At 38.9% G+C, this 71,673-nt stretch overlaps 4 protein-coding genes, 1 long non-coding RNA gene and 2 other non-coding genes across 11 annotated transcripts; 5 read left to right on the top strand and 2 right to left on the bottom strand.

The window, feature by feature from the left end:
- The first annotated feature begins 4,802 nt into the window (after positions 1–4,802).
- LOC105047865 (AAA-ATPase At3g50940) lies at positions 4,803–6,748 on the top strand. Its single transcript, XM_010926976.4, has 2 exons — positions 4,803–5,956; positions 6,057–6,748. Exons 1-2 carry the CDS (start codon positions 4,859–4,861, stop codon positions 6,477–6,479), a joined length of 1,521 nt encoding a protein of 506 aa, XP_010925278.1. The 5' UTR covers positions 4,803–4,858; the 3' UTR covers positions 6,480–6,748.
- Positions 6,749–14,397: 7,649 nt separating this feature from the next.
- LOC105047854 (uncharacterized) lies at positions 14,398–16,922 on the top strand. Its single transcript, XR_012139060.1, has 4 exons — positions 14,398–14,531; positions 15,007–15,144; positions 16,639–16,686; positions 16,783–16,922. It is a non-coding gene; the product is annotated as an uncharacterized protein (transcript).
- A 204-nt stretch (positions 16,923–17,126) lies between these two features.
- Positions 17,127–18,917, top strand: LOC140850767 (AAA-ATPase At3g50940-like). Its single transcript, XM_073252617.1, has 2 exons — positions 17,127–18,323; positions 18,442–18,917. Exons 1-2 carry the CDS (start codon positions 17,325–17,327, stop codon positions 18,877–18,879), a joined length of 1,437 nt encoding a protein of 478 aa, XP_073108718.1. The 5' UTR covers positions 17,127–17,324; the 3' UTR covers positions 18,880–18,917.
- Positions 18,918–34,206: 15,289 nt separating this feature from the next.
- Positions 34,207–40,601, bottom strand: LOC105047826 (uncharacterized). 4 transcript variants are annotated; one of them, XM_010926939.3, is made up of 5 exons: positions 40,360–40,601; positions 40,024–40,129; positions 35,420–35,548; positions 34,622–34,718; positions 34,207–34,537 (listed from the first exon to the last, which is right to left on the bottom strand). In XM_010926939.3, exons 1-5 carry the CDS (start codon positions 40,506–40,508, stop codon positions 34,509–34,511), a joined length of 510 nt encoding a protein of 169 aa, XP_010925241.1. In that variant the 5' UTR covers positions 40,509–40,601; the 3' UTR covers positions 34,207–34,508. The 4 variants fall into 4 exon arrangements, with proteins under 4 accessions (XP_010925241.1, XP_010925248.1, XP_010925225.1 ...); XM_010926946.4 differs by having other exon boundaries at positions 34,625–34,718; XM_010926923.4 differs by having other exon boundaries at positions 34,207–34,543; positions 40,360–40,600.
- A 5,515-nt stretch (positions 40,602–46,116) lies between these two features.
- Positions 46,117–56,226, bottom strand: LOC109504948 (uncharacterized). Its single transcript, XR_002163433.3, has 2 exons — positions 54,602–56,226; positions 46,117–54,527 (listed from the first exon to the last, which is right to left on the bottom strand). It is a non-coding gene; the product is annotated as an uncharacterized lncRNA (long non-coding RNA).
- Positions 56,227–64,465: 8,239 nt separating this feature from the next.
- On the top strand, positions 64,466–69,252 carry LOC105047805 (paired amphipathic helix protein Sin3-like 2). Of its 2 annotated transcripts, XM_010926893.3 has the most exons (5): positions 64,481–64,564; positions 66,448–66,539; positions 66,659–66,800; positions 68,780–68,857; positions 68,943–69,252. In XM_010926893.3, the coding sequence occupies exons 3-5, from the start codon at positions 66,660–66,662 to the stop codon at positions 69,141–69,143; spliced, it is 420 nt and encodes a 139-aa protein (XP_010925195.1). In that variant the 5' UTR covers positions 64,481–64,564; positions 66,448–66,539; position 66,659; the 3' UTR covers positions 69,144–69,252. The 2 variants fall into 2 exon arrangements, with proteins under 2 accessions (XP_010925192.1, XP_010925195.1); XM_010926890.4 differs by lacking the exon at positions 66,448–66,539 and having other exon boundaries at positions 64,466–64,564.
- Positions 69,253–70,583: 1,331 nt separating this feature from the next.
- Positions 70,584–70,780, top strand: LOC114913016 (U2 spliceosomal RNA). Its single transcript, XR_003799038.1, has one exon. It is a non-coding gene; the product is annotated as a U2 spliceosomal RNA (small nuclear RNA).
- Positions 70,781–71,673: the final 893 nt, after the last annotated feature.

Here is a 71,673-nt window from a genome sequence, read left to right as displayed (position 1 = left end):
GAACGAGCACCGAACTGATCGCCTCAGAAGATGTGGCCAAGTAGAGATACAAGGTCTCCCCGACCTGCGGCTTTACGAGCAGCGGCGGGGAAGCTAAGTACCTTTTCAGGTCTTCAAAGGCCTGTTCGCACTCATCCGTCCAAGAGAAACCATTCGCCTGGCGCAAGGTCTTGAAGAACGGGAGGCACCTTTCAGCTGATCGGGAAATGAATCGGCTAAGAGCGACGATTCTCCCGTTCAGCTGCTGGACCTCCTTCTTGGTGTTCGGATGACGCATGTCGAGGATCGCCTTTATCTTCTCAGGGTTGGCCTCGATCCCTCTCTGAGAAACGAGGAATCCGAGGAACTTCCCCGAGGTCACCCCGAAGGCGCATTTGGTCGGGTTGAGCTTCATTCGGTGTCGTCGAAGGGTGCGGAAGGTCTCCTCGAGATCCTGAACATGGTCCGGGATCTGCGTGCTTTTCACCAGCATGTCGTCCACATACACTTCCATGTTGCGGCCGATTTGGTCTTTGAAGACCTTATTGACGAGTCGCTGGTAGGTGGCACCGGCGTTCTTCAATCCGAAGGGCATCACCCTGTAGCAGTAGAGGCCCTTGGGAGTTACGAACGCGGTGTGCTCCTCGTCTTCAGGCGCCATCCGGATCTGATTGTACCCGGCGAAGGCGTCCATGAAGCTGAGCAGTCGAAATCCGGACGTCGCATCCACCAGCTGGTCGATCTTCGGGAGTGGAAAGCTATCCTTCGGGCATGCTCGGTTGAGGTCGGTATAGTCGATGCAGATCCTCCATTTCCCGTTGGCTTTCTTGACCATGACGACATTGGCGAGCCAATCGGGATACGTGGATTCCCGAATGAAGCCCGCTTCGAGCAGCTTGTCCACTTCCTCGTCGATGGCCTTCTGCCTTTCTGGGGCGAAGGACCTTTTCTTCTGCCTCACCGGTTTCATCGTCGGGTCGATGTTGAGTCGGTGAGTCATTGTTTCCGGAGGGATGCCCGACATATCTGCTGCCGACCATGCGAATATGTCGGCGTTGGCCGTCAGCAGCTCCGTCAGTCGGTGGCGTTCGGCGTCGGGCAATCGAGACCCGACCCAAACTTTTCTGTCGGGATTTTCTCCTATCGGGATCGCCTCGAGCTGCTCGGCCGGCGAACCCCGCTCTTCCTCCTCCCGTTGATCCAGTTTGTCGATTGTCAGGGGATCCTTTGTCTCGTCGCTTTGGGCGGAGATTTGGAAGCATCGTCGGGCGAGCTGTTGATCTCCGCGCATCTCCCCGACTCCGTTTTTGGTCGGGAATCGAACAAGGAGATGGTACGTCGAGACGACCGCCCTGAGGGCGTTCAATCCGGGTCGCCCGAGTATGGCGTTGTAGGCCGAAGGAACTTGGACGACCGCGAAAATGAGGGAGACTGTGCTTTGCCGTGGTTCGGTACCGACCGTCACGGGCAGGGTGATTTCTCCTTCTGTCGTGACGGTGTCTCCGGCAAAGCCGATCAGGGCGTGGAGACCCCACTAAGTCGATCAGTCGGTAGTCGCATTCGGGAGAAGGTCGAGTAAAACAAAACATTTGTCGAACTTCCATTATCAACAAAAATTCGTTTTACATCGTAATTGGCTATTGTCGCCGACACAACAACAGCGTCGTCGTGGGGAGTCTGGATGCCCCGAACGTCGTCTTCCGCGAAGGTGATTACGTCGTTCGGTCGTGGCTTTTTCGTCGGCTCCCCCCTGTAGACGTCCCCGATCCCAGCCGCTTGGAGATCATGTTGATGACTCCAGCCGTCGGCTGGTTAGTCGGCGCCTCTTCAGTCGGCTGGGGCGTCGATCGGCAGTCGGTCGGGTCGGCGGACCCTTTCGAAATTTGCCGAGATACCCCCGGCGGATGAGATTTTCGATCTCATCCTTCAACTGGATGCATCGCTCGGTGTCGTGGCCGTGGCTCCGATGGAACCGGCAGTACTTCCGATGGTCGAGGCCCTTTGCCTTCAGAGGCGGAGGCCGTCGCAGGTATTCTTCCCCTTCGATCTCCATCAAGATCTGCGCACGGGGAGCGGAGAGAGGAGTGTAGGAGTCATACCTGGGACGCAACGACCTCGGAGTCTGTCGGCGGGGTGATTTTTGGATCTGTCGGGGTGGAGAAAGCCGACTATGGCCGGGGGCCTGCTTGGTTCGGCGGGCTCCCGACCCTTTCTTCGCTTCTCCTTCGGACCCCTGGGCTCGACCAATCGTCGGTCGGACGCTCCTTCGTCCGCGCGCATATACTTGTATGCGCGCTCCAGTAGCTCGGCGTATGTTCGGGGGAGGGTCTTGTCCAGAGAATAAGTAAATCGGGACGACCTCAGGCCCCGCTTCATGGCTGAAACCGCCATGTCTTCGTTGAGGTCCCGGACCTCGAGCGTGGCCGCGTTGAATCGCGCCACGAAGTGTCGGAGCGTCTCGTTTTCCCCCTGCTTGAGGGAGAAAAGGCTATCCGACGTTCGCGGCGGCTTTCGGCTGGTGCTGAAATGGGCCACGAACGAGTGCTCGAGCTGCGCGAAGGAATGGATACTGCCCGATCGGAGACCGGAGTACCAAGCCCTGGCAGCCTTGCGAAGTGTGGCGGGGAAGCCGATGCAAAAAAGAGCGTCGGTTGCCCCTTGAATTGTCATGAGAGCTTTATAGCTCTCGAGATGGTCGACTGGGTCGGTGGAGCCGTCGTATGGCTCCACGTTCGGCATTTTGAACCGACTGGGAATCGGCTCATCGAGGACCAGTCGAGAGAGAGGCTGGGCGGTCTGGAAGTCGACGTCGTTCGAAGACTTCTGGCCGTCCATCTGCAGTTGGGCGAGTCGGCGGTCGATCTCCTCGAACCGTCGCTCGTAGTCGTCCGCTCGTCGATGCTGGGAGACCCCGGGAGTGGAGCCTCCGGAAGATTCTGAAGAGAGGCCGACGGTGTGCGCGGCCGCTTTTCCTTCCTCGCCCGTTCCAACGGGGAAGGAGAGGGCCGCTGGGACCGTCGGTCGTCGCGCCGAGGTCGCCCCTCCTCCTCTCCGTGGGAGCGCTGTTGAGAGCGCTCGCTTGGAGGCGACAGGGGTCGGCGCGGCCGTCGGCGGCTGCTCCTGGAAGGCATAGGTCGGGCCGCCGGTTGTTGCTGGAGGCTTTTGACTGCGTCGGTCAGTACGGTCATCTGCCGTACGATGGCCGCAATCTGGGCCTCCGTAGTCACTGCAGGGCGCGGAGAGCTAGGCTCCGCCGCCGGTGGGGGCGGGGAGGCTTCTTCCCGGCGGGAAGAACGCCTTGCCGACCCAGTGATTCTCGATCGTTGAGCTCTTGTCTTTGTCATGCTGCCCCTACCTGGCGCGCCAATCTGTTGCGGCCAATCGCCTCGTCGCCCGATCGCCGGGAAGCGTGCACCTGCAAAAGGAAGTCCGCACTGACCGGAGGCGGCTCCGGCGGGGACCCTCCGACGGTCAAGTCAGAGAGGTGACTGGGCAACAGTGAAATGCAGACAGAGAGCTCTGAGAAGGAAAGGGAGAGGAGAGAGAGGAGCGAGCCTGCGTATGTGGAGAGACGGGCGGATCGATCCCTTGCACTGTTGCCTTCCCCGGTATATATAGTGGAGCACGGTATGGCGCCATCATTAATGGCGCGGACAAGTGAGGAACTGTCAACTCACTGTAGGCTGTCAGAGCCGCCGTGAAAATGTCATGTCGCCGTGTAGCCGTCTAATCACCAGGGTTGACCCGGCTCTCGGCGGGACAATGCCCCTAGGTAACTGTGCCGCATGTCCGTGTCAGAGCTGACAACGTCTGGCGGCCGTACGGCGGTTGGTGGAGTCGGCCGACCCAGGGTCGGTGGCCAGCAGAGTGGCGTCGGACTCCTCCGTCGGTCGGCGAGCTTCATGTGGGTCGGCTACCGGACCTCTGGGTTTAGTCGGTCGGGAATGGACCGTGGAATGGCCGCAGTTAGTCGCTGATGGCGTCCGTCGGCCTGTCGCCCGACTTACGATCGGCCAGTCAGAGTCGTCCGTCGGGCCGTTGGTTAGTCGGTCGGGCTGCCAGCCGGTCGGGCCCTCCGATAGTCGGTCGGTCGGTCGGGCCGCCAGCCGGTCGGACCCTCCGATAGTCGATCGGTCGGTCGGTGGGTATCCCCCAACAAGATCCGATGCCGGCTTTAGCCAAGGGAAAACAATGACCCGTGAAGAAAAAAGGAAGAAAGGTTTTAATAATTTTGCTTTCGTCGTTGGCAAGATCTCGCAGCCAAACGGCGATAAAATCCTCCACAGAAGTTTTAAAAAATTACTCCATTTATTTAGAGCACTGTCTAGTCCTGTGTTGTGATCAGGATCTTTTTCATGCCTTGTTCGAGTCTGAGGCCTTCGCAAATGGCTCGGTTGTGATCTGAAGAGTGCAGATTCCTGTAGCACACGGCACCACCGGATGCGGTGCACCCATCGATGACGCTATCGTAAGATAGGTGGCCATCAAATAATATGCACGTCATGCATCGCTCGACCCGCATACATGCGCAGCCGTCCATTTTGTGTGAAACATCATCCACCAGCACACCATATTCTGCGGTGCCGCTGTGCGCATTTTTTTTTTTTTTTTAAAAATCATAATAAACTACTCTCCACCGAAACAGTCGCTTGGAATCTACCAAAAAGAAGATAAAAAAAAGAAGGGTAGAAAGAAGAAAAAGACGACGACGATGACCTGGAAGACCAGAACATTCACTCGGAATCTACAGAAAATGAGACCAAAGAGTAAAAAGACTTCGAAGACTTACTAGCTTGGGGCGCACTGTGCCGAGTAGCTTGCAGCGCAAGAAATTGAGAGGTATGGAAAGTGGGTCGAATCCCATCTCATCCTTCCATATATGAGTTCCCCTCGACCCACGGGTATCCAATTCCAACCCAAGCTCCCCTTCCCCCTCTTCTCCAATCCTAGAACAGAGGACAACTGCGATCCAACTCATCCCACACCGCATTGTGCCCCCACCGAAGCCATCTCCATGGCTTCATTCGACAAAGCCACAGAATCCTACAAAAAAGCCCTCACCGCCGCCGCATCCCTTGCAGGCTCAGCGATGCTGTTCCGCTCCGTTGTCAATGAGTTCCTCCCTCCTGAAGTCCAAAGCTTCCTTCTTTCCAGCTTCAACATCTTTCGAACCCGTGCTCCCTCCGAGCACACCATCGTCATCGAGGAAACCGAGGGGTATTCAAGCAACCAAATCTATGAGGCCGCCAAAATTTACCTTTCCACCAGGATCAACCCCTCCATGAAGAGGCTGAGGGTTAGCAGAGCAGATGAAACAAAGAGCATGGTCATCTCTTTGGATCCAGACGAAGAGATGATCGATGTCTTCGAAGGGATCGAGTTCAAGTGGCGATTGGTGTGCCAAGAGTCGGAGGGATCGCATAACAACAACTCCCGAACTGAACTCCGGTCGTTCGAGGTCAGCTTCCACGAGAAGCACAAGGACAAGGCATTGAATTCTTACTTGCCATCCATCCTTGCCCGAGCAAAAGCAATCAAGGACGAAGACAAAGCACTCCATCTCTACATGAACGAGGGGGACTCATGGTTCCAAATAAACCTTCACCACCCATCGACATTCGGCACGCTGGCGATGGAGGAAGAGCTCAAGAGGACGGTGATGGACGATCTGGCAAGGTTCGTGAAAAGGAAGGACTATTACAAGAGGATTGGGAAGGCCTGGAAGCGAGGGTACTTGCTATATGGCCCGCCTGGGACCGGCAAGTCCAGCTTGATTGCAGCGATGGCGAACCATCTCAAGTTTGACATCTATGATTTGGAGCTCACTGAAGTTGGATGGAATTCGACCTTAAAAAGATTGCTGGTCGGAATGTCCAACCGATCGATTCTAGTGATCGAGGACATTGATTGCACAATTGATCTGCAGCAGAGGGAGGAGGATGGATCCTCGAGTTCATCATCTTCAGGGAATGACAAGGTCAGTAGGAATCCTGTTTTGTTACAATCTCTACTTGATATGGGAAAATTACGACTGTGGTCAAGGATTCAACTTTGGTATGTGGAACAATGTGTTGCAGGTGACGCTCTCAGGGCTGCTCAACTTTGTGGATGGACTGTGGTCGACCAGCGGCGAGGAGAGAATCATTGTGTTCACCACCAACTACAAGGAGCGGCTTGACCCGGCACTGCTCCGGCCGGGCCGGATGGACATGCACATCCACATGGGCTATTGTGGTCCCCATTCTTTCAGGGTCTTGGCTTCCAACTACCATGCCATTGATGACCACCCACTGTTCCCTCAGATTGAAGGGTTAGTGAGGGAGGTGGAGGTGACCCCGGCGGAGGTTGCAGAGCAGCTGATGAGGAGTGATGATACTGATGCTGCACTCCAAGGGCTCCTCGAATTCCTCCAAGGGAAGGAAAAGAATGCGAGCGGAGCCAACGGCGAGGACGAAGGTGTCGAAAATGTCGCAGGAATGGATCCAGGAACTGGTGTGTAGGTGCCAGAAAAAGAGTATGATGACGAAAAGAGAGTTTTCTTTTTTTAAAAAAAAAAATAATACGCTGGGGCTCTTTAAAGTAGCCGGATCCAACCAAAAAAAAAAAAAGAAAAAAGTTTTTTTTTTCCTTTTGCGAATAGGAAATAAGGAGATTTGACAATAATTAGTGCGGTCTTTTGGTTGTTTGTTCGTTTGTTTTTCACCATCTTGAATGAAAAAATGTGTTTAAAAAAAAATGCCAATGGATGGACCATCGCAGGAATGAAGTAGCATCAGGACTTTTCTTTGGTTCAACCTACTCGATGCATTTTTTGACCACTTTTGAACCGCTGGCCTCTGCAATTTTCCAGCAAAAATTGGAGACCGCCAGCAATTTATTCTGCATTGTGGAGCGTGTCGACCGATTGGACTCGGCTCTTTATGATGAGAAGAGTCATCTGACTAGGTGTATTTTCTGACTTGCCTTTTGTAGTTCTGTAATCATCTCACCACCGTCGTCATCATCGACTTTATTTAGTTCTAGGCAACACATTGGTCTGGTCAAAGCGAAAGTAGGTTTTTTCCGCATTGTTCTTATTTCTTTTCAATTTTTTCCCCTCCACCTTCAACAAGCTTACGGCAACGACGATAATTAATTCTCAATCAACTCTAAGATAGCTTTCTTCACACAGGCGGGTCGGCGATCCTTTTTATGGACACTGGAACTCAGGCCTTCCAACAAAAAGTTCTTTGCTTGACCAGCCAAACAAGAAAAACGAAAACGAACAACCTAGCTAAAACAGGGTAGGCGCCCAACCCCCCCCCACCCCCCCCCCCCCAAAAAAAAAAGGGGTAAATGAAGCCGAAGGGATAGAAATATAAAGGTATTATCTGTAAGAAACATAAGCAGAAATTTAGCTCATAAAGTTGATATACTTATCATTCTAAATTTGTGCATATCGATTTGGAAAGAGAGAAAGAAGAGTGGCCCTCGCTAGCAAGCGAAGAGGAGACATTGAGCAACCCATGCCATCCTCACAGGGGGCGATAGAGAGAGGGTTAAAGAGTGAGACAGAGAGATAAAAAGAGAAGAGAAAGAGAGAGAGGAGCACTGAGCCGTATGCTTGTGGCCCGGCCACAACCACCACAAGGGTAGAGGAGGGCAGGTGAAGGTAGAGAGGGCAAACTCCTTGATGTCCTCCTGATGATTTCGAGGGAAAAGGGAGGGATTGAGAGCGCACGCATGCGAGAGAGAGTCTGGGCTTGGAGCCACTTATCAGAGCCAACGATGGAGATGGAGCTCAACCACGAAACAAGGAGAATAGATAACCTTTTTGGCACTTGGATCCAACGGCTATCAACGACCGGTCGCTACTTAGGAGGGGGTAACTGGGTAGAGCAAGAGGAAAGAGGGAGATGATGGTATCAGCAATGACAGCTTCCAATGGCGAGGCAAGGGGAGAAAGGGATGAAGTGGTGGTATTACGATAGCGAGGATGAGAAATTAGAGGAGCCACGCTCGGCCGGATGGGAGGCCATCCTGCAAGTTGTGTACGGGAGAATGAAGGGCATGGAGGGGTGTACGAGGTCATTGAGACATGAACAGGGTGAGGGAGAGGGCATGCGTCTGACATCTCTCTCCACAATGCTAGGCCAGTCTAAACATCCGATATATGGCAGGCCATACATCTAGCATGTGCTGCATCAAGTGTTTTAACATTTAGCCGTAAGAATGTGCCTTAACATTTATGTTATATAACACCACACAGTTTTAATAAGTCTATGTTTTCCACTTTTAACATACGTTTTTCTATGAAAAATGAAGTCCCTAGTCTCCTGGTAATTTTCCTGAATATTTAAAATCGATGATGGCATTATCTTCTCACTATTTAATGTTCCAGTCTAAGCTCACCCTTTTCTTTCTGCAGATCGATCCCTAATTCCTGGTTTTCATACCATAAGAATATTTTTGTGCTTGAAGAAAATAAAGCCTTTCAGTTTAAATGTAAAATCATGCTGATAAAACTAGAAACTTTATCTTTTTAATTCATGTATTTCTCAAGGTGCAAATACCATTTGGCATGGACAGGAAGGAGAAGTGTGAAAAGGCCATGCTAATCTGCAGAGTCCAACACAATATCCTAATCACCGCACTACCTGTATGTATCCTTTTGTGCTGTGAGTATGGCCATGCTATCTCGTGTTTTAGGCGCGACAAACTATTTTATTGTGGTCGGGAGGACCGCTCTTCTGGAACGCTTGGAGTCGCCACAGCGAGGAACCTTGCAACCAAAGTAAACAGAAAATTAGCTGCATGACGCTTGGAAGTCAACAGAATGGGAACCTTGCAGCCAAGGCAAACGGAAAAATTAGCTGCGTGGAAAAGTAGTGTGAATACTCTTTCATCCTTTGACATATTCCATTGAATCTTCCAAACTATCCTTTTTTTTCAAAAAAAAAAAAAAATCCAAAATATGCTCTCACTATACAGGATAGTTTGTAATAAAATCTAACATCTCCAAAAATCCAAAAAATCCAAAAAGGGAGTGTACCAAGATGTGTCAGACGATACAGACGGGTCCGGGCCAATTCACCCACCTACCAAGGGGGCAGAGGGGTGTCGGCTGCTGGTTCCCAGACCAGGGAGCAGCAGGTAACAGCTAGTACAAGTCAGCACAAACAGTTCCCCAACCCTGCATGCAACAGGCAGAACAGAAATACAGCAAGACATCAGAAAAATGCACCCATAATTTTCTCTCTCTCTCTCTCTAAATGCACCCATAACTCTCTCTCTATCTCTAGAGAGAGAGAAAGAGAGAGAGAGAGAGGGAAAAAGAAATTGAGGATTGTGCAATTGTTAGAAAAGAGGAGCATCTGCAATTCTCCAAACATAAAGTCATATTAGCATTTATATCATACATGGCTATTACTGGAATTTTTCAGGATGTGCGAGACATAGTAGTTTGTTGAATGCCACTAATGTAATTTCATATAATGTTTACAGTTAAACACAGATATTAGAAACTTTGGTGGGAGCCTTACGATATCCTGCAGAAATTTTTAGGAGCCTCCAATTAGAGAAAACCTTTTCTTAGAAAACTATAGTGCATTTTTAATAAGAACATCAAGCATTTTTATGGCACTGCATGTTATTAAGGTTTTTATTAAACCATCAGTAATGTTAATATTTTTAAAAAAAAAACAAAACAAATATATAGCACCTTCTTAGGAAGACACAATTTCTATAAGGAAGATTTGAGAAAAAAATATCGACAGCATAATCTTTGAAGGTAGGTCAAGGGGAAGAGCTGCCTTTTCACACTTCTCCTTCCTGTAGTCTATTAGTTTGATGGAAAGTATGAATGGCAATGGATAGAATTTAAATCGAGTATTATACTATCCATCCTTAAATTTAAATTTAATATTCTATACTTAAATCTTACTCGATATCCGATCGGATAAGAAAAGAGATATCTATCCCCATATTCAATGAGTTCGGAGATATCCAAGAATAATCTATTTCTCTATATCCAATCCATATCCATCCCATACCTATCTCATATTTAAAAAAATAAATCATCAAAATAATTTTATGCATATTATCAATCAAAATAGAATTATCAATTCAACATGAAACATAATTTATAATTCCAGATTTATAGAAATCAAACATAGAAATAGAATTACAATTCAACACAGAATATATAAACAATCAAAATAATTTTATGCATATTATCAATCAAAACAAAATTACTAAAACAGAATGATAAGCATATATATTTGGGTATAGGTTTGGATATTACTTATATCTATAGATTTGGATTGGGTTCAGATTCGGATTTGAATAGAAAACAATACTACCCATACTTTACTCATATCCGTGCTATAGTTTTCGAATTTTATCCGAATTCAAATCTGATGAAATCCTATTTTTTAGATTTAATCGGATTTGGTAGGGTACATATTCATCGGATCGGATCGATTTTGCCATCCCTAATGGAAAGATGGAGGAGCTCGTTTGACAGAAACATTTATGAAAATTACTTCCATTTTCAAACATGATAACAGAAATTCTATTGAAATATTAAAAAAAAAAGACTAAGAAGACAAGAAAATCATGAAAGCTTACGTGTTCAAACCAATATATATTCTTATCACATGGAAGTGAATATCATTTTCGTGATAAACTAAACTAGATTAGACCTGACGTCAAGATAACGATTGTTCAAAAATACTGTATGATATTTTATATTTTGATTTTTTGAGCTGTACTTACACTGAACTAATATGATCATCCGATTATATCAAAAAAAAAAAAACTTGAATCAGACTGTCCCCCAGGTCCCCATGATCTTTAATATTTATATAATTCAAGAAGCTCTTTGTTCATTTCATTGGATACAATGGCTTGAAACAGAGACGAATACCAAACTAAATAGACCAATCGAATGAAATATTTGATGGATGAAAAGTTAATGATCCATTTAAAACATATAAGGAATAAAACCTACATGCTTCATTATCAATATTTGATGGATGGAAAGTTAATGATCCATTTAAAACATATAAAGGAATAAAACCAAAGGACAGAAAAGATCACTGGAGAGCAGCACACAAGCAAGATAGAAAATATTTTTAAAAGATACCATCTTTCACTTGTCTCTGTAGATTAGAATTAGGAGGTTTTAAAAGATATCAACTTCCTTTTCTCCCTCTCTTCATTAGAACTAGGGGTCGACATTTTTTTTTTCCTTCTTTAACGGTGCACGCTCCTCCCTCCGATCTCCGTCTCCAGCACACCAATTTCGGCCATGTGTACAACACGTGGAAGGCACCGAGCGGCTCATTAAATGTAGCAACCCGTTTACTTGGGCCTGTAGCCCAGATGGCCCAACAACACAAAAAAAAAAAAAAAAAAAAAAACAGAACAGAGAAGGAGGAAGACTCCTAGCCGAAGTCTTCTTCCTTCACGATTTCCGGCAAAATCAGACTCAAAGAGTCCGACTAGGGTAGGAAACCTCCACTATAAGATCCTCCAACCTTCCTTTAGGAATTTACAACAAAAATTTCGAAGTAAATCAAAGGATTTGAGGAATTTTTCTCAGAGATTTCCGTGGTGGTTGATCGGAAGAAAAGAGGTCGCCGGAGCTGTTTTGGCCGCCGGAACAAGGTACTTCCTCTTCTCCTTTTTATTCTCCGGTCATCGGTGTTTTTGGGAAGCCGGCGAGGTGCCGGTTCGGGCTCAAACAGGGATACCCTGTTTGTGTGATCTTTTTCCTTTTCTGCCGCCGGCAACAGGGACGGTGGCACTGCCACCGACAGGGTAGCACCACCGGCATCGGGACGTTGCCGGAAAGGGTGGCCGGAGGTGGCTCACCTGGCCGGATATGGGGGAGGCGCTCGGAAAGAGCGCGGGTTCTCTGTTTTTGACCGCGGGAAGAAGGAAGAAGCAGAAGAAAAGAAAAGAAAAGAAAAAGGGAAAAGAAAAGAAAAGAAAAAGAAAAAAAAAAGAAAGAAAAAAGAATGAAGAAAAAGAGAAAAATAAAAATAAAGAAAAATAAAAATAAAGAAAATAAAAATAGAAAAAGAAGAAGAAGAAGAGAGAGAAATTTTCTCTCTCTCCTCTCCCTCCTTTCTCTCTCTTTTCTCTCTCCTCTCTCTACCTTCTCTTTCTATATTTTCTCTCTCTAGACTTTTCTCTCTCTTTACGGATTTTGTCTCTCTAGGATCTTTTCTTCCTCTCTGATTGCATCATGAACCCTAGGATATATTTGAATTAAAAATATGATGAATTGAGGTTGCTCCGAAATTCGTGCGATAGATCTGATCCCAGTCCGATTCTATTCGAAATTGTAACACTTGATTCATATTGAGTCACCCTGATAGGACCTCTGATGATCTCGATCATGAGTGCCTCATCGGAAGGATACGAAGGTTTCTCTCTCCACTTTCTCTCTCTACTTTCTCTCTCTAGAATTTTCTCTCTCTTCATGGATTTTTTCTCTCTAGAAGTCTTATGGATCAGTGGAGGATCCAGATACTTAGGTAAATCCTAATTTTGGTTAATCCTAAGAGAGATCCTAGATTTGTGTTATCAGGTCGATTATCGGTAATTTTCTCCATATGTGATTTTTATATTGATCAGGGTTACGAAGAGATGATCATCTGCAAATGATATCGAGTGGAATATTTTGTTAAAAAATTCATAAATCAAAGAAGAACATTGATTTCTGTGTTTGGATCAGTCACCGGTAAAGGTAAGAATCCCTGTACATGATCACTATTATATATATATGCTATTTTACTATTGGTTTTGCATCATTAGTTTTGCATCGTCGGATTTGAGATCGATGAATTTATTATACCTGAGATACTGTTATTTGATTTTGAGCATGAGTATGTTATATCAATATATATGTATCAGAGATTGATGGCATGATTATATGGATATGACATATCTGAATTGATCATAATGCAAGACAGAATTGATTGATGAAATAAACACATAATGATTAAATGAAAAGAAAGAGATATGTAGTATGGACTAGCCTTGTCATGTGGAACAGCCGGCCAGGAGCTTATGTCTGGGACAGCCCGCCAGGAGCTTATGCCTGGGACAGCCCCCACTGGCTTACAGGTGGATCAGCCGGCCAGGAGCTCATGCCTGGGACAGCCCGCCAGGAGCTTATGCCTGGGACAGCCTCTCACGGGCTTTGGTACGTGGGACAGCCGGCCAGGAGCTCATCCTGGGACAGTCTTGAAAGACTTTTTAAATGGATTCGATCCGGATGATGACTGAGGTATAGACTTGGATAGTCCAGAACCAGAAGGAAACTGTTAAAAATCATGTGATTATGAAAGGAGAAATGAAAAATAAGACATGAAACAATTGTTGAACAAAAGTGTTTCACCTGTTAATATATGATGATGCATCTATTTTGACAAGACAGAAAATTTATGAATGTTTGCATTATTCTGGACATTGAACATGAGATTTTATATTTTATTGCTTATCCTTATTTTCAGACTATATTACTATATCAGTGTGATATGGGAATTCTTACTGGGCTGTAAGGCTCACACCCCTTTATCTTTTTTTTTTCTTCTCAGAGTTACAGGATGTTCATGATTGGCTATGGCTTGGATTTACGTGTGAGCAGAAGGATAAATAGAGTGTCATAGTATCTGATCAGGGAATTAAAGAAATTTAAATTGTAATTATGCAAGATTTTATGAATTATATTTGAAATTAATTGTTATGGATGTTAAGGTTGTAATATTTATTTTGGTCTTGCATATTCTTTAGGGTTTGCTCTAAGGAGTGTGCGGCCATCACGTATCCGATCCGAGTGTTGGGTTCGGGGTGTGACATTAAAATTGCTAGGGTGTATGCTTGTAAGAATCGAGGTGTTGTAACCTTTAGTTGGGGTGACTTCCCAGCAAAGCAAACTCATGAAGTCTCACACGCAGTAAGCACGTGAGAAACTAATTTTAGCGCAAAGGCCAAACCCCATAGCTTATTTGCGGTGGGGCCGGATCAGAGTTTCAAGTGTGGATCAGCGATGTGAATTAAGAAAAGAAAATAATGAAGACTAGCAACATATACCTCAAACTATGAAATTGAAACCTTAGTTACTTCTCTTTGTGACAATAATTATTTAACGGCTGAGAGAAGCCCCCATGAGAGATGTAAGACCATGGCTACTACTCCGTGAGAATAACCCGTCCTATGCGTCTTCTCAATTGTCACTGGCGACACTGTCGCTTACGTCGTCCGATCACATCAATAAATTAACTTTTGGAGAGATGATTAGACCGCGAAGCATGTTATTAGTTGGGATCGAGAAGCTACCATTCTAGCTATTATTTTATGACAGCTGGTACGCAATAAAGCAACGCACCTTCTCTATCCGTTTATCTTTCCACGGTCGAGCCAGCTGCTATTTATACCCTACCATAAGCATGTTAAAGAAGAACTAATGGTTTTCTGATCTTCAAATATGCTGACAAGCAGGGATGGCCAGGGATCGCAATGGGATACCGATAGCTTTCTGTAGTAAAAAGGTTGTTGAGGTATTGTGGGTCTGTATGTTTTTTCGCTTGTTTATAGTCTTACTCGTTGCACTACCCCAAAAAAGAGCAGGAAAAAAAAAAAAGAATTAATGGTTCTCCAGGTTCAAACAGATAAAGTCTGAGACTGAAATTAATAAGTCTCACTAATTAGTCTTGTGAGAACCAAGTTCATGTTTTGGACCAGGATTCCTCGTTTTGTTTCCCCCGTTCCACTCCTCGTAGAATATTTCTAGCGCTTGTCCAGAACACGTGAATGATCGGACACCATGTGACAAGCGTTAGTTTGAATTATACTTGTTTATGCCAATTTCGAAAAACAAAAACCCTTTTTTCTCATTGTCAATTCATAAGATCAGTTTTTTTTGAACAATGAGCATGTTTCAAGTTAATACTGAGGTTTTTAATGCATTTAACTACGAAACCATGGTGGTTGAGCCCTTTTTTTTCTTTTTTTTTTTTTTTTTTTGCCTTCTAGGTGTCAATGGAGACCTACGAGCTGCGAATCCATTCCGAAACTGATCTGGAACATAGGATTCAGTATGAAAAATAAACTCAATAAGCTATTGGATTGGGTCTGGATCGCAAAATTAGAGTCAGAATCTTCCTGGGTTGGGTATGTACGTATGTGTGTATATATGTATTATATAAGTTTCTAATTATAAAACAATCAAGTAGAGAGTAGTAAAATCATAACCCATCATTTTCCACTAAATTTTGCATGTCATCTATGAACATGTTTAGTAGTTGGTCTTAAAATTTTTTTTTTTGCAATATATTTGTTATCATGTAATATTTACTGAGTTGGATTGTTGCAGAATATTATTTCCTTCAATTTTTTTTCCACAAAGATGCCCTTTTTAGATACAATTGTTATATTTTTATGTTATTATCTTTTTATGTTTCTCAATTTATGAAATACTATTTTTGCATGTATAGAATAATTCGAAAAAGTAGTCCAAAAGTATAGCAAAATAACTTGTTGAATACATGATTTTCCACCTGAAATCAGATTTGTTTTTGATCAAATATTGGGTTTAAAAATAAAGTTCTAATCGGGTTTGATTTTGAGTATGGATCTGGAGCATATACTTTGGTTTTGAATATGGATATGACCCAATGTAACTGTAATCCAACAGACGGACACCCCTCCTTTACCTATACTAATCCATTCTTCCTTCTTTTAGAAGATTATAGATAGTGTTTCTTGTGATACAAACATGAGCTATCAAACCAATTGATCAGGTCAAGTTTAGCTTGAGCTCGATGAGAGAAGAGCTCAACTCAAGACTTGTTCAAAGTAAATGAATCAAGCTTGAACTAGGAAAATAAGTTTATATTTTTTTTGTTCATAGTTCAACTAAGAGCTAATTTGGGCTTGAACTAAACTTGAATTAAATTATAATTCACGCTAAATTTGAGCTTTGTCAAACTTGAATTGATCTGAGGTTTATTTAGAAATACCAAACTCATCAATTAAGCTCGCATTCAGCTCCATTTGGAACTAAACGTGAATTGAACATGACATTACAGTAAATAAATCAAGCTTTATCTCATTTGATCTCAAAATTAATTTCAAATCCAGCTTCATCAAACCCACAATCAAGCATAGTGCAATTGGACCCCCAGAAAACACTAATTAGCATGAGCTAGTGGAGTTCAAACGCTTATATATATATATATATTGATGTGGGCTTTTGATCTGCCCCAAATTTGCTATTGGGACATGCTAATCACCTCTTTTTTTTTTTTTTTTTTGGTGAAAAATCATCCCTGTTATTCAAACCATAACATGTGTTGTGATCAGAAAGTATTCGAATGCTCAAGTCACACCTGACGCCTTTGTGTCCAAGTAAACTATGTCTCTCTGTAGGAACTCTTTTTCAATGGCAAATATTGTATTAGTTTATTATTGATTGATGCAAGATACACATTATAGAATTTTTTTTATTAATATATATATATATATATATATTTTATAAGATCTTTATATTACATGTACCATATGTAATTTGGATCATATAAAATCTCATGATGAATAACATATTATGCTATCTCTTGTATTTTATCAATTCTCGATTGTACGCTATCCACCGTGCATATACTCCAGGATTTGCTCGGATTCGTTGCATCTGCTGCATGCAGTAATTTCTTCTCCGTAAGAAGCTCTTCCCGAAAATCTACTGTATCTTGAATTTTGTCTTGGACTGTTACGTTTCAATTGTTCTCTTGTTCCTTTTTCCTCCTTATGCAGCTATCGTATATATTTCCGTCAGTTTGTTACACTGCTGTCAGTCATTTGTGCTGTAATCGTTTTGTATTTCGCACTCTTGGTTATGACCCAACAAAGCAAGGCTTCCTCTGCTTTACCAAAAAAAAAAAAAAAAAAGCCTCTCTCCACCGGAACCATCACTTGGAATCTGAAAAAGGAGGCTATAAAGACAAAAAAAGCAAGCCGTGGCAGAGCAGAACAATGACTTGGAGTCCCACCCCTCACCGCCCCCCCAAGAAAAAAAAAAAAAGAGAAAAGAAAGAAGACTTGGAAGACTTTCCGAAGGAGCTTTGGGGCGCACTGCGGCTAGAAAACCTGCAGATCGAACGCCATCTCATCCTTTGAGATATCACTTCTCCTCTCTCCTCCTCTAGACCAAAAAGCGAATCCAAAAAAATCAACCCGGAGAAATCCGATACTAACTCCCCTTCCCCCTCTTCTCCTAACCTAAAACAGAGGGCAATTGCGACCCAACCGCCAGACCTCATCCCACACCTCGCTGTGCTCCCACCGAATCCACCTCCATGGCTTCGTTCGACAAAGCCACAGAATCCTACAAAAAAGCCCTGACCGCCGCCGCATCCGTTGCCGCCTCAGCGATGCTGGTTCGCTCCGTGGTCAAGGAGTTCCGTTCCGTCGTCGATGAGGTCCTCCCTCACGAAGTCCAAAGCTTCCTTCTTTCCAGCCTCAACATCTTTGGAAGCCGTGCTCCCTCTGAGCACACCATCGTCATCGAGGAAAACGAAAAGTACGCCAGGAACCAAATTTATGAGGCCGCAAATCTTTACCTGGCCACCAGGATCAACCGCTCCATGAAGAGGCTGCGGGTTAGCAGAGTAGGTGAAACAAAGGGCATAGTCATCTCTTTGGAACCAGGCGACGAGATGATCGATGTCTTCGAAGGGATCGAGTTCAAGTGGCGATTCCTGTGCCGAGAGTCGGAGGGATCGCATAACAAGAACCTCCGGCAACCGATCACTGAAAATGAACTCCGGTCGTTCGAGGTCAGCTTCCACGAGAAGCACAGGGACGAGGCGTTGAATTCTTACTTGCCATTCATCCTGGCCCGAGCAAAAGCAATCAAGAAAGAGCAGAAGACGCTCCAAATCTACATGAACGAGGGGAAGTCATGGGTCCCAATAAACCTTCACCACCCGTCGACATTCGACACGCTGGCGATGGAGCAAGAGCTCAAGAGGACGGTCATGGAGGATCTCTCAAGGTTCGTGAAAAGGAAGGACTATTACAAGAGGATTGGGAAGGCCTGGAAGCGAGGGTACTTGCTATATGGCCCGCCGGGGACCGGCAAATCGAGCTTGGTTGCCGCGATGGCGAACTACCTCAAGTTTAACATCTATGATTTGGAGCTCACCGCAGTGGGATGGAATTCAGCCTTGCTAAAAAAATTGCTGATTCGAATGTCGAACCGATCGATTCTAGTGATCGAGGACATTGATTGCGCAACCGAGCTGCAGCATAGGGAGGAGACTGAATCGTCGAATTCATCTTCAGGGGATGACAAGGTTAGTGTGGATCCTGTCGTATTACACCCAACTTGTTACGATCTTTACTTGATATGGGAAGGTTCATTACGATCATGATCTGGGATTCAACTTTGGTATGTGTTACCATGTGTTGCAGGTGACACTCTCAGGGCTGCTCAACTTTGTGGATGGACTGTGGTCGACCTGTGGCGAGGAGAGGATCATTGTGTTCACCACCAACTACAAGGAGCGGCTTGACCCGGCACTGCTCCGGCCGGGCCGGATGGACATGCACATCCACATGGGCTATTGTGGTCCCCATGCTTTCAGGGTCTTGGCTTCCAATTACCATGCCATTGATGACCACCACTTGTTCCCGGAGATTGAAGGGTTAGTGAGGGAGGTCGAGGTGACCCCGGCGGAGGTCGCGGAGGAGCTGATGAGGAGTGATGACACTGATGTTGCACTCCAAGGGCTTGTCGAGTTCCTCCAAGAGAAGAAAAAGAAAGCTAGCGGAGCCAAGGTCAAGGAAGATCCCGTCGAACATGTCGCAAGAATGGATCAAGAGACTGGTGTGCAGGTGCCAGGAGCATGATGATGATAACGAAAAAAGTGTTTTTTTTTTTTTTTTTTTTTTTTTTTGAAAGAAAATAAAGAATTTTGAAATAATTGGTGCCGCGCGTTTTTTTTTTTCCCGTCTCTCATCATCTTCGATGGAATATATATATATATATATAGCCAATGGATGGATCACTGTAACGAATAAAAATAAATAATTTTAGGAGATATTTGGTCCGTAATCAGAATCAAAATAAAAATAATAATCGAAATGGTTTAAAATCAAAATTAGAATGATCAAATTCTTCGAAGCATTTGATTTGTGAGCGAAATCAAAATTGAAATAAAAATTTAAATCTATAAAGAAGAATAGGAATTGAGTTCTATATAGATTGGATCATTTTCATTCCATCTCAAAATTGAAATCAGAATTGGAATGAAATTTTTTCAATCAATGACTAGAATGAGAGTCATTTATTTTGATTTCGATTCTAAACCTTCACTCTCTTCAATTAAATATTTTTTTATAAAAATAAAAGAACGTGATGTGCCATCCTGGATTTATTAATGAGCAAAGAGTATTATAAGATATTATAAGGTGTGAAAGGGAGATAGAAGAAAAGAAAAGACGAAGAGAACAGGAAACAGAATCCGAAGGTTGAAAAGACAGCTGCTCTAAAATAATGGCAAAGCAGGAGAATCAAACCATACGGTAGCAAGAAGACGTCAGGGTCATGGGTTAGACCCTGTCTTCTAGATAATGCTTCTCATAAACACCAAGTGAAGATGAAGGAAGTAAACAGTCTCTAAAAGATCTAATTTCCAACCAATGCTAAAAACACAACTGATTTCCAACTGATGAGGAAGAGACTTGCACATGGAGGATGATAACCAAGTGTTTGAACTCTTTTTGAGACGAAGACGGCATCTATAATCATGTCTCCCATGATAATCTACATCAAGAATCTTAGGAATATGGGCAGAGTCGAAGAAGGAAAGAACAACCAAGGTTGAGACAAAAATTCGATAGCAGAGATGATTGCGGGGCCGGGTGCTATAAGCAGTCTCAAGTGGTGCTCCCAGTGCCATTCGTAAGTGATTTGATCATGAACATACAATTCACAGATTATATACACTCAACCCGTTTTGAGACCTGAAACATAGCCCGCTACAGCTCCCATTTTATGGGTTTATTGGAGCAGATGAAATCCCTAAATCTTCTGCTGACATTCCAAACTGAAGCAGTGTGGCTTACGCTTCTATAGCATCATTTTACATCCCGAAAACCGCATTTGCCATATTATGTGCTTTAAATAATTAATTGTCCTTTTGTAAAGCTTCAGCTTATGTGCTTTAAATGGAAGGTGGAATTTCATTTTCTAAGTAAAATTCTGAGTGAGTTTGTCCCTCACTTTTTCTCTCAAAAGGAGAGATTAATAATTTATTTTTTATCTTCAAGAAAGCATGACAAGGAGAATCTCTACTAGAATGTTGGGATATGACATTTACCTTAGTATTTGGTAAACAGTTGTCATAAATCCCATCTTTTTTTAAAGCTGGGAGTATTCCATTATGTGTTGGCCAAGATTTTTTATTCTCTAAATTAATAAGATTGGCTAATAAAACAACATTTTCATATCATCTACATCTTTGCTGAGCTATCGTGTGATATAATGTTTGTTTCTCTATCTTATGATGGACAAAACTAGCAAGTTGTTCATATCCTCAACAATCGATCTAATAATCAAAGAGATTCTAAGACTTGAGAAAAGTGAACAAATCAATTCAAGTCTCATATTTGATGTAATTCTATAGAGCACAGCTTAAAGACAACGAAGTTAAGTTTTATACTGCTTGTCTTCCCCAAACTCAAAGATATCCTACAGCTGCTCCATTAGGCCACTATTATTTTTGTGCTCTCGGAGAGGGGAGCAGGCCTGTGGCTCCAGTTGCTTGTTTTGGATCCTCAACCAAAGCTTTTCATGTATGAGATTCTAAGAAAAATTTTTTGTGCATCGCGGACGGTGTAAAAAATTTGATATAGAACACATCATTTTATATGATTGATCTACGTAGCCACTGTTTTCCAATGCACATTTAATACTCGCAGTTTTGCTTTTTCGTTTAAAATTTTATACGATAAAAATATTTCTATTCTTTGAAAAAAATTAAAATATTTTGTAACATATTATGACTTTCTATACGCAGGATATCATAATATGATCCAGAAAATTATGATATCCTGTGTATATTATAACATCCCGTGTTAAATTATGATTTTCTGCATGTAGGATGTCACCATATGACCTAGAATGTCATAATACGATCCAGGATATCATAATATCGAAGGAACATTTTTATCCAATCACTTTCCAACGCACATTTAATGCCTGTAGCTTTATTTTTTCGTTTGAAAATTTTGAATGACGAAAATACCCTTATTCTTTGAAAAAAATTATAATATCCCATGCATCCTGTGTTATATTATGACATTCTTTGGATAAAAATTATAACTTTCTGAACACATGATGTCATAATATGAATATAGAATGTCATAATTTTTTCAAAAAATAAGAACATTTTCGTCATTTGAAATTTTAAACGAAAATATAAAGCTGCAAGCATTAAATGTACATTGAAAAATGGTGACTATATGGACCAATTGAATAAGACTGTGCGCTCCACATCGAATTTCCTACACTGCTCAGGGTGCACAAAAAACTTCCCGAGATTCTAACATTCCATGGGGCCGACCATGCTTGTTACCTTATTTGGGTTCCAATGTCTGCTTGGAGTACAGGATAGGAGGCTGTAGCATACCAGTTCTTTTGTTATCAAAAATAAAAATAAAAATAAATGAAAATAGCAATACCATAGAGCTTTGGTGTACAGATCAACATTTTGAATCAACTCAGATATCTCATGTAAACTTGTTGTGGCTGATGTAAGAACTACATTCGGCGCTTGAAGATGAATTGATTCATTATTATGGTTTCTAATTATCGAGGCAGGTTATCGAGGTAGGTTAGAAGAGGAGAAGCTAAGATTGCTTTCCCAGATCATTATCATGATGCACAAGTATTGATAGGATGCAATGCATCAAATCGTTGTCGTATTCATGCACACGTCTCTAATTAACAGTTTTCCAGGGTTCTTGCGCTCTAATTTCTTTTCCTACTTTCATATAAGATTCTCATCAGGCTTCAGTGCCGATTGGTCTTTGTTCATGCAATGGGACAAACCTTCTTTTAACTTGGTCATTGCGTCTTTAAGCAAGAAAATGACAGACAAAACAAGTGTGGCCTGCACTACCGCAGACTCTGCCTTCGCGTTGTTGCCGCACTCAGCACCGATGCTGCCTGCCATTGCCGCGCTTTGGCCGGTGGTATTCTATCCCTCTGCTTCTTATAATAATTTTAGATTTCTGTCACTGGCTCGAATTGAGTCAACAATGTCGGCGAGTCTCCAGGTAGTATTTTATGCCCCGTTGGGTTTGAGGCCTGCTTGGGGCATAAGAAAACTGCTCTCCGCAAGAGCCACTCATTTGGAACCAAAAGAAAAAGGGAAAAAAAAAAAAGATCACAGAAACTACTTTTTCCACCGGATCAGTCAAGAAAAAGACTTGGAATCTACCAAAACGGAAAGGAAAAAAATGGGCAGACCCTCCGAATAAGTTTTGGGCGCAAAAACTTGCAGTATAACATATAGTTCTTTTATCGGCTACAAATCAAATCCAAAAATATCAGTCCAGACACATCCAATACCCTTTCCCTAATACACGTTCGTACGATCTTGAGCCTAAGCTCTAGTACCACTTATTCTGTAAGAAATATTTTTTTATTCATACATACTCAAATTATCTCAACTCAAGCAATGGTAAATAAGTAAAAAATGGTCCACAATCACTAATAATATGTCCAACTCAGGTTTATTTAAGGAAAAGCTAATCAATGTCTTCTAAATCCTAAGCTGCTCCCTGCTTAGTTCAAAATCCCATATACTCTTCTACAACTAAAAAAAATGAAAGAAAGATAATAAGCTTTACAAGTTTGGTAAGTTATTAAAACCTCTAATTGGATCAAGTATATTATAAATTTGCAGTTGCATGATTTTCCATAAATAAACAAACCAACCAATGGATGGATGAAATATATCATGTCTAAAAACAACAATTTTCAGATATAAACTGCATTTCGCCAAAATATATTTTCAAATCAACAAAGAATCAACCATTCATTCTCTATCCTAGTCCCCATGACTATGGCCATGATCAGCTTGTGGTGAGCTCCAAAAAAAATTAGATCCTTATCACAACATATCATCCATTAGTAAAAAATCAGTGATCAACTTACTAGAGATATGAAAGAAAACTAATTTAGATATCACATGCAAAAACATGCTTCCATTATATCAGTTTCGACTGGCTAGACCAAAAAAAAAACTAGCTCCAACTACAACATACCGTTAGCCACCATGTGCTAATAACCATCCTACTGAAGGTGCGAAAGGAAACTAGATGCTCAGTCCATATGATTATACTCAGATCGGAGAGTAGCAAAATTGTGCAATGTCAATACATTTATCAATGCAATAGAATACAATTCATGCCCAAATAAACCATATCATAATTGATCTAATATTTTACAAATCATTTTAATATAACATTCATATAGTTCTTAATTATAACATAATAATAATATATTAATTTTCAAATAATATAGATAAGATCAAGTGTGTGATTAAATACACAAGGGATGGATGTAACTTATAATTTCTACTCTAAAATCTTTTGAAATTCACCAATCAAAAAAATCGTCCAAAAACCTAAAATAATTAAACACTTTATTAGACTTCTATAAGGCATCATATATCTTGGAATGTCCCATGGTAAAGTCCAATCCAAACAGCTAAATCTAGCATGATGTCTAGAGGTCTTGACCAAACCTTGGATTTAATAATTAAATTACTATCAATTGCTAACACAGTAAGTTTGCAATGAGATGACGTACGTGGTTACCCAAATACAAAAGAATCATCTTGATTATAAATCTAGATTTCAGTCTAAACAGATTGAAGTTTCTAAGTTAGATCTAATTTATCAATTAAAAAAATAGACTAATTAAAGAAATTTTGACTTAATCTAGATCAACCAACATGGATAGCAAAAAGAGAGAGAGAAAGACTTCATCCGATCTCAACTTAAGCCTAATCTATTTGGAATAGTTTGACTAAAATGGGAAGGAGAGATATACTCAGTTTTGCACTAATTGAATTTTTCAGCCTGATCTACTTGGTTTAGGTCCAATCAGAGGCCTAGTCTATTTAGTCTGAATCTCGATCTAAGTCTGATTGTGAGCCCGATTTATATGGACCGGATCGATCATCGAGGAAAATGGTCCAAATCTAGTCAAATTGTGGATCGAATCTAAACAGGGAAACCATATCAAGGGATTGATCTTTCTTCTTTTTCATTTTCTTTCATTTTCTCTCTTTTTTTTCTTTATTTTTTCTCCTTTTTTTTCATGGCACAATAGGGTCTTTTATTTTTTTCCCAACCAACGAGATGCAGAGGAGAGGAAAAGAGGGTGGTGGCTCGGTTGTGTCACAATCAGCACAACTAAGAGGTCTTCGATAATAGGCGGCCAAGATGATGGCGATGATCAGTGATGGCAACGACCCGAGAGCAAGGTCGATTGAAGCAAAAAATAGGGCCTTAAAATAGGTTTAAAAAATTGAAAAAATAGAGGCTCGAGTTCAAAAAGAATGGAAGAAGGCGAGTGGGTCTTTATCGGCGAGCGATGATGGCACTAAATTGCGGTCATCGGCAATAATTTTCTCATGAGAAAAAAGTGATAGATCTTTAAACAAGGGAAGTAAGGTAAATTAGAGAGGGAGGAATCCGGGTCATCTTGGATGATTGTGTTCAATCATGGCAGCATGATCATGCTGCCATCGGAGAAGAGTAAGAAGGGAGAGAAAGTAGGGAAGGGGTTTCCATGGTGATCAATCACAAGGGTATGGGAAAATTTTTCAAAAAAAATCAACAAAAAATAAGCTTAAATCAACAATAGATACAACAAACCATTTGTCATTTGTAGTAGCCCCCAACAACCTCCAACCACATGCACTAGCCCTACGATATCTGCACCAGTTGGAGCTGCGAAGTCTTATCCTCCATAGTAGGAGATCAAACAGAGGATTGAGTTTTCCTTGTTCCGATATCTTTTTTTTTTCTTCTGAGTTTTTGAGCTGAAGTTGGTTGGATTAGTCGAGTCCAATCCAAAATGGACTCAATTGGACTAGGCTTCACAAGATGCTTCACCCAACACTACTGCAACAAATAGGAGTATTCACTAAATGGTTCAAACTGTTAAACCAAATCAGACTAAACCATTTTTATCAGTATGGTCTGGTTTGAAAACTAAAATATTTTGATTTGATTTATGATTTTTATATAAAATGGTTTAACGATCTGGTCTGATTTTGCAAAAATATTAGATCAGATCAAATCGTAAACCATAATATATGCGTATATATATACTGACACATGAATTCTAGAATAGAGCATAGCTTTTGGTTGGCTATAGGCATAATCTTCACTTTTAATGGTTTCAAAAATCAGAACTATATATTAGTTCGAAAGCTATTTTGATAATTTCAATTTTTATTTGATTAGAATATTTTTTTTTTCAAATTTTTTTACCTTCTGTATTGCAATATGTCAAATTATTAATCAAATCAGATCATACCGTAGTTTACCGGTCTGATCTGATTTTGATTTGAGTGACAAAATGATTTAATTTTATTTATAAAATTAATAAATTATAATTTATTAATTTGATTTAAAAATATCTTCAAATCAGACCAAATCGGACCGCATATACACTCGGCAGATGGACAGACATGCACATCCACATGGGCTATTTTAGTCTCTAGTCATTCAGGGTCTTGGCTCCCAAGTACCATGCCATTGATGACCACCAATTGCTCCTTGGGATTGAAGGGCTAATAAGGGAGCTGCAAGTGACCCTCGCGGAGGTCGTGCAAGAGCTGATGAGGAGTGATGATGCTGATGTTGCACTCCAAGGGCTTGTTCAATTCCTCCAAGGGAAGAAAAACAAAGTTGGTCAAGCCATGGACAAGGAAACATTGAAGTTCTACAAAAGCCGGAAGAGCAGCGGCAACCAGCTATGGGAGGTGGAGGGCTCGGGATTGGAAGAGGTGACCTTAGGGGTGGGCCAGGTGGGGCTTTCCGAGGCTGAGTTGCCCGAACGGGAGGCCTGGGGGGCCGAGGAAGACCGTCGTAGCCTAATCCTACAAAATGCCTTCAAGCATTCATTCAAAGAAAAACAAATGCCTTCAAGCAAGGGGGAGGTTTTATCCGCTTAGAATTAGATATCACCCGGACGCAAGTTTCATTTCAAAGGAAAAAGACCAACATCATGTATAAATTATAATACGCGGTACATATTGAATCCTTTTTCTAAGAATCAGGACAGGCAGAAGATATCAATACGAAATAAAGAATAGCAATCAAGATGTTAGCTAAGGGAAAGAAACCAGCACAGACATTAGAACATATGAACAGTGGAAGAATTCAAAAATCATGTCTATCCAAGAAACGAAAACCAACTCTATTTCAATTTCAAAGATCCTCTACGTTTTAATTGTTCATACATAAGAAAAGGAATCAAGATTTTAGCGAGAAAAAAAAATTAAAATGGAAAGAAAACAGCCCGGCAAAAGCTACATAGATGGCGAGGGCCCACATCGGTGGTGAAATACCGTGACTGACCGCACCTTGAGACCCTGGACCTTGGTGCGGTGCCAAAGGAACCAGATCCGCACAGCCGCACCAACACCGTCATTCGTCTTCGTCCGCTCCCTTGCCACGAGAGAGGGAACGTCAACCTTAAGACGGGTGCCCGACATGGGGAGCAATAACAGCGGAGAAAGAGATGAATACCTGCAGGGCACCGAGCTGCCGCACCAGTGACTCGAGGATATCATGGATGCTAGAAAATACACCTTAAGATTCAGTTTATATTGAGTCCACAGCGAGGTCCAGGACGACGAACGGAATCCAACGAGCCTAAGAACAGTCCAAACGGAGTGCAAACGACAAAGATACATGCGAAAAAAAATTCGAAGCAGTGGTACGATGCACGAGGCGGCAGCAGACGGCGGTGGGCCGGCGGCAACACGGCCGGGTCCAACAAAGATGTGGGCGCCCAGGCCTAGCACCCCTACGCGGTCCACTATGGATCGTGAGGCGTCGAGAGGTCCATAGGGCTGCATGGACCGAACACGTAGTACACGCATGGTCTAGAGGTGTTTTTGCGCGATCTGAAGGTTCAGATGGCAGCCAGTCACGATCGGACTGCTAGAACTCATTTCGAATTTGATCAAGTGATCGGTGGCCCTGATATGTGCGATCGAATGGCTTTATTGCGAGCCGATCACGATCAGACGGCCACGGATGGTTCTAGACTTGATTGGAATTTTGTATTCCTATTGAACAATATTTTTGAGATTCTGGAGCCTATATAACTTTGATTGACGAGCCGTCAGTTACGTTGGAGAGCTGATGATGTTCTGGAGGTACAAAAAGGCTTCAAGAGAGGTTTCAAAAAGTTTTTGTGAGAATTTTGAAGTTTTTTTATTGAAAAACTCTTATACAAGAATTGAGTGGTGAGTTTCTCTTGTATTAGTTTTGTTTTATTCTCTCATAGTGAAGCTTGTACGTCCCGTGGAGGTAGACTTGAGGCCGATCCATGTATTTATATTGTGTTTCTTTTTTTATTTCTTTTTTCTTCCTACTGCACCGTGTGGTACCGGATCCTGCGTAACAATTGATATCAAAGCAAGGTGGTACCAAAGCATAGATTGCAGCGGTGGTGTCAAGATAGAAGATGGAAAAGACAAACACAATCAAAATGGAGATCAACAGGTTTGATGGAAAAAGTAATTTTTCCTTGTGGCAGGCAAGGATGAAGGACGTGCTCATCCAGCAAGGGTTGATAGATGCTCTCTTATGCGAGGAGAAGCCGCCTACTATAGAGGTGCAGGATTGAAGACGGCTCCAAATGCAGGTGGTGAGTATGATTCGCTTGTACCTAACAGATGAGGTGGTGATCCATGTGCTTGGCGAGACTTCTCCGACGGTGCTGTAGTCGAAGCTCAAGGAGTTGTACATGGCGAAGTCTCTCACCAACACCCTCTTCCTCTGGAAGTAGTTCTACCGACTGCGGATGACTGAGGGATAGAGCGTGCAGGAGCATCTCAACCACTTCCAGAGGATCCTCACCAACCTCCTCAGCATTGACGAAAAAATTGAGGAGAAGACTAGGGCGTTGGTCTTACTAGCGTCGCTTCCCCCCTTCGTATGAGGCCTTGATGACTGTTTTTCTAGTAGAGAAGAGCACCATTAAGATGGACGATGTTACGATGGCAATTTTTTAGAACGAGGTTCTCAGGAGGAAGAATCCAGCTTCAAGCTCAGGCGGTGACAGCTCAGCTTTGGTGGTTTCTGGAGGAGCAGGAGGCGGTAGACAGAGCGACAGAAAATCGCGACGAGGACGATCCAAGTTCAGGATGAGAGACTTGAGCAAGACTAGATGTTACCGATATGACGAATTGAGGCATCTAACCAGAGACTGCCATCAACTCAAAGATCGGACAAGGGCTATTGCAGCGATGGCCAATAGCGATTCAGAGGGTGATGCCCTGGAGATATCTGACGAGGTATCTACTTCTTTCCAGCAGTGAATTTTAGATTCTGCATGCACCCATCATGTATGTTGCAGAGAGGAGCAGTTTGACTCCCTAGAGAGCAGTGAGGGTACTATTTATCTGCTGAATAGATCAAGCTGTGCGATCAGAGGCATCGGGACAGTCAGCTAGAGGACACATGATGGTATAATGAAGAGATTGGGAGAGATCTAATATATATCCAATTTCAGACGGAATCTTATCTCACTGAGCAGATTGGATTCGAAAGGCTACAGGATGGTAGCAGGTGCAGAAATCCTGAAGGTGTTGCGCAGCGATAGAATTATTTTGAAGGAAAAGAAGAGGACGAGAGGACATTACTACCTGGCAAAGAGCCCAGTACAAGATGGAGCTTTAGAAGCCAGGAGGAGCCCAGAGCGAGGTGGAGCTCCAGGTGGAGGTGAATTGGGCACTAAACAGGAGACTCGGAAGGACGAGAGGCGACGTCACAGGGTGAGATTTCTATTACCACAGGATATCTGAGCAGATCTTTGGTTAGAGTGGACACAGCCCATGATGGAGATGGAATCGAACGGCCTGGCTCGACTCCCATATTTGCCCATCCATGAGACAGCAGACATGCCCCAGGACGTGGGGGTGAGACAGATTACAGGCTCTCAGAGATAGGTGGAGGCCGAATATCGAGTCAAAGTAAAAATTATTAAGAAATAGATCTCAAAATTCGGTCTATATTAAACCCACAGTGAGATCCAGGATGACGAACGGAATCTAACGAGCCCAAGAACAGCCCAAACGGAGTGGTGGCATGACGCACAAGGCGACGGTGGCCGGTGGCTAGCCGACGGGCCCGACAGAGACCCACGCGCGCAGGCGTGCGCGGCCCAGCACGGGCGCTCGCACGGACGTCCAGGCCTAACGCCCTTGTGCGGTCCACCATGGATCGTGAGGCACTGGGCAGTCCATGGGGCCACGTGGACCAAACACGCGGTCCATGCGCAGTCCAGGGATGTTTTTGCGTGATCTGATGGTCCAGATCGCAGCCGATCACAATCGGACGATCGAAACTCATTTCGAATTTGATCAGGTGATCAGTGGCCTTGATATGCACGATCGAATGGCTCTGATGTGAGCCGATCACGATCGGACGGTCACGGATGGTTCTAGACTTGATTGGGACTCTGTATTCCTACTGAAATAGTATTTTTAAAATTCTTGAGCTTAAACTCAAATTGACGAGCCGTTAGTTATGTTGGAGAGCTGGTGATGTCCTGGAGATGCAGAAAGGCTTCAAGAGAGGTTTCAGAGAGTTTTTGTAAAGATTTTGAGACTTTTTTGTTGAGAGACTCTTATACAAGGATTGAGTAGTGAATTCCTCTTGTATTGATTTTGTTTTATTCTTTCATAGTGAAGCTTGTACATCTCGTGGAGGAAGGTTTGAGACCGATCCACGTATCTATATTGTGTTTCTTATTTTATTTTTTTTTTCTTGTTGCACCATGTGATACCGGATCCTATGTAATAATATACTAAGAAAGCTCTCTTCCTCCTCTTCATCCTCATTCTCTACCCCCGCCGCCGCCATTCCACCACCATCAGGATCGGCTTTGCGTTCTCAATCGCCGTCGCTTCGATCAAAAAATAAAAAAACCCTGTGAGGAGGAAGGAAGAAAAAATCTTCGTACCTGAGAAAAGGAGAAATGCTCGTTTAATCCTGGAGAGAGTGGAGCGAGAGATTAATCTAGGCCCAAACGGATTGATATTTTTTTTTTTGGAGAGAGAAGAGGAGGAGATGGGCCCACACTTGACTTCCGCCTGTCGGGAGGTGGCAACATATGCAATTACGGCAATACTGGTGAGGCGGCGGGTGCAGAGCTAGCGGAAGTGGAGGTGGGTGGTGGAGGTGCTACAGAAGTTCGAGGAAGGGTGCACGATGTCGATCGGGAGGTTGAGGCAGGTTGTGGATGCCATGGCGGTGGAGATGCATGTCGAGCTTGCATTCGACAAAGGGATGCACGATGTCGATCGAGAGGTTGAGACAAGTTGTGGATGCCATGGCAATGGAGAGGCATGCCAAGCTTGCACCGACAGGAGGGCCACATGGTTGAAGCCGATGAGGGAGGGCTAGCCCTAAGCCTAGCTTCCCACCTGATCGAGACTCATGAGAACGGGAAACCAAATACCAAACACAAAATCCCAGTTATTGCCTAAGCTTCTCTTACGACCGCTCCAAGCCTCCCATCGGATTGAGACTCAAACATCTCGCCACGTGGTATATTAAAAAATATTTTAAAATTGTACGTGTCAATACGAAACATGATTCCTAATAATCATATATTACTTTACTATTATTATTACCACCATCACCCCAACATCAAAAACACCACAACCCCCCCCCCCCCCCCCCCCAACAAGATCCCAGAGTGTAGGAAGCATTCTCTGGTGAGGAGGGCGCCAACGGCTTGGGTTCAGCCCTTGCATGACAAGAAGTTCTGCCATGCATTAAAACTTAATCATCCATACAAAGTTTCTTTTAAAATTTTTTGGAGCATCTAAAATATGTTTTGACTTTAATGTGCTTTGGATCTGGCCTTTTTATAATCCGCACAAAGTAATTATATATGAGAATATTCTTCTTCGTACTTCCTAATACCATGCTCCTTTCTTTCTTTCTTTTAGACTCGTATGGTTGGTGAACAGGAGAGAAGAAAATATGATTAAAAAAAAAATCATTCTTATTTGATTGAAATTTTTTAAAAAAATAAAAAAATAATATTTTTATGTAAATAAACTTCTCATATTTCATTGAAAAGAATAGTCCACGCAGAACATGAGTTTTTGATTTTTTTATAAGAAAAAAATTAAAATCATTTTTTTTAAAAAAATACTCTTGAAGCCATGCATAGAATGAGATAAAATCAGTTTGTTTATTAAAGATATAATAAATATTTTAATATAATTTTTTTTTCAAAAAAATAGATGTTCAATCAAATACAAAGCATCATACAATATGTCATTTTTTTATGGTCAATTAAAGATATCCAAATTATTTTTCCACACATCATATTCTCATAAATCAGCTTTTCAAAAAAAAAAATTCAGTGAATAAATTTTCTTCCTGAAAATCAAACGAGTCCTCAACAAAAAGAACTGGCTGTATTATTAGAAATGGTAAATAGGTTAGCCAAAGCTAACCAGCTGATAGCATTCCAAAGAGTTCGCCACTCTGCACATCAGTGGACGGTTTTACGAAGGAAAGGAGGTAATAGCCGATGGGCTGGTAAGAAAAGAAAGAGCATAGAGTTACAATGGCGGAATTGAAGTATGGAGATACGGAGGCTCATGGACTTAATGTTTTTTGTCGGCGGCTGATGTGGAATCCTTGGAAAGAGAATATTCTTTTTCCGGAACCAGTGCCTATGATGAGACTTTGAAATTAAGGAGGATAGGACATTCATCTTGATGGACTCATGGCGCTCAATTAACCTCCACCGTCCAGCATTTGACACACTAGCAACAGACGCAGAGCTCAAGCAGAAAATCATGGAGGATCTAGCAAGGTTTGTGAATACGGACTGGCACAAGAAGATTAGGAAGGCTATCTCAAGTTTGCGTCTATAATTTGGAACTCACTTATCTGGAATTCGACCATATGAAGATCGCCCGTCGGACTGTTGGGTCGATCATCCAAGTGATTGAGAGCATTAATTGATTGCACTGCAGAGCTGGGGAGAGGGAGGAGTGTGGATCACAGGACAGATCGAATTCCTCTTCAGGAGATCGCAAGGTTAGCATTGACCCAATCACCTACAAAGTTGACTCATATTCCATAACAATCCTAATCTGATCTAGCGATCATAGATCATTGTTGCAATCGGTTTATTTAACAATGTCTCTGAGGTGAGTGGTGACACTCTTAGGCCCGCTCAACGAATGGAGAGGAGCGGGTCGTCGTGTTCACTACCAACTACAAGGAAACAGCTTGACCCATCCCTGCTCCAGCCAGGCCGGATCGCGCATGCATCTAATGTCCAACCACCATCCCATCACGAACACCAATTGTTCGTGAATATCGAACGGTTGATAAGGGAAGTGGAGGTGCAGAAGAGCAGATGAGGAATGATGATATTGACGTTGCTCTTCAAGATTTGGTCGATTTCCACCAAGGGAAGGGAAGAAAAAAAGCCAGTGAAATCAAGGCTGAGGAAGAACATGCTAAAGATCTACTCAGGAAAAGCCAGTGAAGTCAACGCTGCCATAGATATGCCAGAAAAAGGACTGATGATGAAAAATGGTAGTAGAAAGGAGGGAAGTGTATAGATGACAATAGGACGGGTTTAGAGCGAATCGATTTTTTCCGTGACCCACTCCATGAGTTAGATACATGAATTCCTTCTGCTCTATCAACCCTTGACGGGTTTATAAACATGATCCAAATCCTTTCCATTTTCAAAAACTTGGATTCTGACATGCTCCATAAAAACCCATTTAAATTTAAATAAATTAATAAAATCTAAATTTTCATTATTGATGATTTTTTACAATCCGCCCCTGCTACAATCAGTCCCAACCCAACCCAATCCTAACATGTTATATGCCTTTGATCTGTTAATAGATCTCATCTCATAAATAAATTTTTTACCAAAATTCCTACGTCTCCGTATTATCATAAAATAATCATAATAAAAAAATCCAATCATTTATTCAAATAAAAAACCAACAATAGATGGATGGGCGGGTGTGTGTGTTAGTACTTTCAAGTATAGACTTTTCACATATATGGGACGTATTCACAGGTTGAGACAAAAGCAAACCCTGACCCACTCCATCTCACCAGTAAATTTGTTAATTTTTAACTCGACTCATCTCTTGACCCATTTAGCCGATCCATTTACCTACCCCAACACAGATTGGAGCAGGTCAGATTCACGGGCAAGGGACAGACCCACCACAGGGACTAAAAATAAGGAATGCAAAGATTTACTTTTATCAGTTGAATTTACCATATTAATTGAAAGGTGGATAACTTACACAAACGAAATGGACTTCCTTTCTTAGTGAAAAGGAAATGGCAATTCTTATGCTGGTCAGCTTGCAGTTTTCCTAATATCAGTAACACAAACAAGTTTTCTTCTGCATACTGTATTCCTACCGATAATAAGAAAAAGGGAAAACATCTTTATTAGATTAATAATGCTGCAAGATTCCAGATTATTGAAAAAATTATCCACTGGTAAGGAGGACGCCAACTACATGCTTAGGCTCAGCGCTTGTATAACTACAAGTGCGTAAAAGAATATTTGGACTTCAATGTCCGCCACTAGAACATCTAAACAATTTTCTGATTTGGTTAACGCGCGCGGCCCTAGATTGTACTTGGTATATTGTCTACAAAATAATCGCTTATTGAAAGATTCAGAGAAACTCACTCATGACTTGCATTCTCTTTTCTTCCCCACACATCACCATTCGAAATGTCCACTGGCTACTGCAGCTTGATTTAAGGTGTATTGCCTTCTCTTTTTAATTAATTGAGCTTTCAGATTAGTTGAGCCTTGACGGTTGATTACAATTATTGTAGCATGAAATCCAATCAATCTTCAAGATTTATCTTTATGTGCAATGAAGTCATAAATTTTGTGAATTAAAATGGATGAAGATGAAAATATTTGCCTCCATAACCATCATAAGTGGTGACAAATTATTGTTCATATTGATAACCTTTACCATAAGAAAAGCATCATTGACTGACCTTGATTTGTGTTAAGTTGAAAAGCTGTAGGGTTTGAAGAGCAGAACAAAAGACTGACTTGATTTTTTTTTAGGTCAAGGAGATGGCTTCCCTTCTGTTGCCTAGCCCTTGCCCATGCTGAGTTTTGGACCATGAAGCTTCTAGGAACGGTAGATTGGGCAGGCACTAGATATCCATGACATATTTCAGCTTTCGGAATTAGAAGTCCCAGCCTCTGCAACTGAGTATTTTCAGATTTACTATGTAAGCATCATGTAAATAGTCAGATAATATCTTGTCAAGGCTGTATCTAACTTACTACCATCAGAATCTCCATGTAGCTCCTCCCGAAGATCATACTCAACCACAAGACCAAGGTTGTCAACAAATTTGTGATACACAAGACACCCTGCACACTGTTTAGATTGTGCTGTTAGCGAACAGAAGGAGATATTTCTTGTAATATCCCCCTCAGGACAAAAATGCCATTGTGATGCAGTGGCACCTTACACCAACAAACAATAACACCATCCATATGATAAAGATGAATTTTCATACTATTAACTACTATGAATTTTCGTACTATTAACTACTAGACATGTTTCTTTTTCTATCAGTTACACTTAGGAAACTCCTAAAAGAACTAAAAGAAGATAACATTAGATAGAAGGCAGGGAATACCAAAAAAATACCATCCATTTGATAGAGATCAATTTTCGTACTATTAACTACCAGACATGTTTCTTTTTCTATCAGTTACACTGAGGAAACTCCTGAAAGAAGATAACATTAGATAAAAGGCAGGAAATACCAAAACAAACTTACCATTCTTTAAGTGAAATTTCAACAACATACTAAGCCATTGGCCAACCTAATTCAAATATGAGTATAAAATTGCTGCTTGAAGAAAAGTTATTCAGCTGTTTTTAGTGGGATTTTACAGTTTGCTTATCATAAGCTAAAATTTAAATGCTCACTTTTTTAGTCATACATATAATTTTAATATGGAAAAACTCAAGTGAGAAAACAAACCAATATTACCATTCTAAACACCAGTAATTAGGCTTTGGCAAACAAAAATACATAGACTAGAGGAAGACTTGAATACAAAATGCACCTGTACGAAAACAGTCCCACGCTCATAGGCTAATCTGTTGATAAGACGCCGAGTTCTTTCACCACAGGCATCACATGTGAACTGCACCATCAAACTTCTCCTGGGAAGTGCTATATCAAAAGCTGCTTCCTTTATAACGACAAAATCAAATAGATTGCGTCATTTATAGCAACAACGAAAAGAGACCATTGGAATAAATTAAAGAAATCTGAATTTAATTTTGGCAAATAAGAACTGCACTGTGAAGCAACTTTCATACAAGGTTATGACAGCTCATAGTGGACAATTTGCAAGTGTATTACATTCATCTATACAACATCTACACAATGATCCTGAGCCGAACCATCAATTATAATACTATTAACCATTTCACTTTTGGACAAGAGTGTTCAACCATCCAAATTTTAACTAACTTGATGTAATCTTATGGTATGGAGAACAAATAGCTTGGCCAAAACTGTAGTTCCATTCTTGAATATTATTACCACAGTCAGCAAAGAGGTTTTTAGCAGTCAAAACATATGCTCATCATCCATCTTCCCACTGGACAAGCCTGCTGGAAAACTACCAGTTTCAAATTCTAAACTTCCCTCTAATATTATGAGTTTATCTGGTCTCTTTCTACTGGATACTGTTTTCACTATTTTTCCTTTTAGGTTCATAGACTTAGCATCTTGCCTCAGAACGACTGAACATAATCTGGAGACCAACAGACAGCCAAGTTCAAATGACTTGAGGTCAGGAAGCAGAAGTCTGGGACTCTGATTTTATATGCAACTCTAACATTTTCATGAAATCTCATGCCTTCTATTGGAAACTCGAGGAGATTAAATAAAAACTGTTAAGCTTGTTATAACTAAATAGTCTTATCAACATCACAGTCTTCATGAATCCAGATCATTTCCAACTACATGTGACATTAAATTCAAGCATTATGCAACAAAATCCACTAGTACCTCTACAATTCCTTCAAATGTCAGGAACACCATTTTTTTTTTTATTGGTATCAATGTGTTTAATCGTAATCATTACATACAGATATTTGATCATTCTATTATTCATCCAATTTATGCAACAATCCAATAGCGGAAAATACATGGGCTGCTAACAAAATGTTATGTGTATAAAAATGTCAGAGTAAAAGTCAAGAAAGAGTTTCCAGCACACAGGTCTGAACACATTCATCCATCTTCAAAAAGTAATTTCTACTATTTGTAGTCTCAGACTGTATATGCAGAATGTCCTAAACACCTTGAAAATTCCCAAGTTGTTCTACAGACAATTTTCTTTCTCCACAGCAAGTTTATCTGACATAGAATTATAATTTGAGCAGCTAACATGCTATTTGTGTTCATCTCCAATTAAGTTATCAGCATATGCGACAAAATGTCAACATGTCCATAACAAGCTGGCATGATAGCCTTCAAAATCTCACATAATAATATGTCCTGATAATTATGTAAGGCTTGTGATATTATGACTGTATTTTCAATATCTTTCTTCTAGTTCTTCACCATTTTCTACTGATCTATTTCACAATTTTTTTCTCTTTTAAAATCACTAATATTCTTTAACAGTTTTTTTTCTCTTAAAACTAGAGATTTCGTTATCAGATGCCATTTCATTCTCATGATTACATAGGCTTTAACTGGCACACTACATGTCCCTCTCAACAGAGAGTATATCACCCTGTTCGCCTCTTCAACAACTTGATTCCAAAGAATACAAAATAATTTTTAGCTTGTAAAAGGTGAAAGGGCATTTTCTTAGGAAAAGTAACACCTCACTTCTCAAAAGATCACTATGAAGATGGCTATTGCCAACTGAATTCCAAAGTGTTACAAACAAGATGTCCATAGGTTATAAGCAAAGTAAAACAAGGTGTAAAGTTACACACCATTTTAAACTTTCAAGCCATGATACCTAGACTCTATAGTTCACCTTGAAGAATCCACACAGGAAGACATATCCATGAGTTAGATATGCATTTTCAACTTAGATATTTATAAAATTCTCGGATCGCATCTTTTAGAGATCCAGGAAAGGTGGCTTTTCTAGCAATGATATCAAACCACCAAAATGGCACCAGAAGTGGGCTTTATTACATTTAGAGTTTAGTTAAAGATAAAAGTATTGAAATAGCTTTAGGATATTCCCTGTTTGTTGAATTCTTAAGCTAATATGTATGGTAATTAGGATTAGGAAAATGTTATCAAAATACCATAAGAAATAATATCTTCTAATATATAAACTCTTGAAAATTGAAAATATATAATTCAATCAAAAGAACATATCTTCCTACATGTCTCTGCATTTTGTTCCTGAACTCAGACACTTAGGTTGCATTTGGTAGTTGGCAATCTATCCAGATTGCTAGCAATTTAATATGGTAATCTGAATTAATGCATTTGATATGCTTTTTTGGGTGGCAATCCAGATTGCCTTTGGTATGCTTTTTTGGATAGCAATCCAGATTGCCTCATGAGAGGCAATCTAGATTGCCTTGAGGAGGGATGGTTATCCAGATTATCACTTCTTCGGCAATATTGCAATAAAAATTTTGGACAAAATTATCTCTCAAAAAAATCACACAAAATCCATTGCCCAACCCTCCCCCCTCCCCTACCACCCCCCTCCGCGTGTGCCTCCGACCTGAGCCTCCGACATCTCCCTTTGCCTGTCCGCGACTCTCCCGCCCTTGTTCCTCACCACCCCCTAGCTCCTCCACGCCCGTTCCAACCACCCCCATGGCTCCACATGTGCCCGCCCCCCCAGTGCCTATGGTTCCCCCACACCCCTCGCCCGCCGCTTCTTCGTGCCACCACCACACACACATCACTCCCGTTATTTCTCATCAGGAAAAAAGAAGAGCACCATGACAAAATTATTAGGATTATTTTAAAAATTTAATTTCACATTACCGGTAATCTGATTGTCATATCAAATATGTTAATCAAAATTTTCAGCAATTTTACTACAACATTATCTGTATACCAAACACAGTAATCAACATTACTGACAATTTAATGATGGCAATCTATCCTGAAGGCAATCCATATTACCTTCTAAGATTGCCTGGTGATGCACCAAATGCAACCTTAGACATATGTTGGATAATTCTCAAGTCTATGTCTATTCAAAACTGCTTTCAGGGCATATAAATTGCACATAGTAAGGCATACATCTCTGCTCAGGTGATGATCATCAATTAGGAATGTGTTCAGCCTCAGGCCAATGGAAAGAATAATTATTTGGCACTCAAAAGAATCTTTTCAAACAATTAACAGGGTTCAAAGCCTAATTATCAAACCTCGATCTTACCTTGATGCAATACAAATAAGACAAAAAGACCCACTACCAAATGTAGGAAAGGATGGGACATATCTTTGGAGTTCAAAAAGGTTTAGGATAGCAAAACATGAAAAGCACAGTTGGTGGAATTTTAAATGAAAGCTGAATTCAGATAAAAGAACTAGAAAGATGAATTACATTGAAGCATAGCCTATTGGGTTCCTTACAGCTTCAGGTGTACAAGCAAATGCTTCCATAAATGTAAAACAAGATTGACAACCCTTACACAAAGAAGCTCTATAATAGGAACAAGAAAGGAAAATGAAAACGACATGCGACTTCCTATTCCTAATTCCCTATGGAAATCTCAATAATACATCTTTGAAGCTTATTAATAATGATAATGGAAGAAAACCTCTAAATCCAACCTATAACTAAAATTACAAGAAAAGTAAGTTCCAGAAAATCTCTTCACTCCTGATTATTAAAGAATACTATCTTGAGCCAGAATCTTATCGCAAGTAGCAAACAGTTCCATTCCGAGAAGGAAGTTTAAGCCAGACAAAGGGATAAAGCAGCTTAGCCTGTAGACATGATGCAGCACGAGAAGGCTTATTGCATAAAAAATCCTTAGCAGATCGATCGCTCTTCAATAAAGGAGGACTTCAAAAGTTTGAAGTATGCTCAAAATTCATTAATACTGGAATACTACATATCTTAAACATCAAGTCTACAAATTCCTATAAGCTGGTTTTAGTTCTACCCAATAGGCTGGTTTAATTCTTGGCTAACATTAGATGAGAGACTTGGGGAAAAAACCTCTCTTTTTCTCTGAAAGAGCAAAGCAGTCATATCCACTGCTTGAGTCGGTTACAACATCAATTCATATTGTCAATAATTCTGATCTATATATCACACATTCTAGATTTTTTGCCAACGAGTAATTTTTTTATGGTGTCCATACCTCTCCTGCCAGGCAATCCTGGGCCATGGCCCTTGATTACAAGTAGTTGAGAGAGATGGATTCGTTAGAACCCTCCACCCCTTTGCTTAAATTTAAGCACTAATGGGTCCTTTTTGAATGTTGACGGAAAAAAGCCACAAACATAAGGAAACAGAGCAGGAAGAGAGGCATACTTTCTCACATCTCACTCAACGCAAGCTAAAGTGCTGGTGCTTCATAAGGTTCGTTACAGGCAACACTTCTTTTTAAAGAAAAAGAAATTAAGAAAGAATAGAACAATTTACAATCCGAAAAGAAAACACTATCGACCAATTCTGGAAGAAAGGATGGGTTGGTAAAGAAAAACAACCTTAGATGAAGATGTGCTATCGTCCGGCGCATAATTGTCTGCAGAGTTTGTTCCACTCAAACAGATGACATGTCTGATTGCTCTTTGCGAGTTAGACATCCGCAAGCTGAAATCGAAGCCTTTCTACGACATTTAGTGCCAGAGAAACGAAAAGCAGTGGAATTTGTCAAAGTTTCCGGTAAATCGAAGAACTCGACGGAGAATTATGACAGGAGAAAGACGAAACGCCTATTCTTCTAAAAGAACGAACAATTACCCCAGAAAATTAGCAAGAAGGAAGGAAGCAAGGAAAGCAGAGAAAGAAGAGAGCGAAACATAAAGGAGAAAGAAACAGACCTGGGGATCGGGGCCTGGAATTTGGAAGCGGGGAGAAAGAAGAGGAGAGGAGGAGGTGGCGGAGAGGGCCGACGCTGGAAGAAGCATCGATGAGGATGGCAACAGCTCTTGGCGGAGACCACGCCCTTCACATTTATCCCACTTCCCATATCTCCCGCCTCTGCGTGACCGGTAACGGGAAACGAAGAGAATGAGGCTCGTGCGAAGAAGAACCAGCGTCAGAGAAGAAATGAGTACCGTCACTTGCAACCCTATATATCATGTCATGTCTGTGATAACCCGGCCCGTTGGGCCTAAAGCCCATTGAACCCATCAAAAAAAAAAAAAAAAGACGACTCCCGATCGGAGTCTTCTCCTTCCCCGATCTTGATCAAAATCAGAGTCCTAAGGCCATTAAAAGACCCTAAGATGAGCCCTATAAAAACCCCCCTCTTCTCCTTTAAGAGAGGATATATCAATCACCGACGATCGCCGGAGTTCCTCTCCGATTTTTTCAATTGAAGCCGCGGCCCCTAGACTCGTGCTCGCTGCGATTTCTCGCCAGTGGGGTCATCGGAGGCTGAGGTAAGACCTTCTTTCTCTTCCTCTCTTCTCCCTTCTTTTCTGTGCCTGTGGGCACGACTGCCGGTGACAGAAAGTTGTCGGATTTCATCGGAGAAGACAACTCTGTTCGGCCTCTCTCTTTTCCTGATTTTTAAGGCACCGACGGTCACCACCGACCGCCGCCTCTGGCCTCTCCAAGCTCGGGAGGGTCGCCCCTTGCCGCTGGCCACCGTCGGATGGGGTACGATCGTGATCGGCCGGTCAAAGGCAAGAGGACCTCTAGGTCCCCTGTTTCGGCCAAAGAAGGCCACGGGAAAAAAGAAAACGAAAAAAAAAAATAAAAAAAAATAAAAAAAATAAAAAAATAAAAGAAAAGAAAGAAAAAATATATATATATATAATAATAATAAAAGGAAAAAAAAAAAGAAAACGAAAAGAAAAGAAATATATATATATATATAATAATAATAATAAAAGGAAAAGAAAAGAAAAAGAAAAAAAAAAGAAAAGAAATACATATATATATATATATATAATAATAATAATAATAAATACACATGAGAGAAAGTTTCTCTCATCTCTCTCTTAAGTCTTTCTCTCTCTAGAATTGGACTTCCTCTCTCTACCTTCTCTCTCCATTTTTTCTCTCTAAATTTTTTTTTATTTTCTCTCTCTAGATATTTTATCTCTTTTTATGGATTTTATCTCTCTAGGGTCATTCTCTCTCTCTGATTGTATCACAGACCCTAGGATAAACTTGAGATGAAAATATGATAATCTGAGATTGCTCCAAAATTCGTGCAGTAGATCGGATCCCGATCTGATCCTTATTCGAAATTGATAACATCGATCATGGTTAATCTATATTAAGTCACTCTGATATAATCTCTGATGATCTCAATCATGATTGCCACTTTTGAACGATACGAAGATTCTCTCTCCACTTTCTCTCTCATGATTGACTTTCTCTCTCTAAGAAGGTCTATGAATCCTGTATCAAGTCATGCCTTCATCTTTTAGGGGCTCATGTTGACTCGAACAAGATGATCCAAAGTTGCTTTGATATCCGTACTGTATGTCAACCTCATTTGATCATATCAAGTATCTTTCAAATTCATTATTAATGAACTCTATTGATTGATCTTGATCTAATATGTGCTTCACAATTTCTTGATCAAGTCACTTGAATCTGATCCTCAGATCAGAGATCCTGAATTACCCTGGTATCTGGATGGTCCGACACATCCGGTCAACAGTCCTCTTTCCTTATGATTTAATCTTATTATATTCATGGAATAGAAATTGATAATGATTTGATATTTTAAATAAGATTAGCTGATTCTTCTAACAAAGTCTGAAGATCTAAAATGAACAAGGTAAGTAGATCTTATGCTCCTTATTTATTTTTAAATGATCATGTTTTTATGCAAAGAATTGCTATTGATGAAATTATAATTTTTTATATAACAAGGATCGGCATATGTGATATGAAAAAGCATGTTTTATTATGAGCATTGATTTCATGAATATGTCTTATAAAAAGTTGCATGATTATGAAGCATGAAATTTTATTGTTTTCCATCTATGTATATATATGTTTTAAGAAAAAGATAAAATGATTTCAAAAAGACTCTCAGATGGCTATGAATGAATCCCTTCAGGAAGGACGACATCCGGAGCAAGCATCCACACGAAACATGGCCCTGCCAGCGGGTATAAAGTTGGCACATGAATTAAGAACTCTGTCGATTAAGAAACATGGCTCTGTCACAGGTATAATAGTGATCTTAGCACGAATATCTGTGAGCAATGTTTTGAAACATGACATGAATACATGATGAAAATGATTTACGATTCATGATTGTGAAATATATATGATTTATGTATGCATGATGAGTTTATAACTTGTTTTGTTATATACTCTATGAAATGCTTTATTTTGTATTACCTGTTATTTTCTAAATATTGCATTATCATGAAAAACTTATGTTTGATCCGATAAGGAAGCGCAATTTCTACTTACTGGGCTAGTGTAGCTCATATTCTTTTTGTTTTCTTTTTGTTTGAACAGAGAAATAAAGTTAAGATCGGCAAAAAGAATCCAAACTTGAAGATCTGCATAGCAAGCTTGAAAATTTGGCAGCAGAAGTTTAATTTATTTTATAATTATGGATTTGTAGTTATTTATGAATGTTGAGATTCGGGTTGGTACTTGCTTTTGGATTTAGATGTTCTAAACTAATATTGGTTCGATTATTTGATGAATAATAGAATTGAATCTTTTTATTTGATGGATTTTAGATGATTATGATGGATTGGCTTCGTGTTATCGTGGGCTCCATCCCTCGGTAGCATGACCATATTATGTTCCGAATTTGGGACGTGATAATGTCATACCAGAATGCATATAATTTTGATACAAGCAGCTGGAAGCTGAACCAGCAAAATTGTTTGTGCAAGACCTGGTTAAGGTGTGTTTCTCGAAGGGTTCCAGGCTTGTTTCCGAGCCCATTGCCTCCATGCCACCAAGATGCTGTTCATCCAGATCCGATCATCCTCATCAGCATTTTGCCGCCCTGGATGAATGTTTTGCTTCCAGAGCAATAATTTAGATGAATAATGCATGTTATGAAAACATAGAATGAGCATTATCTGATTTTACTATTTTTTCAGAAAAAAAAACGTAGAAAATTTCTAGACAAATTCAGGTGAGGACGCTACAAACCCAAGCCCGACTGCACCGGTTACCACCTTGTTTACCTTGCTAGTTGCATCATTGCCCCTGAACAATTTAGTTATCGTCAAATGGGGCCACGCATCTCCAACTACTAACCTGAGATGGCTATAGACGGAGTGTGGATCCAACTCGTGTATCGTCCAATCGAGTCAACCCGCGTTTTGAGTGTTGTACCTTAGTTTAGCAGAACACAATCGAGTTACCAATCTTACACGCTCATCGCACGCCCGTAGGAATGGGCTAGCAGAGAGAAGTAACCGGAAAGATTTATCTTGTTCGGCAAAGCAAATCAGTTGAGTTGTTCCCCCTCTCATGGCCCCTCATTTCTCATGATTTCTTTTAAGATTAGACCACAACATGTTCCAAGTTTGTATTTTAAAATTAAATATTAAACATCTGTAATTATGATCAGAAGGCATCAAATTTCTCAGACTGCTAGGACCCATTCATGTTGTTCGCCTGTTTACACTTGCCGTACATGGCTAATTAATTTCGACTTTAGCATCAAATGCAATGGTTGGAGATGCAAAATTAAAACCAACAAATTATTTTAGATCTCTCATGGTTAGTTTTAGGGATAAATTTCCTCATTTAATCGAGGGCGCTTTCCTCTGGCAACCATCTCTAAATACTAGATTGCAGGAAAGATAGGAAAATAAAGATACTCATGACCCCTGCCCATCCAACATCATTTTATTTTACGCTGTTTGATTTGCAGAAAGGCAAGAAACATTTCAGGAGTGATTACTGCTCGCATTCATTGGTCAACATTAAGTCATTACCAACTCCATAAAATAAGGTCTGCAACATATTATCTCCTTGAATCATTAACAAGCTACTTGCTGTAAAATGCATGGCCGAAATGGCGAAATAAGTGAATGCCCCCATTGATACATCAGAATATTTCCTTCTTAGTCTAGTTGGTGATTTCTCATTCATGAAAGACCTTCATACGCATTATTTAATATATTGCATACTTGCAAAACATATCCATACCACATATGAAACGACATGTGATATTCTTTTGTATTGAAAGAGAGAAAAAAAAGGTTTTTTTGAGTGTACACCCTCCTAAATCTTTTATATGTTGGGAGGACCAAGCAGATTATGTTGCTATCTGGAAAAGACTGGACATTGCATGCGTAAACCTCGTTGAGTACATATTATCAACATATTAGCCAATTTATCCATAATAAACGGGCAATGAGATATTGTCATGAAGGATGACCAAGAAGAATGACCGAAAGCCCAACTCAAAAAACAATTGACTGATTGAAAGCAAAAGCAACAGCAACATCCGCACAGCACAGAGATAGGACTACTCATGCATTTTTGTAATCCTTTCCTTAGCACAGGCACCTTCAACCCATTGCGCCGACCACCCCCCCCCCCCCCCCCCCCCCTCCCTCTTCCCTTTTTTCCTTCATACTCGACCTTGAGGATCCACACCGCTATTGATCCTCGCCTAATTATGTAAATATTTTTCTTATCTAATATATATTTCGGAGGAACTTCCTCATTGTTCCTCAAAAAAAAAAAAAAAAAAGAGAGATATTGTCATGAAGGAACAAGGGTGACAATTAAACTCACAATTGTCACAATCTATACATAAACTGCAGTCTCACAATGAATTTTTGGGTAAAAATCTTTTGCTTAGGGACTCATCCTTCATCCTAAATTTCATTCATCTTTCAACTATGGATCTTCAAGAGCTGAACAAATCCTTAGAGCATTTTTTTGATTGCTACACAAAGGACATAAAGCACAAACTGCAACATTAAAGCCTACAACAGCAGCGATAACAAAAAACAAATGATTATTGTTGCAAATTTATGCTCACAAATAGGACAAAATTGTGATATTCATGTAGAGCAGAAAAAAGAGAAATATTTAGAATGTACTTTTACTTTCTTTTGTTTTCTCCTCTGGCATGAAAATTTTTAAACTTACGAACCAAGTTGTGTTTCTGTTGAACCATTATGATAGTGAAGAACAGGGAGCTCTAAGGAATAAAACACAAGCATTTATCATGAATTTCCTATCCTCACTGAAGATAATCAGATCAATATCTTTAAGTATTGTCGACTTGTATGGATTTTAGAAATCAACCTCATGAAATAAAACCTGACATTTTAAGTTGTTTGGCAATGAAATCAAAGCTTTAAAACAGATATTTGTGTTAAATTCCTTTTATAATGGTTGAACATGTTCTTGCTGCAATCAGTTAAATGGAAAACAAATGCAATTTAACGAACTAATTATTTAATGTTGTTACTTCATTTGTTCCTGAATTCAATTGCCAAGAGAACATTCAGCAGGGCTTTCAGTCCAAGTTGAAAGATTTATCGCCACTGTCCTTAATCCTAGTCACCCACTTACTTGTCCCTTTGATATATCGAATTCATGAGAATGATTATCGGCATGTACACCAATGGGGCAGAGCAACACAGAAAGCAAATAATCACACCAAACCAGTTAGAGTTAAAAATTTAGAAGAATGTCTCTGTCCAAAAAATGTGTAAACTTGTGCAAATCCAAGCCATCAAAAGTGAAAAATAATAAAATATTAACAGACCAAAAAATCTCTTCCGACATCCCAGAGCAAATGCAGGGATATTGCTCTTCTAGGATGGGAAATGCCTTATTGCACTGTGCACAAAATATTGCACCTAATCTAGACAAAGATTTAATAAAGTATAAATTAACGGAAGAACCAGCTTCATTTGTCATGGAAAAAAGTACTGCATGAAGAATTATTCTCTAGAGCATACCTCTTAAGACAGTTGTGCCATTGACTGAGCTGGATTACTACTGCAGCCAGTGAAATCAAGCCCCCTTGAATCATGATAACAGCAATACAAGTGGTAAAGAATGCAAGACAAGTCATTTTCAATTAGCGGTAAAGAACAGCTTAATCTGATATATCCCCCCTCCCTCTCCCATCTCTTGCCAAATTAACCATCAGAGTACAGTCATCATGGTGCAAAAAGTGACACACATCCTGCATGGGATCAAGCACCTGAGCTTTTCCCCTCTCTTGCCAAAATTGGCCATCCATCAGAGAAGTTCAGTCACCATGGTGCAATAAGTGACACACATGCAGCATGGCATCAAGCACCTGAGCTTTCAACTAATTCTCAGAAATCAAGGATTATGACAGAATAATGCAATTCATCATAGAACACAAGTGTCTCACATGAAACACATCCACTATTTTTAGGTTATTGGAACTTGCATTTGAAGTGGCAAAACTATATGCATATGGAGAAAGATTCTAGTCGCTTCCACTTCAAGGCTAAACATTACCATGAATTTCCATCTGACAGCCAGAAATCGAGCAAGAAGATTTGAAACTCAGGATGGGTTTGATTTCTGGTATAAATATAGTTACCACTAAGGAGCATTTCTCCATGGCTCTTATTTTCAAATATGTCAACAACCAAACATATTATAACAATCTAGGATCTCAACCCAAAAAGCTAGCCAAAAGATGTTATTTAGATTCCTCAGTCTTGTATGTATACCCAAGACCTATCCAATGAAAAATCAATGTTGGACTAAACACTTGCCTACAAAGGCTCTCTCACATTCCCTCATTTAAGCCCTGTATCCTCATTGGACTAAGGATCCAAATCTGAACACAAGCACTACTATTAGCCCATGGTCAACTCCAAAGGTACCTGTATCGCAGCATCCCCTAATCTACATGGGTTGTAGGCCGGGTTATGTAAAATATCTTTTGTGCCCTTATATTTAGTGGCATAGGAAGCGCACTTTTTAGAATGATTTATGTTTGATTATGTAAAATATCATTTGTGCCATTAATAAACTGACTACAAGGAGAAAAGATATGGGCATTTTTGGGAAAAAAAGGACTTTACCCCATTTCCAGCATGTGATAAAGTGTGTTTCCCATGTCCTGCGTGGGTTCCTCCCATAAGGAGGTGGGAAGCTTATTCCCATGGGAAGGCCACTTTCCCATCTCTCTCATTTGAAACCTCGAACTAAACATAAGCCACTTTGTCATTATCCCATTAATCACACTTTTCCCCATACCAAGATGCAAAACCTTGCCATCAATTAAATTGGTGAGCTAAGTATTGACAGAAATTAGCAAGACGATCATGCACAATATCATGATGGAAATTAGTAATCGAAGGCATTAGGAGCAACCAAGCACATGTGCCACAGGTTAACAACTTGGCAGATCAAAAGGACATCAAGGACAAAAGGGGACCAGATGGGATGACAAATTGGTGTCCATATAGATAGGGTGAAAAGATTAATTTGTTCATGGAGAAACAGTGACATATTGTAATTTTTCTGGTTTCTATAACAAATGGACAGGAGTCCTAAGGTCTGATCAAGTTCCAGTGACATTATTGGTGGTTGGGCAGCACTTAGTAGTTATATTTAATAGAAAAATTTTGGTATTGCCAAGAAGCAATAATTCATGTCCCAGCGGGATGTCCCACGGGGCACCGGGATGGGATACCATCCCATGTGGTGGGATAGGACATTCCGCTAACATCCAAGAAATCCTCATAATCGTTCTATGAACGGGATTACATCCAAGAAGACGGGCTGGGGGCGATCACGTGGGCGAAAAATGCATCCTTACAGCAACTTCAAAGAAAATTAGATAATTTACGGCATTCGAATCGTTCCGTCAGGAGCTAGGAGTTTATAGAGAGATGGATCGCAAACGGATGAAGAGCTCAGGGAGCGCAAGAGCCAGAGCGAGAAAGGTTGGTCGGGAAAGTTTTGGCGCTTGGGAAGAAGCTTTAAATTGGGCTACGAAGTGGGCAGGGTCTTCTCCCACACGGGGTGGGGGGGGGGGGGGGATGAAAGAAAGAAGTCTGGGTCGCTTCTGATTCGGAACCGACCGAAATATATAGCTGGTCCAGGCCTATTTCATTTTTTTTTTAAAGAAAAACAACATCTTTATTTCACAGGTGCTAATCCATGATACAGGAATAACAGAACTTATAAACCTGATAAAGTACTCAAAAACAGTAATATATCCTGAAACCAAAAGACATATAACAACCCAAGATACAGAGCACAAAATGGATAAACAAAAGAACTAAACCTTGCCCAGGGTCCTAAAATAGCAAATAACTAACAAGCCAAAATGCTGGGAGTCTTCATAAAGTAGTAGCAGCTATAACTGATGCAGCCTTTGTACAGTCGAAGAGATGTACCATAGAAAATCAAAACCAACACCAGAACAAGAGTCTCCAATGTACTAAAAGCAGATAATATGCACACAAACCCATCAAAATCATTATGGAATGATACATCATCTAGGACAAGAGATCAACAGCAGCACACAGTAACCGAATAAAAAAATCCGAACAGAGAAATTGAATATGCAGCAAATGCCATCCGTTATCCATCCAAATAATAGGCTGATATCTGGAGAACCAACAATTAACAAAATACCAAATAATCCAATGACTAATAGAACAAGCTAAATGACATGTAAGAAAATGGAGAACCGCAGAAACAAGCACCTCGCCCTGAATCCATAAAACAGAAAAAGCAACAGAGGCTGAAATACTATAAGATATGTCAGAGTAAGATATGCTATAAATGATGCAGCACCTATACTTCAAATGAAATTGTCTGTAGAGCGCCAAAACATAATTTTGAACAAAAGTCTCGTATGTACCCAAAACCAATAATATGCTCAGAAATCCATTAGAAACAACATACCATAAGTCATCATTTGGGATTAAGTGATGCCAGCAGCATAATGCAACGAGAAAAGAGTAAGCCGACCACCGAATCCCCGTCAGCAAGAAAAGTAAACCAATAGGCAATCTAGGCCAACTCCCATTAGAATCGAACCAATTGAATATAATCATTTGGGAGGTAATTAGATCACAAAACTCATCAGTAATTGAAACTTTGTTAGGGCTAAAATAAGACCACTGGCACAGAGTGATATAGTAAGTAAAACCCAACCATAAAATCTCCTTTTGCAGCAAATATAACCAAAGAGCCATACGCGCCATAAAAGCGGCATTAATAAGATGGCCAGCAAAAGGAGAGAGAGTAATAAATTTAAAAAAGAGCCAACTCCCATCAGAAATAGACACTTGAATATCATCATTTGGGAGGGGCGAATACCCATCAGTGCAAACATCATCTAAAAAAAAACGACAGAGATGCCCGCATGCATAATAAATGTAATCATGTGGGACAGTAAGATCAGAAGCCAAATAAACATGGTGAAGTGTCTATGCAACTCAAAAATGTCCATCAGAAATATCTGATAATAGGGGCAATGCATCAGGCCAGATGACTGAAATGAAGTTAAACTACTAACCACCCACGGCCATCCAGATCCACCGGATAATAGAGGATAATGCAGCCAATATCTATAAGCCATGTCGAGGAAATGCAACTGGATAAGCATCAGCACGTAAAATATGGACCAGAGTAGGATATAAATACAATATATCAGAAGTAAAAGAAAAATCCCCAGAAAAGCAGTCGTGGCAGCCCAATCCGTGGCTTTATTGCCTTCCCGAAAAATATGAGATATTTTAAGATATTGGAGAGAGGCAAGCCAAATTTTAATATCCTGCATCCAAGGCGAGAGACTCATCCTATTACTCTGGAGATTTTTCAGCCATGTGATAACAACAAAGGAGTCTCCCTGAATCCAAACACACTAAGAATAGAGATGGGTAAAGACGTATTTAAGTCCCAACCAAACTCCAATAAGTTCAGCAAAAGGCACAGCAACAGCAGGAAGAAGCTTTCCTCCTATCGCCAACATAGCGCCCTCACCGTTTCGAATTATAAAGCCTCCAGCGGCTCGCTCTGCAGTGACTGCTCTATCAAAGCTAATAGTGAGCACTCCAAGGGGAGGGGGTGTCCATGAAATAAAATTCACTCAGCAGAGCTGCAAACACAGCTGAGAATTACCCCAGGTCCTTGACTGAGTGGGCTCACCAGGAGGAAAAGAAGTAGAGGAGAAAAATTGAACTTTGTGGAAACAGACACACTGCTGGAGGAGATGGGCGAGAGGAATAAAGTGGCCTTGAAAGATCTGCTGATTCCTGGCATACCAAAGAAGAGATGCCATGAAAGGAACAATAGCCTTCCCTCTCGATCCTATCCTGGGATGAGCTAAAAAAGCCAGCAAATTCAATAAAGAAGATGGGATAGGGCAGCTAAATTGGTAACTAATAAGGCGCCAGCAAGCTTGAGCAAAATAACAAGTGATAATCACATATTGACAATCCTCCACAGCAGATCCACAAAGATCACATACAAAAAGCCCAGAAGGCAGGAGATTTCTAAAAAGCAAATACTCCTTAGTGGGTAAGCGTTGCCAAAAGAGTTTCCAATAAAAACATTTAACATGTTTAGGTACAGATAATTCCTAGATCCACTTGGCATGAAAGTTGAAAGAGAGGGAATTAAGGGGAGCTAAAACACCAGCAAGGTCATGAGTAGAAACAGTAAGAGATCGAGTGTTAGCCCAGCCCAACTGATCTGGCCATTTAGTGTGCGCAAAAGAAATCGTAAGTACGGCGCTTAACATATCCGTGTTAAATAGAGAGGCTAAAGGTGAAGTATTCCATATATTCTTAGGTAAAATAAAATCAGCAACACAAAAATCTTTCAAATTAATATTAACATTCATAAAAGAAAACCATCAAAATAATGGTATGGAGGATATCCACGAATCCTTCCAGACATTTATACTTTGTCCGTTTCCAATGAGCCACATGTATTGATATTGGATGCACTGTCCAATAGCCGAGATTTTTTTTCAAATTTGAGAACAATTAGCCGAACGACGATAGGAGATCCAGGATCAATGGAACTTGTACTTAGAATAGACCAACTGGCCCCATAGAGAAAAAGGTTGTAAAATTAGCTTAGCAGCCAATTTATCCAAAAGAATAGCTTGGCACTGCCAGATAGAAAGGAAGCCCAGGCCACCTGCCTCCTTGGGCGAACAAACAGTCTCCCGTGAGATAAGATCAGCTCGACAAGTAGAGGAAGGGTGACCCCATAGAAAGGCACGAAATTTCCGCTCAAGAGAGTCCAGAACAGCAAACAAGATGGGAAAGAAGCCATAGCATACACAAGGATAGAGGTCAACACAGATTGAATAAGAGTGACCCGCCCCGCAAAGGAAAGAGCCCTCCATTTCCAAGCTTGGATCTTGGCAAGAATTTTCTCCATAAGAAAGGTGAAATCCGATGTGGTTAATCTGAAATTAGAAATAGGCATACTCAAATATTTCCAAGCACCTTATTTACAATGCATACCAAATATAGACACAATAGATTACCTGATATTAGAATCCAAAGACGGGCTGATAATAAGAAAGGATTTAGAAGTATTCACCGATTGACCAGAATAATGGCAATAAGCATTAAGCAATAACTTGAGGAGAAGAGCATTATGGATGGGAGCTTTAGCAACCAATAAACAGTTGTCAGTAAAAAAAAAAAGATGAGAAATCTGAGGCCCATGCCGTCCAGGGATATAAGGATGCAAAAGTTTCGATTGAATAGCCACCCTCAAAGTAAGAGATAGCATTTCCGAGCATAAGAGGAACAGAAAAGGAGATAATGGACAGCCCTGTCTCAGACCACAAGTAGCAGAAAACCAATCCATGGGAGTGCCATTAATAAGAAGAGCATATAGAGGATTAAGCACACAAGTCTCAATCCACTTTATGAAGAGTTCAAAGAAATTGAATTGCTTAAACACCCATAAAAGAAAGCTCCCTTGCACTCGATCGTTTGCCTTTTCCATATCCACTTGAAGCAACAGAAGACCTTTAGATGGTGCAGCCCTCACAAGAGAATACATGATTTTCTGGGCAATAAGAATATTTTCCATGATCAATCTTCCCCCAACAAAGGCACCTTGATTGGAAGAAATCAAGTCAGGCATTAAAGGCTTCATCCAATTTAAAATAACTGCAGCCACTAGCTTATAGATGGTATTACATAAGCTAATAGGGCGAAACTCGGATGGTCGTGATGGCTGCTATACCTTAGGAATCAGGACAATAAAGGTGTGCTTCCATGAGGGTGGCATGACCGAGGAATGAAAAAATGAAAGAACTGCCCGAACCACATCGGTACCCACAATAGGTCAAAAGTCTTGAAAAAAGCAGAAAAACCATCCGGACTAGGGAATTTATCAAGAGGCATAGATTGTAATGTATTAAATATCTCTTCTTCCATAATTGGGGATACCAAACGCTATTGTTGGCCAGGAGATAAAACATTTGTAGGCTGAGGAAGCCATATGTCAATAGGTGGAGGCAAGAAGTTGCACCTGGACCGAAAATATAGCTGTAACATTGATCTAAGCTCGGATTCCACATAGATCCACTACCCAAACTCTGATTTGAGAGCTGAAATATGGTTACGCCAATTATGAAGAACGGTAGTGCAATGAAAGAACTTTAAATTAGTATCCCCTTCTTTAAGCCACTGAATACGTGATCATTATTTCCAATAACATTATTGCATGGACAGGACCCGATTATATTCTTGGAGAAGCTGAAGCAGAAGAAAATGATTATCATATGATAGACACCCCGTTTGAGTTTCTAACAATTGAAGAGACAGGATTTGAGCATATAAGTCAACTTTTTGGAAGAGAGTACGAACTATAGATTTACTCCATTGCATAAGCTTCCATTTCAGCTTAAGAAGGAGATAAGATAGCCTTTTAGGAGGGAGGTCGACCTCAGCACACCAATGCTTACGGACAATATGATGAAAATCAGAATACCACATCCAAAATTTAAAAAAGCGGAAAGAATGGTGGGGTCATTGAGAGCAAACATGAGCTGAGAAAAGTAACGAATACCACATCCAAAATTTAAAAAAGCGGAAAGAATGGTGGGGTCATTAAGAGCAAACATGAGCTGAGAAAACAAACGAACAATAATCAAAAGCAAAACGAACAAGATGTTGAAGAGCAGAGTTAGGAAATATGTCAAACCAATGCTCTAACACAAAAGCCCTATCAAGCCGTTCCCACACCCTTACCAGTCCCTTTTGGTTGTTACACCAAGTATATTTAGGGCCCACAAATCCAAGATCTATCAGCCCATTAAAAGAAGCAAAATTGCGAAACTCACGGATATCATGGTTTAAAGAAAACCGCTTGCTGCCCATTTTATCAGTAGATTGCAAAATACAATTAAAGTCACCTATAAGAAGAGTTGGCACACCAAGAGCAAGGATATGGGAAGCAGTATGCCAAAGGGAACGGTGTATCAAACCATTAGTACTCACATACACCAGACCCAAAATGCAAGAAGATGAATCAAAAGGAGTGATAATGCCGAAGTAAATTTATCGATCAGTATGAGTAAACGTGACCTGCCTAGGACTTTTCTTCCAGATGACAAACATACCCCCAGACAGCCCTTCCAACGAAACCAAATAAACATCCCAAAAAGGACCAAACCATCGCCGGAGACGAGGTAAAGAGCTTGATCAAGCCTAGTCTCGACAAATACACATATATCTAGACTATACTTAGCTAATAATAGTTTAGAATACTTACGAAACGAGGGCTTAGCAGCGCCCCGATAATTCCACATAATGATCTTCATTGAAGAGCATATGTAGATGGTTGGCCTGGGTCAGCAGACCGACGAGCAGCCTCCACACACGCAGTTTGAGCATCTGAATTTGAAGTAAGAGATGAAACCGACAACTCCTGCAAGACTTGAAAAACCAAAGCCGAATGGTCCATAGGGTCTAGTCGAGGCGAAGCATGGACCACCACCTGAGAACCAGAGTGAGGGGCAGCAGAGCGGGATGACCCATCCAGCCGAGAGGGGTTGGTCACCACTGGCCGCCAAACCTCCTTTTTCTCAGACCCTCTAGAATATAAAACAAGAGCAGATGAAGTGTTAGAGAGAGACTCAACCTTCGTCCCCTCTTCACGGACAATTACCTTTATTTGGGGAGGGGATACTGAGGATGAAGATCTTGCAGGAGGTGCTGACTGAGTTGGGGACCGCTTGCGTTTCTCCTTAGAGGTAGAAGCAACCTACGAGTAGAAGCATCACCCTCAGAGTGAAGGACCTCCATAAGCATTACATCAGAGAGGGCGGGGTCCTCTTCCAAAGGTAAGAAGAGAATCTTGAGCCCCCTACATGAGGAGTCAAGATCTCCTTATTTGGCTTGGAAGAAGGTTTAGAAGCAACTTTCTTAGAAGTGATCCTGCAGGAGCAACAGAGGAAGACATGGAAGAACTGGAACCATTACAAGGAGCAGCAGGATCAACAAGAACCCGAACCACCCGGATCAAAGGTCCGTAGACCATGGCATTATCGGTATACGCCAAATCCTTACACCGAGGATACTTGCTCACAGTGGTACCAATAGATCCACAGTGGTAACAGATGTCCAGGAGATCTTCATAAACAAATTCCTTCCAAACCATCTCTTCCCGAATAAGAAGCTTCATGCCCGGACAGATAAGTTTAGAAAGATATACCTGCACACAGATATGGGCAAACCCAAGATGAGAGGAAATGGTCGTCCAGGGATCTAAGAACTTGGGTGGACCAACTTTGGCTGCAACCTTAAGGATCAGCTCCTTCTCCCAAATTTCAAGGGGCAAGTCAGGAAGACGAAGCCAGACATTGACCTATTTCAGAGTATCCTTTGTAGGTTTAAAGGTACGTCACCAACATTCTAATGCAAGCAATTGACCAGCCAGCGTCCAAGGGCCCAGCTTCAGCACTCTCAAGCGGACCTCCTCTGATGGTAAGCAAAATAAAAGAAAACTCTCAGATAAAGGGTTTATCTAAAAGTCGCCCTCAATCTGCCAACGAGTCTTCATCTCCTTCTGAACAAAATTAAGAGGAAGCCCTTGCCCCAAGAACTTTCCCACCAGTGTAGCTTGCCATTTCTTAGCAGTTTTGAATTTCCTCTTTTGAGAACACAACCATCTTGAAGAAACGAGCCTCCAAAGCAGATATATCATCGATCGTAGGTCGTGGCATCTCCCAACGGAATCGACGATGGCCCTGAACAACCTGCGCCCATGATTGGGACGAATCTGAAGCAGTTGCAATGTACGGACAAGGCACCGAACGAGAGGGTGGAGAGTCCACCCTCTTTGCTTGGGAAGGTGAAGCATTCTTTGGTCCATCAGACTCCCCAGTGGTGGAGCCGTGAAGAGATCAAATGCTCTGGGCTAGAACCGACGGCAAAACCCCCTCCGATGAAGAGGACGGTGATATCCTGGCCCAAAAACCCACTTGCTTCAATCAATCGGACTCCCCAGTGGTGGAGCCCTGAGGAGGTGGATCTCTCTAGGTCGGTTCAGACGGCAAAACCCCCTCCGACGAGGGGGAACACAAAACCTTCTATCGGAACCTGCTTGCTTTGACTAAATGCTCATTTCGGTCATTCTTCCTTCGTCCAGCCCTATTTCGTTTCAAACAAGAATCGTATGCGGTCCACAACTTCACTCGTATATAAATAAATATACGGACATATATTATATTTTTTTATTCAAATCATTTCTCATACGAATATATCCAAAAAAAATAAAAAATAAAACATCCCTGAAAAGACGTCAGATTACTCCACACCGTCTTGCCCGAATGCCCACCAACAATGCCATCACGAGGAGCTCTGGTTGTCACGTACTTCAATCCACGAAGAATGCAGATAATATCCATATCGACATTCGTCAGTGAATAACCGCTTGCGGAGTGGTGCATGGAATAACTATGCGGCAAAAGACCCGCACAAAATTGGCTATGCAGACACATGCATTTTATTTTATTTTATTTTTTCATAACCCCTTGAAGGGGGGAGTAGTTGATCAATGAGCGGCTACGCGAGCCAGGGTGATCACATGGGACCGAAGAAACCCCACCACCTCGTCGCCTGTCGGTGTGCATGAGTCAGATGGGATCGGATTAGTTTGGTTATAAATCCGGAATTGAACTAATTTAGAACAATTTTTGAAAAACAAAACCAAAACCAAACTGATCTGATTAGATTCAATTCAATTTATCAAGTTGATGTTCAATAGATTGGGCTAATGAGCTAGACCAAGTCTAAAAAATTTTATATCATATAGGGTGAACATTCAATGGCCTAGACTAAATAGATTGGGCTAAAACTAAACATACAAAAATTTATTTTATATATATATAATATATATATATATATATATATATATATATATGAGAGAAAATATAAGAAAATTATAAAAATTAAAATATATACACATACATATGGGTCCAAGGGGTCGGATATAAATAGGTGTATGTTTGTGCATGTAAACGTACATACAAGTTGCATCAGATCGGATTAAATCAATTTAAATTAGTTTTTTAAAAATTCAACTTGAAATTGAATTATATTTTCCAATTCAAGCTTTTTTTCAAACCAGCATCAAACTGAATTATAAAAAAAAATGGCATAAACTAAATCAAATTTTATAGATAAAATTACATATTATACCACCATATCAATTTTTTAATATACGAAATCATATATCACAAGCGTCCACCAAATAACCTTGTCTTTTGAGTTTTGCTTGCATACACCAATTTCTAATAAGTTGATAATAACAGTCCAAAAGAAAGGTTGTAAATCAGAAAGTGATACTCATAATTATCACTAGCTAGTATTTCTCATATATCTATACAATACATGAAAAGAGAGTCCTGACCTCTCCTAGCACGAGAGTACGACATGCATCAATATTTTAGCCTGCTGTGTGTGCCATCTATCGAGCCCTGGGCTCCCCCCGTATCTTTCTTTCTCTTTTTGTTCATCGGTGTGCACTGGAACCTTCCCGAGCCCTCCAGGCGAGGTCGGTGATGGTGATGACCCTCCTCACTCTCCTCTCTTCCCCAATCCTCCACCCTCCCTCTCCTCTGCACCTCCATCACCGCCGCCACCATGTCCCGATCTACCATTATCATCTCTGGCTCCGTCCCCTCCGATTTCTATCAAATGCTTCCCTTCCCATATAGCTTCCCAAATCCTCACCGGAGATAAGGCTAGGACTCTTATCTCTTCTTTATTTTTTTTTTCCTAGGTCTTCTCCCATCTTTAGCATACCACTGCTGGTTGGATTCTGTTGAGAATCGTCAGAAAATTGGCCTGGAAACCCACCACTATTTCAGACTATTTTTCGCCCCTTCATTTTGGATTTTTTTCGATGCCAGTGGTCACCGCCGACCACCGTCTAGGTTCCCTAGGCTGTGGTGCAGTGGCCCCAGCTACCGTCAGCCATCGATCACCAACTGTGGCCTTCGGTGGGGCATTGAACAGAGGAAGATGACTCATCTATTCATGTTTCAGGAGAAAGAAGAGAGGATGCGGCCCTCTCTTCTGTGACGGAAAAAAAAGAAGAAAAAAAAGAAAAGAGAGAGATTCTCTCTCCTCTCTCTCCCTCTCTCCTATTAGACATCCATTTTCTCCACCGACCGCCGTCCCCATCACCTCTCTTGCCTTCTCCATCGGTCGATGGTTCTGTTCCACCGTCGCTGTTGAAAGAGGAGGGCACGACATGAAGGAGCCGGCGGTCGCTTTCTTTTTTTTTTTTTTTTGTGTTTCGTTTGATGGGAGGAAGTGGAAGATCGGGCATGGTGGAGAGAAATCGACGTCAGTCATCGCAGGTGGCATCGTATCAGACGATCGCATGTGGAAAGAGAGGGAAGGAGGAGCACAACGGGGAAGAACCATCGGCCCTCTTTCTTTCTTTTGCTTTTTTTTTTATTTGGATCTTTCAATCTGGATGGGATCGTCAGCCTCTCACCACCACTAGGTCTCGATCACTGCTGGATCTTGATCCACCGGAGATGGGTCCGACTGACGAGGCCACGACCAGGGCCTCACGCAGTGGGGGCGGGGGTTGGGTTGGCTGGAGGAAGGGAAGGGAAGGGGCAAAGAGAAAGAAAGAAAAAAATATTATTTTATTATTAATAATAATTTAAAATATTATTTTTTAAATAATAATAAAGTAGTATTTTAAAAAATTAAAAAAATAATATTTTAAAAAATAAAAGTAGGAGGGCATAAGAGACAAAAATAAAATTTTTCAAAAAATATTTTAAAAATATTATTATTTTATTTTTAATAATAATTTAAAATATTATTTTTAAATAATAATAAAATCATATTTTAAAAATTAGAAAAAAATAATATTTTAAAAAATAAAAGTGGAGGAGAGATAAGAGTCGAGACAGAGGGGCCCGGTGCAGTCGCCACACGAGCGCTGCAGTAGTGGGGTTGGCATGTGTGAAGCCGCTACGATGGCCGCTTCACGCATGCTAGTTTTTCCCTTTATTCCATGAAGAAGAGAAGAAAAAGAGGAAGTGAGAAAAAGAAAGAAAAAAAGAAAAAGAAAAAATGAATTTGATTATGATTTTATTTGAAAACTCTTATTTCATTCATGGTGATTCATTTGTAGTGTGTTACTTCGGCTGTTTTTCTCAACTTCGCTCACTGTTTGATCTAATGCTCAAGGAGTCTCTTAGTTTTGCCCTTAGAATTATAAAAGTTAGATTTTTTTTCCTCTTCTTTTAGGTTTGGTTAAAGGATCTAATTTTTTTCTTTTAAAAAGTTTGGATCTGATCATAATGTGTCCTGCATAGGAAAGCTGAGATTTTTACTTTTGATATTTCCGGAGTTTATTCTAAAGATTGGTTTGTGTTTGGTTAATATCTGATTTCAATCATGAGGATATCTATGTGAAGAGTTTAAGAAACATACTGAGATGTTTTTGATGAATCATGTATTTTTGGTGTTATTTTTGATGGATTTTGATTAGACCTCTAGCTTTTGCTTTGCCTATGAGAAGAGATTTATTTAGGACCCATCATATTATGTTCGTTGTGTCATTTTCATGAAAATTATTGTAGACATGTTGCACATATTGTTGTCTTTTGGACTTTGTTATTGGTTTTGATTTTAGCATGTGTATTTTCGCTCATGATAATTTATCTTTTAAATTTTTTTTCTTTAGAAAAATCTATTATACGGTGTTTTTTCATTTGTGAATGGTCAGAGGCGCAATAAATGAAAAAACAAGTGAAATTTGTTTCTATAATCTACTATTTCATATCAGATATTTCAAATTTTGGGCCTCACATTGTGGGGGCAAGGGGCGGGGCGAGACGGCGGGAGGAAGAGAAGAGAAGGAGAAGAAAAAAAATTGAGGAGGGAGACGAAAAAAATATATTATTATTTTATTATTAATAATAATTTAAAATATAATTTTTAAATAATAATAATAAGATAGTGTTTTTAAAAATAAAAAATAATATTTTAAAAAATAAAAGTAGGGGAGGGATAAGAGATGAAAACAAGATTTTAAAGAAATATTTTAAAAAATATGATTATTTTATTATTAATAATAATTTAAAATATTATTTTTAAGTAATAATAAAGTAGTATTTTAAAAAATTAGAAAAAAATAATATTTTAAAAATAAAAGTGGGGGAGGGATAAGAGATGAAAATAATATTTTTTAAAAAATATTATTTTAAAAATAAAATACTATAAAAATAAAAATAATATTTTTTTAAAAATACTAATTTATTATTATTTAAAAATAATAACATATTATTTTTAATTTAAAAATAATAATGTAATAATTTATTTTTAAAAAATAATATTTTTATTTTTTTAAAAAAATAATATTTTTATTATTTTTTAAAAATAATATTTTTATTATTTTTTTAAAAATAATATATTTCGAGATCTGAATGGATCTATCGGATTAGTTCAAACAATGTTATCTTATTTTATATTGATTGTTATTATAATTATCTTTATATATTTTATAGTATAATAAATAATTTTATTATCTTATCATTGATATCTTTGTTAGGTTATTCTCTAAATTTAACTTATTGTATCGTCTTATTTTCTATTGATTGTTATTGTAATTATCTTTTTATATTTTATAGCTGTATTTATTTTATTATTTATTTTATATTGTTGGTATTTAATTATAAATCTCTTAGTAAACAAGATTTAAGACATGTTTAATATAGACTGATAAGAATAATATTAGTATTAATTTTTGTTTGAGATTTTTTTCTTTTCATAGATATAATGAATAACCGCTAAATTCTAGCAGCAATCTCTGTCCATATTCATGGACATTGGAAAGCTGCTGCACCATAGTGGCAACCGTACTTCAAAATTTCTTTTCAGGACAGTAAGGCTACTGCATCGTATTAGCAACTATGTCTGGATTCTCTGACCGCCCCTCCCCCCAAATGATATTGCAAAACAAAAAGCGGAAGGCTGTTCTTACTAAAACAATGATCCTTCTATATAGCTGATGAGAAATCGAATTAGGTTTCTCATATAATGCTAAAAACTACATGATACTAACGGAGAACAAAATAATTATCTGATCTTGCTTTGGTTACAAACTCTCTCGCTCAAATCAATATATAGTTAGTGATATTATTTCTTATTAATTATTCTTTTTCTTTTTCTAATTATTATTTTTTTATCGTTTCATCAATTTGCTCTAGAAAAAACTTAGAGAATTGAGCCACAAAAGGTGAGTTGCATATCTTTTTTTTTTTATTAGTTTGTTTGATCATTCATTATACTTTGTATTCCTTCATCAGCTTAATGAAATGATGTTGATGCAAATTTGACAACTTCTAGATTCTGGGAGAGAAGTTCAATAAAGCATAATGAAGTTGAGGTTTAATATACAAATTTGAAGTTCGATACGACATAATAAAGTTATCGACTGCACTTAACAGATAAGATGGTGAATCTCATTATCATTTTTTTATTATTAATTTTTTTATTATATTTCAAAAATATGTTATTTTTTTTATAGATTTTAATTTGTAGAAAAAAATTTTAAATCTATACAAAAAAAATCTTGCCTTTTAATTTTTTCCACCTTCTTTATTTTTATTATTTTTTTATATTTTTAAAATTATTTTTTATATTTTTTTATTCATAGAAGTCTCAATTACGTGAGAGGCTTGAAGTGGCCGAATAGAAAAGTTTAGATCCATATCAATCGAATGGAAGGATTTAAGCAAACAAGATAACTTTTTTTTCCTCTCTCAATAAAAGTTATTAAAATCTATTATTTTTTATAGATTATTTTTTTATTATTTATTAATTAAAAAATTTATTATTATCTTGATATTAATTCAATTTTTGGATTGAATAGCTTGAAGGTAATTAAATGATGATAGAAAAATTTATTAGTATAAATATAATTTTAAAATTATATATTTTTCTACTATCTTAATGAACTTTTCAATAATAAAAATAATATTTATGATATGGATATACTTTTGTTAGAAAAAAGTGAGTTATAAGTTTTTTTTTTGGAAGAATTTTGTAGTTTTGCATCCATCTATTGAGTAGATATCTTTAAGAAGGTATTTATTATATTTTACTCTATATTAGTTTATTAATAATTTTAAAAATTATAAAATTTTTAATTTTTAATTTATTAAATTTTATTATATTATATTATTTGTTATTAGAGTAAGTAAATCGAGTGTTTTTTTCATATTTTTAGGTGAAATAATAATGTATTATTTTTTAAAATACTAATGTATTATTATTTAAAAATAATAATATATTTTTTAATTTTAAAAATAATAACATCTTATTTTATTTTTTAAAAAATAATATTTTTATTATTTTTTATATTATTTTTTGAGATTTGAATGAATTTATTGGATTAGATCAAGCAGTGTTGTCTTATTTTATGTGGATTGTTATTGTAATTTTCTTTTTTATTTTATAGTATAATGAATAATTTCATTATCTTATTGTAGGTATTTTGTTAGGATATTTTTTAAATTTAACTTACAGTATCATCTTATTTTATATTGATTGATATTATAATTATTTTTTTATATTTTATAGCTATACTTATTTTGTTATTTATTTTATATTATTGGTATTTAATTATAAATCTCTTGATAAGCAAGATTTAAGATACGTTTAATACAAACTAATAAAAATAATATTAGTATTAATTTTTATTTGAGATTTTTTTTTGTTTCAATGGACATGATGGACGGTCGCTAAATTCTATTAGATCAAACAGTGTTGTCTTATTTATTTTATTAAAATTTATTATATTATATTATTTATTATTAGAGTAAATTAATTAAGTAATTTTTTTTATATTTATGTGATTTTATTGATTTAATTATGTTTGCTCATATCACTTAACTATGGAGTATTTGATCATTCAGATGGTTTTTTTTCTAATATTATATTTAGCTTTTTAACTCTATTTAAATAGAATTTTAGATCAAAATAAAATATTATTTTAAAAAAATATAATGTATATGATGTTAGGTAGGTTTAAAAAAATATATATCAAGTTTTAAAATTTTTTAAGATATTTTTAGTAATTTTAGTTCATATCCCTATAAATATTTTAAAATATATTTAGAATTTATTTCTAATTGGTTGTCTCTTAATTATAATTTCATAAATGGACATTATTGAAATTTTGCCAGAAAAAAATTTGAAAAAATTTATGAAAAAATTAGAATTGCTTATATGAAATTGAGGTTTAATACAACATAATAAAGTTATTAATCGCACTGACCAGATAAGATTGTAAATCTCATTATCTTTTTTGGTTATTAATTTTTTATTATATTTTAACAATATGTTACTGTTTTTATAGCATTTCGTTTGTACTAAAATAAATTTTAAATCAATGCAAAAAAGATCTTGCCTTTTCATTTTTTTCATTTTTTCTTTGTTTTCATTGATTTTTTTTTTTCTATTTTTTTTACTTTTTTCATTTATTTTTCTCAGGAGTCTCAACTTGGTGGGAGGCTTGGAGTAGCTAAATAAAAAAGTTCAGATTTATTTCAATCGGATGGAAAGTTTCAAGCGATCGAGATAATTCTGTTACTATTATTTTATCATTTTACTGACACTAATTTAAAAAATTTATTACTATCTTGATGATAATTTTAAATAAAATTTTAAATAAAAAATAAAGTTCTAGATAAAGATGATACTTGATGTCTTATACATGATGTAGGTAGCTGTTTGTTGTGCTATTGTTAAGTACTAATTATTTTACATTGAATGATTGTATATTTCTAGAGTATGTAAATAGTATTAATATAAATTTTTAAAAAATAAAAATATTTAATATTTAAATATAAAATATTAAGAAATATAAATTATTTTTTCAACCATTTAAATTCAGATTTTATTACGAAACTTGATTCACTAATACTCTAATAAGATTTTTTGATATTCATATTTTTAATTAAGATAAAAAAAATTATATTAGATGAAAATTAATAAAAATATAAGTTCATCGATTAATAAAAATATTATATAAAAAATTATATATTAATAAAATATTTTAAATTATTATTTTGATGATAGATAAATCTAATGTTATGGCTGTGAACGAAAAGTAAAGGAAAGATAGGCCAAAGGGACCAAAAAAGACATGATGCCAAATCATTTTGGTGGTAAAGTTTCTTGATGGTCGTACTGATTATCACTGTATCACATCACTTACGATATACCTACGACCGCTATGTAGCACATTACTTGCAACCTTTCCTTGAAAAGTGAAACCCAAAATTTTTGAGGTTGGGGAGAAGCGTTAACTAGAGTTTAGGGCAGCACGAGTACATTGGTGTTGAAGCGTGCGTAACCGACAGAGAACCAAAGCCAGTCCAATCCGAAGCCAATTTTCGGACCGCACGACAGTCTGGCTTCGCGGTAACCTCACCACAGAATCCTTGGATGCCAGCCCCAGGCAAAGCTATAAAACCCCTTGTCGTAGCACTGGTACCTTTTTTTTTAGGTAGGAGTAGCACTGTCTCCTTCCTCTCTCTCTCTCTCTCTCCACGCCTGTACCTGGGCATCTTCTGGTCCCAGCTCCTCATCCGTAAGCATATTCTTTTCCCATTTCTTCTTCATATTCTTTTCCCATTTCTTCTTCTTTCTTTTTATTTTTCGCTTTAATTCTTCTTTCCGGGTTCTTTGATAGATTTCTCGGTGGTAGAACTTGATTCCTTCTTCCAAGGATTTACATTTCTTGATTTTAGCTGTTTGTAGGAAATGTTTTGCGATTTCTTCGTTGATGCGAGAAAATACGTATTTGGTTACTTTTCTTGCTTATCGTTATTCATCCGTTCAAGAAGGTTGATTTTTATTAGTTTTTGGAATGAAATTAGAAGAAATTCATTACACTTTGGGGGGAACCATGGCCAGATGTTTATCCCGAAAGTGGTTTTAATCCTTGTTTTAACGAAGCGAGAGATAAGAAAGTATGAATGAACTATCTTTACAGATATTCTTAGGATATGTTATTCTTAAGTTGCTCCTTTTTTTTTCCCCTATTTCTCTTGCAAATTATGAGAAGGAGGTACCCGTAAATCTGATTTACGAATGCCTTAGAAGAATTCTTCTTGCGAACCATCTAGTTTTGGCTAATGTTCTAATTATCCTGTGAACATTCATGATAAGGGAATGTAATTTATAAATTCATGGAATTCATATGATGGGATCAGATAACAATAGAATAATTACTCAAGAAAGAGCAAAAAATGAAATGAACGGGAAAATGAAGAATTGATGGATAAAGATGCTTTCTTCTGTATTATTGTTGAAGATCAAGGAGTTCTTCCCCATCTTACAACAGAGACACATAATCATCTTACCAATTAGGATTATGAATTTCACTAACACATTTGACCCAATATTTTATCAGAATCTACAAACCTGAAAATCTCCTTCAGAAAGCTACAAATATAGGGAACCCAAGCTTCTAAATACCAACCATCTTGTTGTTCTTTTTTAAACAAGATGCATTAGATCCAAAGATTCTTCTGGACTCATCCTGCAAGCAAGAATGAGGAGATACCACATCTTATGACCGTAAGATATGTTTGTCTTCCTGGAGCAATCTTAGCTGTCCTTGAAACAGCTAGCTATTCAATGGCCTTGTAGTGTTTTTACCATATCTCCTCATTGGACACTGGTAAACTTTAAATGGATATATCCTGACTAAATTGGTACTCAGTTATAGATTTTTTGCTTCCTACTACAATGAGTGTCATTGTTCTGCGGCTTGAGGGATTACACTCCTACATGCCAGATCCTATATATGATCTTTAGCGAGTTCTCAGTATATCCATGGACTTTCTCATTTGAAAAGTTGTATATTTTTTATTCATTTAACTTTTTCATTCAGAAGTTAAGATGAAAGGGTACTCTCTTTGATCTTCTCTGTTTCATTATTAATATTTCTACTATATATTGCGGACTAACAGGAGAAACTGTCATGAAATTTGTATCCCTTCAGCTGCTATAGATATATCTCTTTTCACTAAACTTTCATTTGGGCCATGAGATGCATATGATCAGTACTTGTGATCCCATCAAAAAGTGAAATATTTAAGATTGCTTATTATGTTTATTATATAGCTCATGTGATGCATGTAACTGGTACAAAAGGAAGGATTAATTATGGCTTTGGTTCATAAGCAATGAAAAAGGATTGAACTTCTGCCATTGCTTTTCACCCTATGTGGTCTGACAAAAATATTCCTACTTTTGACTACTAAATCAATGTAACAGGACCAAGCAGTATATTTATAAACAGTTCGTGACTTAGGTTCTCTTGATACTACTTCTTCATATAATGTTTCCTTTCACAATAGAAATATATGGTTTGATCTGATTTGATTGGGAAACTGGATACTCTAATTCTTTCTTTATGTCATTATCAAAACCTGAGCAAATAATCATTCTTAATTTCGATTATAGAGATACCAGTGGATAATAATTGATGTTCTAGCTATAAAGGGCATGCTTTTGGCTGAAAAGGCATAGATTCATCAACAGTTTGAACTTTGAAGGTTATGAAGCCAAGGGCCTCTAAACTAGAATTTTAGTTATATAATTATAATTTATTTCTAAATTTCATTCTCAAGTGTTTGCAGATATTTTCCTTACCTCTAGATCATTATGTATGCAGCATGACTATCACCAATGTTCTGTCAAAAGCAAAGGTGTTATTTGAACAACATTCAAGTCTTATTTTGGACTACAATCCCTTCATGTCTAGATGGAAGCCTGTCACATTTGAGGAATCTCTCAAATTTGTAAGAAAAGTAAAGGTAAGAAACATTTGGGGTAAATTCTTCTTCTGAGCAGTCTATACTTGTTTCAGCTGAGTTTAAATGAATTCAAGCTTATGGGGGATTAAGCAGAAAAAGTAACATCAGCTTAAGTGGTTGATTAAGAATACCTAGTTGCACTTTTTTTTTTCCTATTTTTTGCATTGTTGCCTGATCAAAGTAGAATGATGAAAGTGTTGCAAATTAGGCTGGCATGTTTGGGTATTATACATTGGTCTGCAGTACTTGCACCAACAACCATTAGCACTTCCTAGGGAAATCACTCTGAGGAATGTTGCATGGTGTATTCTTTCAAGATAACATTGATGACAAGTAATGTAGACTTTTTGTATTACTTGAACCTGACCCATATTTCTGTTATAATGCACAAAAATAGTTAGTTTGTCATGAAAATGATATTTGATGTAGCATTTTACTAATCCTTTCAGAACTTGCTAGCTAATCTAGATTGACAACTTAATGTAGAATTGAATATTGAATAGTGGATTTTAAGGTTTGATTGAACAGGTGCTACTTCCAGTTTGTTAGAGATTTGGCTTTAGTTGAATATGATATTGCATGTTACTTATGAATGCATCTTGATGAAGTACCAAGAATCAAAGATTTATTTGTTTTTATTGGTTCCTTGCTTCACTCATTTGGAAGTATCCACCACCATTAATGAAGTTGACAAATTTCATATTTGTTTCGTCAGGTTCATAGTATCAGGTTTAGCCCAACCTCTTCATAGTTGGGGCTGGAAGGTTATCAGTTGCATGTTTGACCTGTGCAGATGATATATTTTAGCTTTTCATTAACTTGATCATCTTAAATGGCATCTTTACTTCAATAAAACCCGGAATTTAACTTCTTGGTTATCCTGGCTTATTCTTTGCTGGAACTTGTACATTTACTTACTGTTTTGAGACCAACAGTGGAATTTATGTATTTTAGTTATCAATCATATGCAAACAACATGAGCTTAATCTTTTAAAATCCAGGTTCATCTTCTCTTTTACTCCATTTTTTTCCTCCATAAAGCTCCATTCTGAAATAGCTTATTTGGCCTAAGAAACAGCCAAACTTGCACATGAATCCACTTGGATGGTCAGTTTAAAGGATGCTGTCAGATATCATGCCATGTTGGTATTAGCATGAATTGACTTTCAAACATTAATGAGCTTGTGAAAGATAAAATCCAAATAGGTACTCATATACTATGCTACATTGTGGGGGAAAGCATACACTTAGATTAAACTAATATGTCTGACAAAAGTATCAGATGCATTTCCTACAAAAAGTGTTCGATTGGGTTATACCAATTTTTTGGGTGAATTGGACGAATCATGTCATCCTGGTACACATACAACCATAGGCATCAGCATGCATAATATCTTAAGAAATATTAGAACAAATGCAATCACCTGCTGTTACAACATTTTGTTATTCTTATATCTCCACATGACCTAATGTTTATGATAGTCCATTGGATTCAAATGATGAAAGAAACAGTGAGCTCTACAAATTACGCATTTCTGGCTTCAACCATTCTAGGTGAAAAAGTAATATCCATAGAAAAAAAAATTGATGTCTGGTTGATCCAGAAAAGGTACATGCAGGTTATAACTTTTCTCTATCCTAGAGGACCTTAAAGGACCAGTTAGCTGTTGGTTATTAACTATGGACATAAATCTCTGAGATGTTCTCATGTGTGTGGAGAGGGTTGCTGCGAGATTTTAATGGCCATCAAGTGGACCTTTTTCTCTTTCTTTCCTCCTTAATTGTTCCATTGTGGAAGGGACTCAAATCAGAATGTTGCAACCCCAGCAATCACACTCAAATTAAACAGTCACATATACCTTTCGTAGAATATATGGTAGAAATATATTTATGGTTGTAACATCATTTCTTGCCTTAAGTTAATGATGGGATCTCAATCCACCTAATTCTTTTCTTTTGTCTTGCATTGGGTCGTGCAGGCTCGTGATTATCATTTATATTTATCATTGCTTGACATTCTAGGTCAGGAGCACAAGTCCCCAGAGACCTACCAACAGGTACGCTGGGTATGGTTGTCTTAATGCAACTAGATTTTTGCATACCTAAATTGTGGTTGCATCCTGTTTTTGTTTTCTTTTGCAGCTTGTGCTGCTATTTCAGAACCATGATGATTTGCACGAGGAGTTGAAACGTTTCAAGCCACAGGCCCAAGCACAATTTTTTGGTCCATGGCTTGTGTTTCTTCTTCTGCCTCTATCTGTCTTGAGCTTATATCTTATCTTCTGTGAACAACCACTGAGATGTCTAATTGAACAAAATGCAAACAAAACTTCCTTGTTGTAAAATCTTATTTCTTTTGCTATAGTAAATAACCTTCTTGTATAATTGTCTGGGCAGTGGTTTTTAACTTGTACACAAAATCATATATTGAGAGATTGGATGGTTGCCTATCTATATCCGCATCTATTTTTTTTTGGATACATATGGATATTAGTTGGATGCTCAAATTTTATACAAAATTATTCGGATATATTCATATATAAAAATAGATTTTTACTGACTTTTTTTGTAATTATTTATAATGTAGTTGTTTCTAAATATTTTTCAGCTCGATGCTCCACCCCTCCATGATGTGCTATCAAGGCGGTAACCAAGCAATTGCCACCATCCCTTATGGGCTAGGTTCATGTACAATACATAACAAAGTGAACATGATCTGATTTGGATAAAAATTTTTCAGACAATATTTAAATAAAAAATAATTTATTCATATTTTTTTATATATTAAAAAATAATTCAAAAATCTATTACTTATATTCTTTTGCATTTCTAGTTTCCTACATAAATTGTTAAGATTCATCCATATTTTTTATAATATCTTTTATTATATAAATATTATTTATAATATACTATTATAATATATTATTATAAGATATTATTATAATAAATAATATATTATAATATATTATATAAATATTATTATATAATAATATAATATAATATATTATATTATTATAAGGTTAAGGGTATATTAAGAATGAATTAAAGAAATTATTTTTGAGGTCGAGGGAAAAATGATTTAACTATCCTTAAGTAAATAATTTTTTTTTTTCATTTCATGGATAAATATTATCTATGAAAAAGTAGCTTATCTATCTTAAAAAGTACGAGAATATGGATAAGTTAGTCATAAAAAAATGGATAAGTTGATCAATGAAAAAGTTGATCATTTTTTTATAATATTTATCTATAAAAAATAGATGTACAGATTGTTTCTTTGCATGGAGGGATGATTAATCTTCTTTTGCTAGGTGAACCATTGGACCGTGCTTTATGCAATTTTCAAAACACGATATCAGCCTCATAATCTGCAGATGGATCAACAAGATTAGAGTGTTTTGAAAATTGTGTATAATACGATTCAATTGTTCATTTTGTGAAAGAAGATCAATCATTTTTATTTTTATTTTTTGCACAAAAGATATAACTGGAACCTTTTGGAAGTTTTTTTTTTTTCCTAACGAGCAAAAAAAAAGAAAAAATAAGAAGCAGAAAAAGAAAGGAAGAAAGAAGGAAAGATGAAAAAAAGCGTCGCACCTCCAAGTCCTCAACGATCGGATGGCCGCCGTGCGTTGTTTGTCTCGGGCCTACGGTCGCAATCTTTCACAAACGTATAGGAACGGCCAGTCGGCTGAGCCAGTCTTTTAGTCCCACATCGGTAGAAGAAGTGCGGAGGAGGATACCGCTTAGAATAAACGAAGCACTTGTGCGGCCGATGAGATCATACCTTTCTCGGCCTTTTGGCTAAGATCAAGTGTAGTATCTGTTCTTATCAGTTTAATATCTGATACGTGGGCCATCGGCCCACTATGATATTAAATTAATTTTTTGTGGGGGAGGGTCCGCTACGGTAGCTTGCTATCGGGACCCTTGTGCGTCGCCCATGCGTTGCACTGCCGCGCGGGCCTGGCGCACCCCAACCAAGACTAATATTTAAATTTTCTCTGGTTTAACACAGGAGGGAAGGTTCTAGGGATCAACCAATGGTTATTTAGTGTTTATAAACAGGTGGTTTAATTTCGATTGGTTTCTTTCCCTTTTGTCACGCTGGTTCTCCGTTGTTGATTATGTCTTGGTTTTAACCAAAAGTTGCCAAACTCCTCCCGCAAGGCACTTCTTGCCTACTTTTCTATTTCCTAAAGTCTCCATTTTTTTCTCAAATTTAGAAATTCTTAAACATCATTTTTTTTCCCTTTAATCACTTTCTTGACCGGATTGAATATAATTTCTTAAATTATTCTAATAACACAACACCATTAAAATATTTGTACATAATAGTTTTATTTATTTAATTTATTTTTTGGTGAAATATTATTTATTTGTTTGATTTACTTCTCCTGAATCTTTTCTGAGTTTATCATTTTTTTTTTTTTTGAATTCCAAAACATCCAACCTTGTCTAAATGTTCCCAAACACAGTTTATGTCAACAATTCAAGTTTTAAGTATTTGAAGTCATCTTGTATGGAGCAGCTAACCACATTCTTATAAATTAAATGGCATTTTTTTTTGTTCGGAATGTAATTCAATTGTTATAGGTCCAGTACGTTTATCAGCATAATTTGGTGAAAATGGGCCTAGCCGGTTAAAATTCTTCAACAGGTTATTTATAAAGAGCAAAGAAAAGATTGTTCCAACAAAAGAAAAAGAAAAAAGGGCTGACTTTGAGGAGCAGGAACGAGAAACCAAGATAGCTCTTTAAATAAAGAAGATGCTTAGTTGAGGGGAGTAAGGATCTGGAGTCGAAATGGATGACTTCTATTCCAACCGTTTGGTTGAAAAAAATTCCATTCCGATTTCGATTCTAGGATGGAA

This window comes from Elaeis guineensis, chromosome 2, assembly GCF_000442705.2.
Source record: "Elaeis guineensis isolate ETL-2024a chromosome 2, EG11, whole genome shotgun sequence".
NCBI classification, from domain to species: Eukaryota; Viridiplantae; Streptophyta; class Magnoliopsida; order Arecales; family Arecaceae; genus Elaeis; species Elaeis guineensis.
Note: the sequence above shows the minus strand (reverse complement) of the source record. Positions and strands in the feature narration are given on the sequence as shown.

Excerpts from the sequence above, each read along its gene's own strand:
- LOC105047865 (XM_010926976.4), top strand. The coding sequence starts at position 4,859 with ATGAGTTCCCCTCGACCCACGGGTATCCAATTCCAACCCAAGCTCCCC. Across the intron at positions 5,957-6,056 it reads CATCTTCAGGGAATGACAAG|GTGACGCTCTCAGGGCTGCT; the intron begins GTCAGTAGGAAT and ends AATGTGTTGCAG.
- LOC140850767 (XM_073252617.1), top strand. The coding sequence starts at position 17,325 with ATGGCTTCGTTCGACAAAGCCACAGAATCCTACAAAAAAGCCCTGACC. Across the intron at positions 18,324-18,441 it reads CATCTTCAGGGGATGACAAG|GTGACACTCTCAGGGCTGCT; the intron begins GTTAGTGTGGAT and ends CATGTGTTGCAG.
- LOC105047826 (XM_010926923.4), bottom strand. The coding sequence starts at position 40,508 with ATGGGAAGTGGGATAAATGTGAAGGGCGTGGTCTCCGCCAAGAGCTGT. Across the intron at positions 35,549-40,023 it reads ATAGCACATCTTCATCTAAG|GAAGCAGCTTTTGATATAGC; the intron begins GTTGTTTTTCTT and ends GTCGTTATAAAG. Across the intron at positions 34,544-34,621 it reads ACATGGAGATTCTGATGGTA|TTGCAGAGGCTGGGACTTCT; the intron begins GTAAGTTAGATA and ends GAAAATACTCAG.
- LOC105047805 (XM_010926890.4), top strand. The coding sequence starts at position 66,660 with ATGACTATCACCAATGTTCTGTCAAAAGCAAAGGTGTTATTTGAACAA. Across the intron at positions 66,801-68,779 it reads AATTTGTAAGAAAAGTAAAG|GCTCGTGATTATCATTTATA; the intron begins GTAAGAAACATT and ends TGGGTCGTGCAG. Across the intron at positions 68,858-68,942 it reads CCCCAGAGACCTACCAACAG|CTTGTGCTGCTATTTCAGAA; the intron begins GTACGCTGGGTA and ends TTTCTTTTGCAG.